The 72,089-nt window shown below is 29.8% G+C and overlaps 2 protein-coding genes across 2 annotated transcripts; both read right to left on the bottom strand.

The window, feature by feature from the left end:
* Positions 1–844: 844 nt before the first annotated feature.
* Positions 845–5,043, bottom strand: LOC135950724 (uncharacterized). Its single transcript, XM_065500258.1, has 2 exons — positions 1,381–5,043; positions 845–886 (listed from the first exon to the last, which is right to left on the bottom strand). Exons 1-2 carry the CDS (start codon positions 5,041–5,043, stop codon positions 845–847), a joined length of 3,705 nt encoding a protein of 1,234 aa, XP_065356330.1.
* A 23,903-nt stretch (positions 5,044–28,946) lies between these two features.
* On the bottom strand, positions 28,947–66,419 carry LOC135950723 (uncharacterized). The gene is made up of 2 exons (XM_065500257.1): positions 61,203–66,419; positions 28,947–29,105 (listed from the first exon to the last, which is right to left on the bottom strand). Exons 1-2 carry the CDS (start codon positions 66,417–66,419, stop codon positions 28,947–28,949), a joined length of 5,376 nt encoding a protein of 1,791 aa, XP_065356329.1.
* Positions 66,420–72,089: the final 5,670 nt, after the last annotated feature.

Below are 72,089 nucleotides of genomic sequence, written 5' to 3'. Positions count from 1 at the left end.
ATTATGTTTAAGAATTTTAGATTGTAAGTTTTAAATAGCAAATTTTAGGTTTTTATATAATTCAAATGATTTTAAATTAGGTTAACAATTTAGATTATAAGTTTTAATTAGCAAATTGTAGGTTTTAATATAATAAAGCGCTCAGGCTGAGGTTTTAATAGGAAGTGATTTTAGGCAATTTGATACATATAAGGAAACTTAGGTTTACACAATTACAATGTGTGTGTATAAATTCGAACATTGTGTTATTCACAATAGTAGTTCGTTACAATTACTTTAGTATAACAATTTTTGTGTTTAGTACATTTTACAAATTTCAGTTATTTTTTAAATATTTTCCATTTATAATAAGATTTTTGATATAAAATAACAAGTAAAAAAAATTAGTATAATTTTTTGGTATAAAATCGTTCGATTTTATACATTCCGGCCACCGGAAACGTGTGGCTTAGCGCATAATACATTTGCTAAGGAGCGTATAGCTTCAGATATCACGCGTTGATCAGGTGACGCTGGATGATGTTGGTTTTTAGATGATTGTTGTTTTTTAGATGAGTGTCGTTTCTTAGATGAGTGTTGTGCAGGACGTCTGTAGTGTGCACTGCTGTATTGAAGTCTGCCTTTAATGCCTGGATGAAGCATTGTGTGGTGGTGACCGCCACATTTTCTGCATGCATCTCTCGATGAACAGGTTCTTAACTCGTGGCTCCTTGCCAGACAGTTAATGCAGTATTTATATTTGTTGACGACGTAGTTCCTTGCTTGAACATCCATCTTTAAAAAGCGCCTACAGAATCGGATGGAGTGGTACTGCTTGCACAATTTGCATTCATAAACTTCAGGGTTACGTGTGTATTGATGACGGCTTCTTAGATGATGTCTTGGTCTGTAAATGAATTGAAAGTAAAAAGAGAGATAGAACAAAAGAAATGAATTAGTGGATGGTTTAGTCTCATTTGAGTATCAATGTAAAGTGTTAATGTATATAGTTGCTGCAAGAGAAAATGAGAGTGAGAATAAGAGTAAATATGAGTTTTAATTATTATTAATTAGTGGCAAATAACAAAGCTTTACAATGGGTCTTTTTATTATTCCAGTGGCAGTTCTAATATCAGCAATTCTAACATTATCATCCACACCATTATATGTATTTTCAATTCTCCCGAGTCGCCATTCGGATGGTGGTAGGAAGTCATCCATGATGACTACTAGATCGCCCGATTTCAAATTTGTAGATTGATTTCTCCATTTATATCGTTTGTGTAGAGACTTGAGATAGTCTTCTTTCCATCGAATAGCTAATTGATGGTGAATAGCTTTGAGTCTTTCCCAACGATTAATGAGTCCAATTTTTAGGTCGTGTGGCTGTGGGAAACTCACAATGGGAGCACCTCTTAAAAAATGACCAGGAGTTAGGGCGGATAAGTCAGTAGGATCCTCTGACATGGCTGAAATGGGTCGAGAATTCAGTATTCCTTCTATTTGAGTCAAAATAGTAGCGAATTCCTCGAAATTAAATTTGTATGCTCCTGCCACTCGTTTTAAGTGGAACTTAAAACTTTTTACGGCTGCTTCCCAAAGTCCACCCATATGAGGAGCATGGGGAGGGATAAATATCCATTCGAGTCCGTGAGTTACATATTTCTGGGCAATATCTGTTGAGGCGGTATTTATGAAAGCATCGAACTCACGTTTTAGTTGACGACTAGCTCCGACGAAATTTCGACCATTATCGGAATATATCCTGAAGGGCAGTCCCCGCCTACCGACAAAACGCGAAAATGCTGCACGGAAAGCTGCTGTTGACAAATCTGAACACACCTCCAGATGAATGGCTTTTGTGCTAAAGCACACAAAAACGCTGACATATCCTTTTACTAAAGCAGCATTTCGGAGTGTTGAGCTTTTGAGTTCAAATGGACCAGCAAAGTCTATGCCGGTTGTTTGGAATGGGATAGAGAGATTGCATCGATCTGGTGGTAAGGGTGCCATTATTTGGGTACATGGCTTTTGTTTGTATATAATACATGTTTTGCAATGACGTATGATTTTCTTAACACGAGACTTTAATCTTGAAATATAGTATTCAGTTTGCACCATTCGACATATTTGATTACATTCACCGTGAGCGAGAAATGAATGTAAGTGTTCTAGGTAGAGTTGACAAAATCTCGAATTTCCTGGTAATATAATTGGGTAACGTTCGTTATATGTTAGCGATGAATTTGAGAGACGGCCATTTACTCGTAAAATGCCTTTTGTGTCAAGAATAGGATTGAGAGTTTTCAATGAGCTTTTATTAGAGATTGGCAGAGAGTTAGAGATATCTTTAAATTCTGCCTGATAATGATTTCTTTGAGCTAATGTTATTAATCTAATTTTTACAAAATTAACTTCCTTTTGGGTGAGATCAATTTGAGTGTGAGAAAATTGGGACCTAAATTTGTTGAGACTATTATGGAAAAATCGAAATATATATGATAAAATTCTCAGAGCTTTGTGATATGAAGAAAATGCATTTAAAATATCATTGTTTTGGACAGAAATTTGTAGACATTGAACTTTTTTATCGATTTCTGGAGTGTGTAATGGGGTTTGTTTTGGCCATTCTGATGGTGGTTTTATTAACCAAGGGGGTCCTTGCCACCACAAGAGATTGTTTGAGAGATCAATGGGTTTGCAGCCACGAGTACCGAGATCTGCTGGGTTATCATGTGTACGAACGTGACGCCAAGTTGCATTGGGTAGAGAGCTATGAATTTGGGATGTTCTATTGGCGACATAAGTTTCCCAAGACCATGGGGGTTTAGATAGCCATCCTATAACAATTAATGAGTCTGTCCACAAATGTATATCACATTGACCGAATTTCATTGAGTTTGTAACATATTTTACCAATTTAGCTAACAAAACAGCCCCACAGAGTTCCAATCTAGGTAGACATATTGTTTGTATAGGAGCCACTTTACTTTTAGCTACAATCAAATTGGAAAATACGACTTGAGACGACGATTGACATCTTAAATAAACTGCAGCGCAATATGCTCCTTTTGAGGCATCTGCAAAACCGTGTATTTGAATGATATCTTTTGGAGTATATTGTAGCCATCTGGGTATGTTTATTTTATCAATGTGAGAAAGATCTGTTATGAGTTTGTTCCATTTGTCTAAAATCTCAGAGCTGACATTATCATCCCACTGTAGACCTTCTAGCCACAACTGCTGCATCAACATTTTAGCTCGTATTACTATGGGCGTTATCCAACCTGCTGGGTCAAAGATGGTCGCTATGCCAGACAATATTTTCCGTTTAGTGATGCCTTGAGCGTGTGTTATGGGTGAGAATGTGTAGCTGAAAGAGTCGGTTAGAGCATTCCATTTAATGCCTAATGTTTTAGTGGAGCTAGTTTCATGAAATCTAAGTAAATCAGAATCGTATAAATCTTCACTCGGAATATGAGTCAGTAATAAATGATCGTTTGCTGTTATCTTCTTCAGTATAAAACCAGCAGATTTAAGAGTTTGTAATAGTTGGGATTGTGATTCTGTAGCCTCTTCCAATGTGTGTCCTCCGGATAATATGTCATCTACATATGTCTCATGACGCAATATTTCAGCAGCTTTAGGGTAGTTTTCTTCAGAGTCTTTAGCAAGTTGATGCAGGGTACGAATTGCAAGAAAAGGGGCACAATTGACTCCGAAAGTTACGGTTTTAAGCTGATAATCTTTAATTGGGTTATTGTTATCTTTTTGATATATTATGCGTTGAAACTTTCTATCATCAGGATGAACTAATATCTGGCGATACATTTTCTGTATATCACCGCTAAAGACATATTTGTAGATTCGCCAATTGAGAATTACACTCATTAAATCAGCCTGTAATATGGGACCAGTGTACAATACATCGTTCAGTGAATAATTCGATTTGGTTCTGCGAGATGCATTAAAAACCACTCTTACTTTTGTAGTTTTATGTTCCGGGCGAACTACAGCGTGGTGTGGTAAATAAAAAGAGAAATATTTATTATCTGACATGATTTCCCAGTAAGTAGTTGGTTCCATATGGTCAAGTGACAAATATTCATCAAGAACATTATTGTACTCTTTTTGGAGTTCAGGGGTTTTAGATAGCGTTTGATTTATACGAGAGTATTGAACAAGAGCTAAAACTCGAGATGAGCCGAGAAATTTGGAGGTTGGAAATTCTTTTTTAAATGGAAGCCTTACAATATATCTTCCATTTTCATCTCTTGTAGTTGTCTGTTTGTAAAAGTTTTCACAATACTGATCATCGTCTGAGATTAATGGTTCCGATGATAACTCCTCTTGTTCCCAAAATTTTCTTAACATATCATTCAGGGACGAGTTTTCTGAAGGAATAACAGTTGTATTGAATGTATGTACTGTGTTATTTTGAATAGGACCACTGAGAACCCATCCAAAGATAGTATTATAAGCTGACGCTTGACCACATATGTTCTTTCTGATTCCATCAATATTTATAAAGTGTTCTGAGTCATTTCCCAGAATAAGATCTATTTGAGACGAATGATTAAAATTGGGATCTGCGAGATCAAGACTAGAAAGTTGTGTAGAGTTAGGCAATTCGAAAGAAATTGAAGGAATTCGTTTGGTTAGTTTTGGAAGAATAATAGCATTAACGGTAAACTTAAAATTGGGACGTTTAGCAAACAAAGTAATGTTGCATTCCTTATTTGCAGATTGGACTTGACCGCCTATTCCAACAATTTCGACTTGAGACTTTTGATAGGGTAGTTTAAGTAAGTTCCTAACTCTCTCAGATAAAAATGTTCGCTGGGAACCAGGGTCTATTAGAGCTCTTATAGTGAATAATTCACCCATATGCTCTATATGTACTAAAGCAGTACGTAATAATATGTACTCGTTATTTGAAGAGAAATTTGCTTGAACTTGGCAATTTTGAGATGTCGAAGGTTGATTATTTACATTTTCAGTTTTCCTACTAGCTGATGCCTTATTTTCCCTCTGATTTGAATAATCTTTCGATTCTCTGGGCATTTCATCGTTCTGTAAATGTGTGGACGATTCCCGAGGTTTTGGTAAATGCAGTAAAGTATGATGGCCAGATTTGCAAATGAAACATGTGTTTTTACTAGAACATTTCGATTTTATGTGAGCAGACGAGAGACAATTATTACAAATTTTATTTTGGAAAACATAATCTATTCTTTGTTGTACTGTATATTTTCGGAATTTACCACAAGTTCTCAGATGATGATTTTCATTACAAAGCCTACATGAGTAATTAAGTTTCTCCTGAGATGAATAAGATTGTATGTTCGTGTGAGGGAGGGCAGGAAGGGTAAATCTTTCTTTTGTTGTTCTTATTGATGAAATTCTTTCAACTACTTCATACCTGTTTATAAGAAATTCATCCATCTGAGCCCAAGTTGGCATTTCGAAGGTTCGAAGGACCATGAAGAAATTTGGAGCCTTGGCGATTTGAGAGATTATGGGGAATGGACTGTATGAGATGTGTAATTACAACAATCTGAAGGGGAAAACACCAATTTTCTCATAAATTATATAATTTCTCAATACCATGAGAAATTATACGAGGGTTGTGTGCAATAAATAGGTTTAGATAGAAAATTAATTAGTTTTAGGGTAGACAATTATGGGTATTTATAAATAGTGTATTTAAGAGTGAATGTGTGTGTGTATGTGAGCTCACCTTGTGTGTATGTTGTATGAGATGTGTGTGGTTTAAATTAAATAAATAAGTACAAGTTGTTTTATCTTTTCAATTTTAGGTTTTACAATTTTATTGAATTTAAATTTAAGTATGAAAGTTACTTGGTTGTAACTTTATTTAAAGTTTAGAAAATTCAATTTGATTTTAAATTAGATTCAAAACTTTAGATGATAAGTTTTATTTTAGCAATTTTAATTTTATATAATTCAAATGCTTTTAAATTATGTTTAAGAATTTTAGATTGTAAGTTTTAAATAGCAAATTTTAGGTTTTTATATAATTCAAATGATTTTAAATTAGGTTAACAATTTAGATTATAAGTTTTAATTAGCAAATTGTAGGTTTTAATATAATAAAGCGCTCAGGCTGAGGTTTTAATAGGAAGTGATTTTAGGCAATTTGATACATATAAGGAAACTTAGGTTTACACAATTACAATGTGTGTGTATAAATTCGAACATTGTGTTATTCACAATAGTAGTTCGTTACAATTACTTTAGTATAACAATTTTTGTGTTTAGTACATTTTACAAATTTCAGTTATTTTTTAAATATTTTCCATTTATAATAAGATTTTTGATATAAAATAACAAGTAAAAAAAATTAGTATAATTTTTTGGTATAAAATCGTTCGATTTTATACAATTAGCATTTGAAAAATTGGACTTTAGCACAGTTTTGGTAGCCGTTTAACCTATAGTGCATTGTAAAGAAAATAACTAATAATAACAATATATTTGAACTTTTTACAGGACTGTTATGGTTCCTATAAGTTTTGTGTGTAATACTCAAAAATATTGCCCTACACCCACCTTTAAGTCAAAATCACTTTGAGTATTTGATAATGTCCGTTTGTCCGTCCTTCCGTTTGTGTGTCAATGTAAACTTTGTTTGAATTGAGTACGCAAACAAAGCAATTAATTTCGTTTAAATTTATTTTCTAAAATAGTTTTTAATTTCTCTAGTTTACATAAAATTGTATGGTTTTGATTTTCTATATTATTTAATTTTGCAATCAAGTCTTTATGCATCTCCTTTGCTTCATTTAATGCTTCATTATATTTTGGTATGTTTGAAGATAGTGAATTTTTGTTGCTCTTGTTTGGTGGTATAAACGTTTTATTACTTTTGTTTCGGCGAACTATAGACGTTGATGGGGTTGAAAGTAAGGGAGTTGTTCTCATTTTTTTTCCGGGAGATATAAATGTATCTTCACTTTCTAAATATTCTACTGACATAAAATCCTAAAAGAGGTTAATTTAATAAAAAGGAATTTCACATATTAGTAATTTTATATAAGAAAGTAGCTATGACCCGTGTGCTCTGCTATCCTTTTTACATTCTAAATAAAAACACTGTATGATCCACAAATAGACATTAATTTTTCATAAATAGATTAACAAACCTCAGCTGTAGATGTTGATGGCATGGAAAGTGCACCTGTTGATAATATTGATGGCGATAAAATTGTTTCTTCACTTTCCAAAATATCCACAGATGTTAAATCCTTAAAAAATTTATTAATATATATAAAGTGTTTAATATAATAATTAAGGTTTTATGACGATTTAGACTCACCTCAGGACGTTCCTTAAATTTAACACCGGTTTCCGGTGTGGATGCATCCCCGTCGACAGCATCAATTGTTATAATTGAGAGTATTTTCTCTTCTAGAGGATTGAGATCACGGGGTACGTCACTCCAACTACCTCCCCCAGTTTGATTTATAAATTTTCTTCTAGCATTAACACTTTTCTTAACACCACTTTTCAAATCTATCCAACACTACATATCTGAAGCGCTTTAATATACATATTTGACTGTAGATAATGTACAGAGCCAAAACTTACTTTTTTCCACTGCTCAACAGTTTTTGCACATCCACCTAAAGAATTAAGGGACTCTGTAAGTAATTGCCATTGTTCTTTGTACTTGAAGTTGGAACTGATCCCGCTGAACTGCCCTCTTGCAAATTCCAAGTTTTCGCTCATATAATCCACCAGTTTTTCCTTCTGGTACTTTAAAATTCTTTCAATTTTCTAAAAATAATTGACCTTAATTTAAGTTTTAGTTAAAAATAAAATCTTACCTTTTCTTTATTTTTTGTATTCATATTATCTTTTTTTGAAAAAATTTGTTTTCGCACCGTTTTTAAATGTGAGTTCTTTTGACAGTTCATGTGAGAAACTTTTCACAAAATTTTCTTACAGAAACACTTTGACTCACAAATTTCCAATAAGTTACGTCAAAAAACTTAAATGACAGATAGTTCTCACAAAATAAAATTACAGAAACACTTACATGTGAGATATGAAATCGTGTTTCAATTCACGTTGTTTTTTATTCAATTTCACTGTTTCATGCGAGAAATTTCTCGATGCGGGAGTTACAGAAACGAGGTACAGTATTGGAAATTTGTGGAATTTACATTGTCATGGCTCAATCAACCAGGTACAATTATTTGGGAGAATTGTCAATTATTAACCTTGTTATGTCAAACAACAGAAATATAAGAAACAAAGCAAAATAAAATACAGAATGAAAATATTTTATTTACATTTTAAATACAGTAGAAAGGTTTACTTTCAATGCGAATTTTACCATCTTATTATTCATTTTTGGAATTGTTGATACTATAGTACATATTTTTTTTCTAACATTTCTGATTCCTAAGTTGATTTTGAATAGAAGTCACTTAAAAGATTGCATAATTAATTCTCATATATGATCAGTTTTATTGATATATAAGTAGTTATAAATTTACTTTATATATATTTTACTAATTACTGATTTATCCCCTTAAATACTCAATATATCAGTATATTAAAATACAAACCCAAATTTTAATGGATTAACTATGTATATGGTTAGCAAAAATAAACGGATATTAATTATTATGTAAAATATAATAAAAACTACAATGTTTTGCGACTTCTTTTTATACCATTACCTTAGTGAGAAGGGTATATATATGTTTGTTATTCCGTTTGTAATTTCCACAATATAATTTTCCGACCCTATAAAGTATTTATATTTTGGATCCTTATAGATAGCGGAGTCGATTAAGCCATGTCCGTCTGTCTGTTGAAATCAATTTTCTGACGACCGCAGATATCTTCGGGATCCAGATCTTCAATAATTCTGTCAGACATGCTTTCGAGAAGTTTCCTATTTAAAATCAGCAAAATCGGTCCACAAATGGTAGAGATATGAGGAAAAAACCAGGGAAACCTCGATTTTTGACCTATATCTGGATTACTAAAGGTACTGTCGCACATGGCAAATATTTACTCAAAAAAGCGTAACCACTTTTATAGTACAAATTTGTTTGACGTGTTTACTCTTACAAGTATTTTGTAAGATGAAACAGCATCAAATAAAATAAAACTAAATATTTGTTTTGAATTGTCTTAAGTAAAAGGACTTTTTGGCAATAAATAAAAGAATTAAAATATATTTTATTTAGCGGTTACGTCTTTTTCGTCAAATATTTGCCATGTGTGACCCTACCTTAAGTCATTAATATAGACAATATGGATGTCTAATGATAGATATTTCAAAGACCTTTGCAACGACGTATATATCGAGCACTAACCGCAAAAATAACGTAAGCGACATTTTTTCAAAATTGTCTTTTTAATGAAAATCGATAGAAAACTTTCGTGCGCATCAACACACGAAATAATGAAAATTAAGTGTTTATATATACAGAGATATAGCAATTTCAATTATATCGTAAGCGACACTCACCTTTTTGCTTTACCGCAAAAATAACGTAAGCAACATAAAAGCAAAAAGGGGCGTTAAATGAAAGCAAGAGTAGCCGAAGAACTAGAGAGAAAATCAGAAGAAATTGAAATACAAAAAGATAGATGTACTAAATGTGATCAAGGGAAAAATTTAGACAGCAATCACAAACAAACAGAAGAATTTAAGTTTATGAATTTTTTTGAAGGAACAAAAACAAAGGAGGGAAAACGTCTTGTTTTTATGTGCTAGTTTCGACCTTCACAAAGTTTTGAATATGCCTCATAGTAAAACAAGTAAGAAAGTTAGTTGGTCAATACCGACCAAATAATACCCTACACTAAGAAAAACAGCAAAATCATTTTTCTTTTAAAATTTCAATAATTTATATTTTTGAGTGATGGGCCTTATATGGGAGCTATGACCAATTATGGACCGATCGCCATGAAATTAGGAAGTGAAATTTATGTTTACATGAAAGTTATTTATGTTATGTTATGTGTATACCAACATTTTTAAGAGACTTATGCACGTTAAAGTGATTTTTGGAAGCGGGTCTTATATGGGAGCTATAACTAATTATGGGTCGATCACAATAACATTTGGTGACATGAATTCCATATATATAAAACTTATTTGGAGCGAAATTTGTGGATATATCCATATAAATTAAACATTTATGTCCGATAAAGTCCAATTTCGATAGGACATTTGTATGGGGGCTAGGTGAAATAATGGACCGATTTCAGCCAGTTTCTATAGGCTCCGTCCATGGGCCGAAAAAATTATATGTACAAAATTTCGACCTGTACTCTGCGCACAAGCTTCACATGGACAGTCGGACATCGTTTAATCGACTCAGAAAGTGATTCTGAGTCTATCGGTATACTTTAAGGTACAAATGGTGGTGTAGGGTATACATATTACACTGTTTTATTCAAGAAAATACTAGTATTACAATTTAAGTGTTTATGGATTGTATTTTTATGGGGTGAAAAAGACGGCAAACGATGTTGTAATGAAATTTGTACTGCAATGTACAAATATCTCCTTATTTTAGACGAATGGAAAACTGTGAACGATTTAAGTTTGTATTGCGATAGCTGTGCCTGGCAAAATCATAATAAAACTATCTTAACCATGATCGCTTATTTCATTATATCATCCAAATTCATTAAATCTATTAAAATTACTTACTTACTACCACGTCTTACCATGATGCCTGTTGATTCTATTCACAGCACAATAGAATCATTTACTCGAAAAAGAACTGTATGGGCTCCGAAGTGCAAGAACAAACCCTTACGGTTATGAGTGTATATCGTTAAAGCACTCTGATTTTCTAAACTGGAAAATGTTTTCTCATCTGCTTCTTCCAAAGAAAATAAGATTTCAATTAAATACAGCTATTTAGACAATATCGAGGAAAATACTATTAACATTGATTTAAATACTTCTACGGTCCGTGGACCTCCTCCGCTATACAACACAGAATTAAAAAGATCGTCACATAAATTCAATGATATAAAAACTCTTTGCAATAAAAATAGTATTCCTCAATGTATTCATAAAGAATATATTGGCCTAAAACATTCCCTAAATATTAAAGACGCATTAAACGAAACATATGAAGAAGATGTGCCTTAATTTCCTAAGCACCTACTATATTATGTTAAATCTTTACTATGATTTATAACAAATGTTTAATTTACTGTTTAATTTAGAAAATATATTTTTTCGAAACTTAAGAAAATATTTTACCTTTGTAAAGCATTTATCGTATGCACCACAATAATAAATTTGATTTATGTTTACGTTATTTTCGCTGTTAGGCTCGATATAGTAAGTTGCACCTACAATGGGTCAAAATCGTAAAAAATATTTTTTAACACGAATTTTTTTTTTACCAAAAAAAAAATTTCAAAAACTAAAATTTTTTTTAAATTTAAAATCAAAAAATTATAAAATTTAAAATAACAATTCGAAAAAAAAATTTTTCCAAAAAATTAAAAAAACAACTTTGGAAAAAAAATAAATTTGTTTACCTAAAAATATTTAAAATTTGTATTTTGAAGTATAATTTGGTGTAGGGTATATACTAGGGTATTCAATCGATTAACCGTTAATCGGTTAACCGATTAATTTTGGACGGTTAACTGTTCGAATAATTTAAAATTGCCGATTTTCAAATAACAAATAAACCGATTAATTTGTGTCGATTAACCGAAATTCCTTTTTTTTTGTTGCACTTTAACACATTTTTGTATTTATTTTTCCGTTTCAATTCAAATACAAATTTCAAATTAAAATTACATACATATTTTGTTTAGTGAGTATAACAACTGACATATTTAATTTACATGTATTTCAAACTTTGTATTTACATGTATAGACGAAACTTTTTTTTTGAAATAAGTCTTTTATCAGAACTTAACGAAACTATTAAAAGTATTCAAAATCTAAAACAATCCAAAAAGGACTCCAATGGTATAACGAAGGATTTTATATGCTTAGAAAAAACTAAAAAAAAGAACTGATATATTGGATTTTCTTTATCATGCTTTCTATTTCTCCAACATCTACAATCAGCGAGATAGTTTTTCCAAGTCAAGTTTTAATAAATCTAAAGAAAAATCGTTTAAGGAAAACATTTAAATTATATTCTTTTTTTAAAAGATTATTTCAGAAAATCTCACTAAAATTCTATAAAACTCACATGTGTATACAAAAAGGATCTCAAATACCATATTTGCTATTATTTTTTGGTTGAATGTTTTTGTACACAAAATTCATGGTTGTATTTTCAATTTAAAATTAAAATAGAAATTATTCGGTTAATCGAATAAATCTAAGCCCCGATTAATTATTTGCTCGATTAACCGATTAAACCAGAAACCCGATTAATTGAATACCCTAGTATATACATATGATTCGACACAGCCGAATAAAGCTATCCTACTTGTTAAATAGTGTAACGTTTGATTCCAAAATTCATATTAAAAATTCAAAATTTAAATTAAAATATTAAATAACATTCAAATTAAATTAGTGTATTAAGCATCTTCTTATAAGCAATAATTCTATCTTCAATTTTCTTATTTTTTTTAATATTTGATACGGAAATTCTTTCTAATTTAGCAGAGATATGATTTAACATTTTCTAGAAGGAAATTTTGCGAAATTTTGTCCAAAAAATATTTTGTAAAACCACTAGCGTTAGTTATGGAATTACCATTAACGGTATTAAATATAATTTCTAGTTCCCTTAAGTTGGATAAAAATGAAGCACTTGGATTTTAAAGACCACCTTTGGTAGGGTAACATTAGGGTGGCCCTTAATAAACGAAAGTTGGATTTTGGCCATTCTCACCCTCCAGTTTGGTGAACATTAGCAAAAAAATCATCCTGAAAAAATTTTAGGTAAATCGGTTGGGGTTAAGACGTGTCGCAAGCCCTCTGAAGTTTTGAGATGCATTTACAAGGGGAAAAAATGCATTTTTTTCAGTTTTTGTAAAAATTTTGCCATTAAAAAATTACTTTTGTAATTTAATTTAAAAGAATCGAAATGTGTACGTAATTGTCGTTCTAATGAGACATAAAAAACAGAAATCGGTCAAAAAATGTTAAAGTTATTAAAAATTCGCCAGGCCATTAACGTGTCTCAGGCCACTAGAACATGAAATGTAGGAACAAAATTAACATATTTTGAGAAATATTAAAATAAAAGCTCATTTTTACTTAAAATATGTCCATATTTACTTGTATATGAGTTTTTGTCTTCGTAGGATACCGTTAACCTATTCTTAGGTATGAACAAAAAAATTTAATTTTTTTAACGGCAGTTTCAAAACTCCATTTTCAAATTTTTAAAAATTTTGTTAAACAAATTTCAGAATTTTTTGATCATCTCATTGGGATTTATTAAGAGTATAATAGGGAATAAAAATGTGAAAAAATTATGAAAATATCTCTTATAGTTTTTCCGTACCTGCGATTTATATTTTGAAATTTTCGAGAAAAACCAATTATTTGGCAATTTTTAGGCCAATGAGCTCTATTTCCTTACTCTTATGAATTTTAAGTAAAACCTATTCAGAATATTATAGTCCAGATAATTCAAAATATACTCTGAAACTTCTACTAAAATCGGAAGACGTTAACCCTTAAATCGTGAAGGTCAAAGGTAAAATTTTTCAATATTTGGAATTTCTCTTGGAAAGATTTCGAAATGATCGAAATGTTGTATATTTTTGGGCCGATGTTGATGAAATTTAACAAAAATATAACATAAACTCTAGGGTTTATAATAACAGCACAAGAATGGAAATTAACGCCTAATGGCACTTGGGGTTAAAATGACACCAAACTTTTAAAATCATAATTTTTTATGGTTTTAGAAGTTTGGGGTCATTTTAACACCAAGTGCTATATAGGGTTAATTTTAATTTTTCTGCTGCTTTTGTAAATACTAGGCTTTGTGTTATATTTTTGTTAAATTTCATCAAAATCGGCCCAAAAATATACAACATTTCGAACATTTCAAAATCTTTCCAAGAGAAATTCCAAATATTGAAAAATTTGACTTTTGACCTTCACGATTTAAGGGTTAACGTTTTTTGATTTTAGTAAAAGTTTCAGAGTATATTTAGAATTATCTGGACTATAATATTCTGAATAGGTTTTACTTAAAATTCATAAGAGTAAGGAAATAGAGCTCATTGGCCTAAAAATTGCCAAATAATTGGTTTTTCTCGAAAATTTCAAAATTTAAATCACAGGTACGGAAAAACTATAAGAGATATTTTCATAATTTTTTCACGATTTAATTCCCTATTATACTCTTAATAAATCCCAATGAGATGATCAAAAAATTCTGAAATTTGTTTAACAAAATTTTTAAAAATTTGAAAATGGAGTTTTGAAACTGCCGTTAAAAAAATTAATTTTTTTTGTTCATACCTAAGAATAGGTTAACGGTATCCTACGAAGACAAAAACTCATATACAAGTAAATATGGACATATTTTAAGTAAAAATGAGCTTTTATTTTAATATTTCTCAAAATATGTTAATTTTGTTCCAACATTTCTTGTTCTAGTGTCCTGAGACACGTTAATGGCCTGGCGAATTTTTAATAACTTTAAAATTTTTTAACCGATTTCTGTTTTTTATGTCTCATTAGAACGACAATTACGTACACATTTCGATTCTTTTAAATTGAATTACAAAAGTAATTTTTTAATGGCAAAATTTTTACAAAAACTGAAAAAAATGAATTTTTTCCCCTTGTAAATGCATCTCAAAACTTCAGAGGGCTTGCGGCACGTCTTAACCCCAACCGATTTACCTAAAATTTTTTCAGGATGATTTTTTTACTAATGTTCACCAAACTGGGGGGGTGAGAATGGCCAAAATCCAACTTTCGTTTATTAAGGGCCACCCTAGGGTAACATATGTTCGGGCTTGCCCGACTATACTTTCTTATCTGTTTATAGATATTTTCTCATAACTCGACTTTAATTCCAAAATCGATGAATTAACAAGGTTTGTGATCGTTACCGCTAATAGCTGCAATTACCGTTACCGTTTGAAATTTTTGAAAATACAAAACTTTAAATTTAATAATTGAGTTTATTGAAATCTACAGAATTTAAAATGTTTTTAATTTTTGTAAATTTCATTAACAATTTGAATCAAGTATTATATACCACAGAAAGTATTTCATATTACCAAAATTATAAATGGGCAATTCCATATCATCGTACGTGACATTTGTACGCCTATAGAGTGGAATAGATATTGCAAATAAGAGTATCTGAAAAATTATTTGGTCTTTATGTTCCATTCAGAGGGTAATATATTTTAAAATAATAAAAAGTTCTTTCGAAACATCGTTGTCCAAAATATCGAGCGAAATAAGGGTATATCGTGCGTGACATAAAACGGAAGTCATTTTGAAATATGCGAAAATTTTCGAATCGTGAGAGGCGTTATGTGTTGTTTTAATTTCTAAATATTTTTCCTTTACAATCCGTTATATTTAAATAAAAACAATCTTTGCATGATTTTATAATAAATTAAATTTAATATCGTACGTGACAGATTTTTCTCTTATAATAAAACAATATATATTATGTAAATATATGTATACAAAAACTAAAAAAATTATTGGAAAATATACATTCGGTTTCAATAAACAATTTTATAATACACAGAAAAAAGTTTCAACATAAATATTATGATTCGAATTCATTGATTTCAATTCATAACATTTATAAATAATTTCTTAAATAGTATGATTTTTTTAATATTTTATGTTTTGAAATAAAATCTAGAAGGCTTGAAAAATATAATTTCAATTTCATTTTTATTTTTATGTTGTTCAAAAATGTTTGAAATTTTTCATGGAAAATTTTTAGTTTTTTTATAATTTTCAGCTACAAAATGATATAAAAAGCGCGAAAATGATTAAATTGATTTAAGAGGATAAAATGCTTTTATATTTATGAATGTTTTATTATGTTTAATGATAATTTTTAAGTTTCAGATATTCTCCTTTTTATCTTAAAATATTGGCCAATATATGGTTATTATGCAAATATTCTTGCACTAATTCATTATATAACACAATTATAATGCAATTTATTAAAAAAATTAAGTAAAAAAAGCAAAAATTTCCGTCATGTAAAATTTTATAATATTTATGAACATGTTCTTATTTTGAATGAAATAAGTTTGGGGAAAAAAGTCAAGTTCGGTTAATAATATTTATTACAAAATTCATTCCAATTATGAATTTCTTTTTTCTGTGTAGCAAATAAACAATCAGAGTCAAATTTATTTCATACTATATGCTAATTCGGAACTTAGTTTTAATCGCAATTTTAGCCTAAAATATGCCAATTAAATTAAAAAATTAATTATAGTCAGTTTAAACTATTATTATGCCAATAAAATTATGTAATAAGCTCTAAATACTTACATATAGAAAAAATCATGAAAAAAAGTTTCAATGGTTTTTGGGTTTTCAGTCGTGGTAGTCATTCTCGTGGAATTGCCCATATAGGTTATAAAAAATGTCCACAGTCTAGGGACTCTAATTTATGTTGGATTTAATCTATAAGTTAGGAACTCTAAGCTCTAAGAAAGTCTTTGTTCTGAGTCCAAAAGAATAAAACGCGTTGACACACAGCATTTTTTTTTAGTTTTTATTAATTTTAAATAACGACTTAATTACTAGCTATTTACTAATATGTACGGATATTCCCGGTTCTCTACTCATGCATGATTATTTTTTAATGTAAGCATGACAAGAAGAAACACTTTACACCTTGAATAACATGGACCGACGTGGCTATTGTTTTTCTGTGCGAGAAATGTCATCAACCTAACCGTTAGATATTTTCTTATATATGTATGTATATTATATATATACATTGTATAAGTACAAAGGATATATAATTGCAATTCTGTGTGAATTTATACATAGATGTAAATAAATATTTACCACATTTATGTGTGTTTGTATGTACTTAAATACAGATGTACGAATATATTACATATGGGCATACATAGGTACATATATATCGATGGCTTAATATAGAAAGGTCTTATCTCGTTTTTACATATTCTGGTAGATAAAACTCAAATAGACCTCCCTTAAAAAATTCAGTTTCCTATGTTGACGAATAACAGATTTACAGTAATTATAAAAAAGCCCTAACTCATTTAAAAAATCGTTTGGAAGAAAAACCCCTAACTCATTTAAAGTGGAATGCATATTTTTTGGTTTATATTAAAACAAACAACTCTTCTAAAAATATTTTTTGTTATATTACAAATTTTTAGTTGTTTTTTTTTCAATTTCAATTTCACTTTCTGATATTATTGAGTTTTTCCCTTTTCCTGTAAAGTAACTAATAGATGAGATACGACCTTTCTTTATTAAGCCATCGATATGTATATAGCCTGCAGTTCATTAAATTAGTTCCGCCACATCGAATTAGTCACTGAAAACTACTACTTGTGAATTTTCAACCCACGATCAACCTTATTAATTGGTGAATTTAACATAGAGATGTCATTGCAGGTGACCAATTGGCACACTCTGTATAACACTTCACTATCAAATTCAATAGTACTAATATTCCACACCCTCTCGTGTTATAGTCAAATGCGATAATCATTATGACACAAAACTAGTGTTTATAAAAAACCGACTTTTTAAATTAACCGGTTCGCAAAAAACCGAGACTTCGAAGATAAACCGGTTTTTCGGTTAACCCGTTTATAAATACTACACCGAACTCTTATTTGTACAGCTCTCTATTTACTATTATGAATTGCATGTGAGTCTACTCTCAAGTTTTTCATTTTCTGCAACATCAGTAGAGTATCCAAAACCGAAACCAAAACCGGTCAACCGGATTTATCATCTTTGTAAACTCCACCTGTTTCGGTTTTTTGTCAAACCGGTTTTTGTAAGACGGTTAACCGGTTTTAATGAAATATATTTTCTAAAGCTCATTCAAATATATTTATAAAAAACTTTAATATCTTTTTTAAAAATATTGATTTATTTTATAGAAAATTATAGCATTTGACAATTCTTAACACATTTCCTATTTCCGTCCACAAATAAAAATAAATTTAAGGAGACCTTTTTCATATTAAATAAAAATTTATTATAAACCGGTTAACCGGTTTTTTTGAAGACAAAAACCGAAACCGTTTAACCGGTTTTTTTAAAAGACAATAATCAAAACCGTTTTTTTCAAAAACACACTTTTTCGGTTAAACCGGAAACCGGTTTTTCAAATTTGCCGGGTTTTTGGATACTCTAATATCAGTGATTACCAAATTGCCATTGGGCACATTCAGTATTACAAGTTTTCATCAAAGTGGTATATTTTTGAGGATTTTTCTTCATGAATTTATTTTAAAAAACTTAAGGCGAATACCTCACTACTTACTGTTTTATACTGAATACGCTGGCTAAATGTGAAAATGATAACTATCACTTTTGTTGTACAAGTAGGTAGTAATAAAGCTAGTGTAAGGTTTCCAATTGGCACTTTGCAAACTGCTGGATACTTATACTAAATACATACATATGTATGTACAATGTAAATATATATACATATGTATATGGATGTACATATGTATAATATGCCAACAACTAGATTTATCCGTATATCTCTCTTTCACATATCCAACGTTCTTCACTAATTGTTTGTCGAGTTGTGTTTAATGTTTGTTGTTGCACAGAATCGCTAATTTGCAACTGTAAACAATGACGCCTGTCAGATGCAATTCGAAGTGCTAAATGCGAAAAATTATTTTAGCGGTTTAGTCAACACACAGTGCTACCAGATTTGACCTAAAGTTAATTCGTTACCATATGAGTTTACCTTATCCTTGGATATTTTTAACTTTTTTAACTTAAATTTTAGTTTATTAAATAAATAAAATATATTTTATTCAAGTAAAGAAAACAAAAAAAATGTTCTTCTCAATTGTATTCATACAATGCCAATGAATTAAATACAGAACTACACATTGCCGATTCTGAAAATAATTTTAATTCAAAGGCGATATTTATTTGTATTCCCGTACAACAAGACTGGGGGAAAAATGCATTTTTTTCAGACGTAATGCGCAAGATAGCATTTGATTTTAGACCTATGGTTTCTTGGGGAAAATTTCTTAGAATTTTCCGTAGTATGAGTTTCTGCTATAAGGTTTTTCGTGAAAATATCGACCCACCATATTATACATATATTTATATTTTTGGTTTGAAAATTGCGATAAATAATTTAGGCGAGACGCCTAAAAAGCAAATATGCCGCATTAACAAGAGATTTTAAGATAAGTGGATTTTTGATACTTAAAATTCCAAACATTGTTTAAGCCAAATATTTTGAAACAATAATTTTCTATTGCTGATAGAGATATTGAGAAGACTTAATGCCAGTTTCTCGATGTTGAAAGAAATTAGTCGACATCATTTGATGCTATTTCTATAACAAATACGAAAAAAACTTTTTGTCCAGACAATATTACTGCCGGCAAAAAAATATGATGATATGGTTATGGCTCATGTGAAAATACAATTGTAAATGCGAATAAATATGTATTTTGAAAATTAATCTTATATTCACTGCACTCAACTCAGTAGAACTAGAAATAATAAATTTGAAAGAACAATAAATATGAAAGCATAAACGGTTAATCCAGACCACTGAATATGTAGTAGAAGTATTTCCATATACTATAATATTGTTACGTTTTGACCTTTTCAAAACGTTGGTTTATTTCCTTTAAATAAACCGGATACTATTGATTGCAAATAAAATCCGTTTAGTAGTTTGAAAATTGTAACAACTCTTTATTTATTTAAAATTCACTTGAAAAATACTGCACACTTTAAGGCACTCAGTTGATGTTTATTCGAATAGCGTCTCTTATAAACTGACTAGCGACTGCAACCTTTGCCACTATTTATAGCACTGCCATCTGCACTCTAGATTGTGCTTTAACTGTCAAAGCTCGTATATTCGAAGCCTAGATCATCTCTGGTGAACTTTCTACAACTTTCTTAACTGTCAAAACTCGAATATTAGAATTCGAATATACGAGTCGCAGCAAACATTCAGTGTTGCCATACTTACGACCAATGATCAACTCAAAGCATTTATTCAATTTTATTAATAATGCCCACAGATATGTTACAGTTTGAGAGGCACTGCTATTTGAAAGCATTATGTAACTTTAAATCAGCCGTTAAAATTGTTTTATTTGAATTCAAGTACAATTTCGTAACAATATAGATTAATTGGGAAAAGTTAAAGATCTGATATGACAAAGTACGTTTGTAGATCTAAGTTAAGCAATAAAATTAAACAGGGGCCAATTACGATGCGGGTCTTTTATGGGAGCCATTACCAATTGTGAACTCTGTTAGAATTAAAGGTGATATATAGGGTGTCAAAGTTGACCACCTCGAGTTAGGAAAACTTTGTACAGCTTGTAACTTAGGTTTGTATGATTTCAGTATAATAAAGCTCAATTAAGCACCATTTTTGTAAAAATTTATAAATTTTTCGAACTCATTTAAAAATTTAGAATTTGATTATTTTTCACTAGGCCGAAAAATCCCAAATAGCGACTAAAACTATTTCCCGACAAGTTAGCCTCACCAAATTTGGTATGCATTCTTCTACTAAAATATTCGATTTTAGTAAAAATGAGCGGTCGCCCACTTTTTGGTAGTGGACCGCAAATAAGGGGGATTTTCGAAAAATTTAATGCTTACAGAACTTTATTTACTAAACACTCCCTTTATAATTTGGTAGATACATTTCTATAATCCTTAGACAAAATTATGTACTTAACTTTTGTAAAAGCAGCATTAAATCGTGAGTTTTCAATTATTTGCAAAAATTTACATTGGCATTAAACGTTAGTCTCCCACGAACAACTACATGTAGAAAACTCCTTTATCGGTTATTATCCATGGGAGTTCTACTCCACAAAAGACGACCCAGTTCAATCATCAAAATAAATGCTAAATACAAACTTTTACAAAATATCTTTACAACTGTTAAAAATAAACACCTCAAGTAATAGAATCCATATTCAAAGATTTATTTTATTGAAAGTATATTTTGGAAAACAACGTTTTATTTGATAAAAATTATATTGCTTCACAATTGATAACACGAATTAGAATGAATTTATATATTACTAGCTTGACCCGGTGCGCTTCGCTACCCCTGTCGAAGTAAAATAAAAAATATATAGCCTATTGACGTTTCCCAGTAAGGATCTATCTACGTTCGAAATTTCAATAAAATCGGTTCAGCCGTTTAGGCGTGATGCTCAAACAAATAAACAAACCAACAAACAAACTTACAAAGGCATTTATATATTTATAGATTTATATAGATCAGCATTTTATCTCTAATTTTGTGTTGTCAACATTCATTATTTGTATCTATTTTTTCTTTCCAATATTTTGGTAATTAATCGCTATAAATTTATTTTTAAAACAAGAAAGTATGGTCGGTCAAGCCCGACCATATAATACCCTACATTAAGTAAATGAGCAAAATCATTTTTCTTTTAAAATTTCAATAATTTATTTTCGTGAATGATTTTCGGAATAGTGCAATATATGGGAGCTATGACTAATTATGGACCGATCATCATCAAATTATGTGATATCCGTATATATAAATCTTATTTGGAATGAAAATTGTGTATATACCTACATGAATTAAACATTTATTACGGATAAAGTCCGTGATTTCGGGAGGACATTTGTATGGGGGCTAGCTGAAATAATGCACCGATTTCAGCCAATTTCAATAGGCTTCGTTTTTGGGACGAAATAATTGCATTTACCAAATTTTATTGAAATATCTTTTAAATTGGACCTGTATTTTGCGCACAAGGTTTACATGGACAGCCAGACGGACGGACGGGTATCGTTTAATCGACTCAGAAAGTTCTGAGTCGGAAATGGGACTTATATGGATGCTATGACCAATTATGGACAGATTACCATGAAATTAGGTCGTGTGATTTATGTCTATATGAAAGTTATTTATTTTGAATTTTGTGTGTATACCAATATTTTTAAGACCTTTATGCACGTTAAAGTGATTTTCGGAAGTGGGTCTATATGTGAACTATGACTAATTATAGACCGATCGTAACAAAATTTGATGACATGAATTTTGTATATATAAAACTTATTTCGAGCGGAATTTGTGGAGATACATATATAAATTAAACATTTATGACCGATAAAGTCAATTTCGGGAGGACATTTGTATGGGGGCTGGGTCAAGGACCAAGCCAGTTTCAATAATCGACTCAGAAAGTGATTCTATGTCGATCGGTATACTTTAAGGTGGGTGTTAGACTAATATGTTTGGGTGTTACAAATATCTGGTGGTGTAGGGTATAAAAATTAAACAAATAAGTATTTAGGGCCTGGCTCACTATAAATAAATTTGAATTTTTTTATTGTTTTCAATAAGAAAGAAAATGTTCGTTCGCATGTAGTGAGCCAGGCCCTTAAACTTAATAGAGTGTAGATAATTGAATAGTGAGGTCTTTACTTATTTATGTAAAGAATAAATATTTTGTTAATAAGCTTAGAATATGTAGATATTAAAATATAAAAACAAGTTTTGACAATTGTTAGAACCAAAAAGCGAAAAAAGAAGTTATCAGCTATTTGACTGACTCCACCTTGTATAAATTCGCCTTGCATTCGACTTTATCATCCTGTATCTCACATTGTTTAATTTTCATTTTGCAATCTGATTAGTAGTTTAGAAGATTCAGATTTATTACCACTTTTTTTGGCCAAACTTGCTTGATAAATATGTCTGGCAGCACAAACAACAAACTACAACAACAGCAAAATGAATTAAACAGAATACAAATAAATATCTACAACAACAACGACAACGACAAAAACAATAGAAATAAAATAAGTTCAGTAAAAATGGGAAGGAAGCAGCAGCAGCAGTGGAATCAAAATGAATGAAAATGAAAATATAAAAGTAGAGAGAAAACAATGATAAAAATAAATGAATGCACGAATTAAGTCGAAATAACGCTAAGAGCACTTCCACAAATAATAATAACAATAATAATAAAAACAATATCAAAGTCGACTAGTTATCCTGACTGTGTTGGAAAAGGAGAATAAAAAAATACTTAATGTGTCTCATAAAAATATTATCTAAATTTCTAAAGACTTTAAAAATGCGTTTTGTAAAATACACAGAATCAAATTTAAAATTTGATTCAATTACGAAGTTGAATAAATTAATTAACTTTTTGTTCTAATGCCTCATTCAGACTCAGCTCGAACACTCTTTTAAGTAATTTTCGTCTAGAAATAATTTTGAAAAGACATGTTTTCACATACGAATCGAAAAATCCATCTTTAATCAGTTTTTTCCAGCACCGGAAGTGCTAGGCGAAGATCCCGTTTTAATTGTCTGTTATTGTTATTGTTTTTATTTTATTTTTACTTTTCATTTATATGTATGTATATCAGTCCAATGCGACGACTTTTTCGTATACAAATTTCAATGAGACAAGAAAATATTTCGAAACAGTTGCTCATACAAACCCCCTTTGTACAAAGAAGAATCTTCTAGGTTGTTTAGTTTATAATCTTTTCCAGAAGTCTCGAAGAATAGATTCCCCGGCCGGTTTAGACCACATTCCTAATCCAATCACAAATCGTTATTGAATTTTGGGAAGCATGTTGAGCGTAATAGGACGGTACGGATTTTCTTCCAGCATTGCATCTTATGAAATTAAAAAAAAGTGGAAATAAATCTGTAACTTCTAAACCGATAGTAAAAAAAATCCCACCACTATAGATAGGGTTGCCAGCCGGGCTGGACTTAGCTGGAATGTCCAGCTTTTTTGATGCCTGTCCAGTTTCAAGCTAAAATAGAATTTGTCCAGCTAAATAGAAATTTTCGACAATAATATCCATAAATGAAAATTTACTTGCTCTAATTAGTACACAGCAATAACTTATGCAAAAATGTGTATGTATTTTTTGAAGAAAGGAACAAAATAAATGACAAAAAGTTTTACCGTGTTCCCATATCATTTAGATAGTGAAGCAGAAATGGATTCGGCCTCGAAAGAAGAGCTTGACTATACTCAGAATTTACAGCTTCCATCAACATCAAAAAGACTTCGAACCATATAGTTTAAATTTTAAACTTTAAAATATTTATATTGGTTCCAGTGAACAAAATGGCAACTGAGTTCGTTATAGAAAAATAAAACTTTTTAAACACATTTTTTTAATAAAACAAAAAAAAATTTTAAAAAATGGTTTTTTTTTCAAAATATTCAGATCACATTCTGAAAATAAATTGTAGTATTCAATAGAATCAGATTCATTTGATAAAATTTTTTAAAAAAAGACAACGTATTTAAATCCAAAATTTTGAATTTATTTATATTTGACCACGCCTATACCGCCCACCATAAAGGAAATAAAAGAAAAAATATATTTTTCCACATTGTCACAGAATATACAGAAAGAAGTGTCAAATTTGACGTTTAAAAAACGCCAAATCAGATGTTAGGGCAGTTCTCATAAAAAGAGATAGCAATATATTTTGTACTACAATATCAGTGATGTGTTAAAGCAAAACGCTATATACAACACGAATTTGGTAGACAAAGAAATGTGAACAAAACAAAATGTGGCACAAAATTTTTTAAAATGGAAAATTATAAAAATGTTTACGTGTAAATTTTAATGAAACAAAATTCTTGGTTGTTTTTTACATTTGCAAAATAAAACTCCACATGTACAATGGCAATTAAAAATGAAATATTACAAAAATAAATGATTGCATTAAACTAAATCGGAAAGAAATTGAATTATTGCGGCAGAAAATTAAGACTAAAACAAAATGAAAAGGGCAGTTACTAAAAATGAAACAAATACAGAACTATATTATTTTCTGTCTCGTGACGCCTCTGTATACTTTGTGACATTGGATTCAAGGCAACAATAAGTACGCACAATTAAAGTCCATTAAATATTTTTATATATTTATACGTTTTTTTACTCATAGTATAAAAATTATCAAAAATGGCCCAACTTCAAGAGGCCATAAAAATGAAATTCGAGCTAACTTTTTAAAACCCGTTGGCAGTTTTGTTAAGTTAATGGTGAACTTTCATTTCCCATTAGAGTTGTTGAGGCTGGCGGCGATGACCCAAAATTTGTTGCATAGTGTTATCAGAAGCATATTTATATTTTATGCAAAACATAATGCAGTAGCCTTAAATGTAGAATACGTAACACATTTTCTGGCATCAAAGTTAACACCATTTTGAAAAAAATATTCGCCTAATGAACATAAAACTTTTAAGACTGAATTAGAAGATTTTGTTAAAACATCGGTTAACTATTTACAAAATCGTTCCGATTTTTGTGATGACTCTTTTTTAAAAAATACCATTTTTAAATTTATAAAGTGTCCTATTTTCTTGGAAGATTTACAAAATCTTGAAATATCTGATGAAATAGATAACGATGAACTATGTATCGATTACTGCTGCCTTCGTGAAGCTTATAAACAATACCAAGAGATTTGTCAAATGATATGGTTCTATTTTGTTTACCAAAGGTGAAAGGAATGAATTCGAGAATTTTAGAAAAGTTGTATGTTTATGTGAAAGAGTTTTTCCTATTTTAAACAATCTCTATACTAAATAAAAAACCGATTGTAATTTTAAAGCGTAATAAGTTTCTTTCTAAACACCTTAAAAAATTAAAATCGGACGTAAACTACTGGTCGTTAAGTTGATGAACATCACTAAAAATGTTTTTCTGTTTACACAATTTTAATGTACTCAACAAGACATATACCCACGCTAGGTCGTGTTCCAAGTATTTAAAAAAAATATTTACACAAATTAACATTTTCTTGGTCATATTTTTAATGTCCAGTTTTTTATGATTTGTCCAGCTTTTTAAATCCAATGTCAACCTTTTTGCGATTCTGAATCTGGCATCCCTAATACAAACACATACAATACATTCATGCCCAAACATTTTTTAATTTTTTTTTCTCAGATTGTTTATTTTGATGAAATATATAAACGTACAAAGTTTCATGTCGATGCGGCTTTTCAAAAGACTTTTTCCCGCCTAGATTGAGAATTTGGAACACTGTGAATCGTACTACAAGAGTTTTTAAATATTGGTCCATAATTCGGCTAGCTACCATATAAGGTCCACTCTTGTTAATAGCGTTGTTTATATAAAATTCTACAAAAATAGCCCTCAAATACTTAGGCTTCCATATATTGAACCACAGATCAGTAATTTGTATTCAAAAATCATACTACTGAATTTTCTGAATATCGGTCCATAATTGGCCACATAAAAATCACGTTAAAATATTTTATGACAATCGAATCATAATAGCTCCCATATAAGTCCCACAACCCAATATTTTGCAATTTGTCTAAATATATTTGTATAACCTTTTTTTGTACTCTGTTTCTTCACTTGAGGTTAAAAAGGAAAAATGTTGGTCCAAACGTATTAACTAATTATTATCAATGTTTTAAAGCAAAATTTACATACAAAATTTGTTTTAAAACGTTGCACAGTGGGTTCGATGGTACCCAATGTGGCGATTAATTCATAGAAGCCGTAGTTTTAAAATATTATATTTTTTTATTGATGAGTTATTATAAGCACATAAAAACACAAAAATCCATTTTTTGTTTTACACAAAATTGTATAAATTTACAATTTTTTTTTCAAAAAAGTCACAAAAGAAAATATTATAATTTTTTAGTAACGAATAATTATAAATACATAAAAACATTTTAATGCGTTAAGTGCATTATTGTTTTTTTGAAAAAAACCATAGTTCACAATATGTGCTGCAACTCGTGAATCGAAAGCGATAAATTAATGTATAAAATTGGAAATTAAAGCATACTTAATTTTCTATTAAAAAAATCAAATAATAAATTAAAAAAATAAATATATATTAGTATACATTTTATTTAAAATCCAATTTTTGTTTTACACAAAATTTTATAAGAATACCATTTTTTTGCAAAAATGTCACAAAAGAGAATATTATAATTTTTTAGTAATGAATAATCATAATTCCAAAAAAACACAGTACTTTAGAAAAAAAAGTAAAAAAAATAGTTTTAACCCGTTAAGTGCATTATTGTTTTTTTGGAAAAAAAAGACCTTAGCTCACAATTTATGATATAACTTTGGAATGGAAAACGATAAATTAATGAATAAAATTTGAAATTAAAGCATACTTAATGTACTATTAAAAAATTTAAATAATAAATTTATTATTTGTATTTATATTAGGGGCATTTCACGTCAAGTGAAATCGATGTCTTCCGATCGCGATGAAATTTGCACCAATGTTAGTTCTATTTTATAGTAATTCGGACACCATTTTTCAACAAGATCGGTCAAGAACTCTCTGAGTTATAGGAGGTCAAAATTTGACATTTTGGCCAAACATATTATTGGCCTCATATTGCACCCCTCCAGTGGCTATTATCGGTCAGTTGTTGTGGTTTTTATTTTTAAGGTTTTAGAAACACTTACACACAAATATGAAAAAAATCAATTTAAAAACATTTGTCTTGAGTTACAAAACATTTATTTTGATAGATATCCCACTCGCATCCCATTAAGCGACCAAAAAGGTTTTAAAGGAAAAGACCTAAGCTTTCTTTTGAGAAAAAAAATTAATAAAAAAAGAGTCAATTTTGGAAAAAAAAAGTCAAAAAGGTTTTTGATTTTTCAAAAAAAAGTAAAAAATTTTATGTCTTGAGTTACAAAACATTTATTTTGATAGATATCCCACTCGCATCCCACTAAGCGTCCAAAAAGGTTTTAAAGGAAAAGACCTAAGCTTTCTTTTGAGAAAAAAAATTAATAAAAAATGAGTCCATTTTGGAAAAAAAAAGTCAAAAAGGTTTTTGATTTTTCAAAAAAAAGTAAAAAATTGTATGTCTTGAGTTACAAAACATTTTTTTTATAGATATCCCACTCGCATCCCACTAAGCGACAAAAAGGGTGTTAAAGGAAAACACATAAGCTTTCTTCTGAGCAAAAAAAAAATTAAAAAATGGGTCCATTTTTTTTATAAAAAGTCAACAAAGTTTTTGATTTTGCAAAAAAATTCAAAAATTTTAAATCTTGAGTTACAAAATATTTTTTTTGATAGATATCCCACTCGCATCCCACTAAGCGACCATATAGGTCGCTTAGGAAAAGACCTAAGCTTTCTTAAAAAAAATAAAAAAAAAATAAAAAGGGCCCATTTTGAAAAAAAAAGTCAAAAATATTTTTGATTTAAAAAAAAAAAATAAAAAATATTTTATTAAATTTTTTTAATTTTTTTTTTCGAAAGATTGCATAAATAGCTATCTAAACTATTTGGGACACATTTTGCTAAGAACAATAGGTAATAAGTTATATGGATAAAAAAAAACACCTGTTTGGCCAAAATGTCAAATTTTGACCTCCTATAACTCAGAGAGTTCTTGACCGATCTTGTTGAAAAATGGTGTCCGAATTACTATCCAATAGAACTAACATTGGTGCAAATTTCATCGCGATCGGAACACATCGATTTCAAAAGTTGGTTCACTTGACGTGAAATGCCCCATTAGTATAAAATTAATTTAAATTGTAATTTTGTTTTTCACAAAATTTTATAAATGTAAATTTTTTTCAAAAAAGTCACAAAAGAGAATATTATGAATTTTTGTAATGAATAATCATAAATACATAAAAAAACATAGCTTTAAAAAAAATGGAAAAAATGTTTAACCTGTTAGGCGTTTGTTTGGTTTCGTTTTACCTTCTTAATAAAAAATATATTAAAATATTTGTATTATTCTGCTTTCTCAAATTCATCACAAATATCCCAATTATCATAAGCTTCATTATAATCATTATCTTCATCATCATTATTATAATCCTCTTCATCATTATCATCATTACTATCTTCATCGTTGTTATCATTTAATGGTCTTGTTATATAAATGACAACCTGAGTTCTTACACAAAAATGAAAATAAAAAAAATGGCCGGGCATTGTCTGGACTTTTTTTTTTCTTAAATATAAGCTGATATCCTATACTATTCTAAAATCTATAAAACTAATTTCAACTATTATTAACTTATTACTTGTGGCCCATTAAATGCGGAAATTATCCCAATTTTGAACCTTTTTTAAAAAAGTTATTTAACCTTTTTTAAAAAAGTAAAGTTCACGCAGCTTCTGGTCAGTAATCAGAAGCTGGTGGAAAATAAAATCAGGTGTCAGAACATTGACCAACCTGTTACTAATGCAGGTAATCTAAACTTTTATTTTAATAAATTAATATCTATACTTACTAGGGTATTCAAATTATTCGATTTTTCTCTTGTTCGAATAAGATATTTTAACTTGTTCGAATAATTCACATCATACGTTTAAAATTAATCGAATAATTTAATTTATTTATTGTAAAAAAAAAGTTAACAATTTAAGTATTGATAATGTTAAAAAAACATTCGAAAACAAAGTCCATCATTAAATTTTCATCAGAAATATTCTGATCAGATTCCCTACCGAACAATCTACAAAACAATTGACTAATTTTAAAGTATTGTTACGAAATTGTACTTGAATTCAAATATAACGATTTTAAGGGCTGATTTAAAAGCAACATAATGCTTTCAAATAACAGTGCTGTAATAGCAAACTGTAACATATCTGTGGGCATTATTAAATAAAAGCTTTCAGTTGACCATTGATCGTAAGTTGGCAACGCTGTATTCGAATTTGAATATTCAGTTAAAGAACATTGGAGAAATAGAGCTTTCTAGATGGTTATGCAGTGTTATAAATAGTGGCAGAGGTTGCAGTCGTGAGTGAGTTTATCAGAGACGCTTTTCGAATAAACATCAACTGGGTGCCTTAAAGTGTGCTGTGTTTTTCAAGTAAATTCGTGTACATTATAAATTGTGTCTGTATTTCTGCGAATTTACAAACGTGTATAAAAAAACATTGAGTGACTATTTAATTCTGTTGTTGTTGTACATTTGAATAAATAAAGAGTTGTTACAATTTTCAAACTACTAAACGGCTTTTATTTGCAATCAAAAGTATCCGGTTTATTTAAAGGAAATAAACCAGCGTTTTAAAAAGGTTAAAACGTAACAGTATAATTTGGTGAAGAGTATATAAGACTTGTTTAATTATTTAGTTGTTAATTGTTGTTATACTTTTAAGTAAATTCTCAAAACTGTGTAACTAATCATTTTATAAAGGTTTCATTGAAGATATATGAATGTATATTAAAACATAAATTTAATTTAAATATAAACATTTTAATTAAATTTGCGACTGCTAAAGGACTTATTCATAATCAATTTTTAAATTTATTACAGGTTTATAAAACAAATTTTGTATGGAAATTCAGTTTTATAAAATTAAAAATTGATTATGAATAAGAGGGTAATAAATTTGTTGTTAATTAAAATATATTTTGAATATTTGAAAACATATCGTAAACTATAAATAGATAGCAATGTTTTTTGTAGCTCTCTTCTTGTATATTCTACATATATAAAAATATTTCAAATAGGATCGAGAACCAAAATTTGGCATAATTTTTAATTGTTCATATACCCAAGATACCGTCCACCTCAGTGTTTAAAGTCCAAATTCAAAATTTAAACACAATAACACCTCCTCTATAGTTAGGCTTGCCAGATCAAAATTGGTAAAAAGCTTGACATTCAGAAGAAAAAGCTTGATTTTTCTTGACGTTAAAGAAAAAATACTTGATTTTTCTTGATAATTTAAAATTAAGTTAAATTAACAAAACAAAAATTATATTTATTTTTCATTTGAACAAATTTGGTACGTTTTTGAATATTTTACAGTGTTTGAGGATATATAAAGGGTATTTCAAATAAAATAGTTAAAAATACTATGTTAATAGGTATAATGTTAATACATAAATAATTTTTTATTATCAAAAACAAGTAATAAAATTACATTTAATTCAGACTTCATTACTAAACTAATATTAATAAAAACTTAAAGAAAAAACAAAAAATTAAAGTACATTGCATAACATTGAAATTAAAGCACAGTGCATTTTTAAAACGATAAACCTCCAATTAACATTTTTATACCCTACACCACCATAGTGGGGAGGGTATTATGCGTTTGTGCAGATGTTTGTAACGCCCAAAATCAAGCCCGCCTGGCAACCCTAATTACTTGTGACATTTTTGGCAATTAGAGCATGTTCTATTTTCGTGTGTTCAACAGTGTTTTATTTTGAAATACAAGACTGTGTGAGTGCAAAATAAAAAACACAAAACAAAAAAGAGTATAGAAAAATTTTATTTATTAAAATCAACAATAACACATTAATTTTAATTGTGTAAAATCTGGAGAACTATCACTTCTTATCTGTGTATGAAGTCTAACCAAAAATGGGACTGATCGGAATAGGGGGTGTGGCACCTTCCATAGAGAGTAAATAGTTATTTTCGAATATATGGAGAAAAAGTCTAACACCCACCTTAAAGTATACCGATCGACTTAGAATCACTTTCTGAGTCGATTAAACGATGTCCGTCCGTCCGTCTGGTTGGCTGGCTGGCTGTCCATGTAAACATTGTGCGCAGAGTACAGGTCGCAATTTGAAGATATTTCGATCAAATTTGGTACATATTACTTTTTCGGCCCAAGGACCAAGCCTATTGAAACTGGCTGAAATCGGTCCATTATTTCACCCAGCCCCCAAACAAATGTCCCCTTGAAATTGGACTTTATCGGTCATAAATGTTTAATTTATCTATGTATCTACACAAATTTCGCTCCAAATAAGTTTTATATATGCAAAATTCTTGTCACCAAATTTTGTTACGATCGGTCCATAATTAGTCATAGCTCCCATATAGACCCGCTTCCGAAAATCACTTTAACGTGCATAAATCACTTAAAAATTTTGGTGTACACACAAAATTCAACATAAATAACTTTCATATAGACATAAATCACACGACATAATTTTATGGTGATTGGTCCATAATTGATCATAGCTCCCATATAAGGCCCCTTCGAAAAATCACTCAAAAATATAAATTATTGATATTTTAAAAGAAAAATATTTTTACTCATTTACTTGGTGTAGGGTATTATATGCTCAGGCTTGACCGACCATACTTTCTTACTTGTTTATGTATGAGAACTCAGTTTATCGTCACGATAAAAAACAACCAGAGATTTAGAAAATGGGGGTTAGTGACAAATTTAATCAAATTCGTAGCATCTGGTGTCAGTAAATACTGCTGAAAATTTCTACAATTTTCATCACAATTTTGTATAAAGAATTTATACTTTTTGAAAAGCGAACTCTACATAAAATATTTGCATTTTCAATAGAAACATATTTTTAATTATCAAAAGTTATATAGTATATTTTTGAAAAATAAACAAATGTTTTTGACGTGGCAAATTAATTTGATGGAAAAATCTCTAAAATTCCTTTTTAGCTTGACAAATGAAATTTTTTCTTGATTTTTGACACGCATTGAAAAAGCTTGAGAATCAAGCCAAATCAAGCCCGTCTGGCAACCCTAATTACTTGTGACATTTTTGGCAATTAGAGCATGTTCTATTTTCGTGTGTTCAACAGTGTTGTATTTTGAAATACAACACTGTGTGAGTGCAAAATAAAAAACACAAAACAAAAAAGAGTATAGAAAAATTTTATTTATTAAAATCAACAATAACACATTAATTTTAATTGTGTAAAATCTGGAGAACTATCACTTCTTATCTGTGTATGAAGTCTAACCAAAAATGGGACTGATCGGAATAGGGGGTGTGGCACCTTCCATAGAGAGTAAATAGTTATTTTCGAATATATGGAGAACTATAATTGTGGAAGACTTAAAATTTTGCCCTAATATCACCCTTACTTTTCATACTAAGTTTAAAAAGTTCAAAAAGTAAAAATATTTAACATTTATTAATAACTTCAGTGGTTTGGTATTGACAACTATTTAAATGTAAAAAATATTTCAGAAATTTTTTTTATGAAGAATTGGTTTCAAAGTTGTTATTAAGCTGGATAGTACAAGGTTTTCTTTAAGTAGTATTTTTACTTTTTTTATGTAGATGGAATATGAGGCTTGGTAAATCAGAAAAATAAAAATATATTTTCCGCTATTTGTGATAACCAATGCCCATATTCTTATAGAATTTTGTTTTTTTTTACTTTTTGAATTTTCGGAAGGTTGCCAGTTACTAATGCTGTGAGATGCAGTCCTAATTTTTTTTTACCAATTCAAGGCCATATTACAGACTATATATAGTAAAAAATTTAGCTGCGAAAAAATGCGAGGTGAATTTATATAATTTTTTTAAGAAATTATTTTCGTTGGGACGATGTAAAATCTCGTACTAAATTTGTTCCTTATTTTTTTAAGATTGTATATAAGAAGTGTTATTGGTAATTACCAGGGCAACCAAAAATATGCAATATCATATTTTTAGCTGTGCGTCGTATAAACATATGAGTTAGTTATTTATCCGTTTCAGACAATTTTAAGAATTTTGGCATCGATTTGTTAGTGCATATTTTTGCATATTTTTGCATATTTTGCTCTTTACTGCATATTTTTGCATATTTTGCGTTTTATAGCATATTTTTGCATATTTAACTCATAACTGCATATTTTTGTTGCATATTTTCCTTATTTCCATTATTTTGTTTTCTAAATATAATTTTATTGCTTGTATTGTAATTTTTCATTTCTATATTTTACAATTTTGTTAAGTTCCAATCATAATTTGCCTAATCGACTTATCTTCATTAAAATTTCATTGACTTAAGGGATCTTAGTTTCCATATACATATTTGAATTAAATTAAAAATATTCACACACAAATATCAAAATTTAACAAATAGTAAAAAATACATAAAAAAATAAAAGAAAAGAAAATGGGCAACTTCTTAACAAAATGTTGGATACATTTAAAAAAAAACTTAAGGTTGCTTGAGACAGTTATGGTTGGGCATTAACAGTTTACCACTAATACAAAATTAAACAACTTTTCAGCAAATGTTCAGAATATTAAGATCCATCGAAAATATCACGTTCAAAGCACGTTGATAGATTTTTACACAAATTGTAACAAAGATATTAGGAAATCATTAAAAAACAATCAATTGATGAGAAAGGAAGAAACATAAGAAATGTCACAGTATTTTGAGTTCCAGTAATAAAAATGCAAAAAAGGTTTTTTTATTTTTCCGCAGTTTTAAAGAAAACAAATCATTTCACTATTGTAAGGCTTTTTGATAATTCTGTTTTAATTTTGGAAGTCAAATTCAGATGTTAATCTTCATATATAATGAACAGGGCAACCAAAAATATGCTCTAAAAAAAGTGTTTTATGCGCATAAAATATGCACTTAAAAACGAAAAATATGCTCTTAAAATAGTTGGTAAATGCACTTAAAAATAGTTGGTTATTGTTTGATTTCAATGTTTTATTAAAAATAATATAAGAAGTAAATAAAAGTTTGTTTAGTAATTAGTTGCATAATATTGTAGGGAGAGTATATCAAGAAGTTCTTTAAAATCTACTTTATTATCATTTGAATTATGTTTCGAAATCACTATAGAGAGCGTTTGTAATTGTTTGGTAAAAAATTGCATTGGATTTTGGAGCATTCATCATATATGAAGATTACCATCTAAATTTGATTTCCAAAATTTAAAAAAGCCTTACAATAGTGAAATGATTTGTTTTCTTTAAAACTGCGGAAAAATAAAAAACCTTTTTTGCATTTTTATTACTGGAACTCAAAATACCGTGACATTTTCTATGTTTTTTCCTTTCTCATCAATTGATTGTTTTTTAATGATTTCCTAATATCTTTGTTACAATTTGTGTAAATCTATCAACGTGCTTTGAACGTGATATTTTCGATGGATCTTAATATTCTGAACATTTGCTGAAAAGTTGTTTAATTCTGCATTAGTGGTAAACTGTTAATGCCCAACCATAACTGTCTCAAGCCACCTTAAGTTTTTTTTTAAATGTATCCAACATTTTGTTAAGAAGTTGCCCATTTTCTTTTAATTTTTTATGTATTTTTTACTATTTGTTAAATTTTGATATTTGTGTATGAATATTTTTAATTTAATTCAAATATATTGAAACTAAGATCCCTTAAGACAATGAAAATTGAATGAAGTTAAGTCGATTATGGGTACTCTAATTTTTTCTTTAAGTAGCTTAGGCAAATTATCATTGGACCTTAACAAAATTGTAAAATATAGAAATGAAAAATTACAATACAAGCAATAAAATTATATTTAGAAAACAAAATAATGAAAATAAAGAAAATATGCCACAAAAATATGCAGTTATGAGTTAAATATGCAAAAATATGCTATAAAACGCAATATATGCAAAAATATGCAGTAAAGAGCTAAATATGCAAAAATATGCACTAACAAATCGATGCCAAAATTCTTATAATTGTCTGAAACGGATAAATAACTAACTCATATGTTTATACAATGCACAGCAAAAAATATGATATTGCATATTTTTGGTTGCCCTGATAATGAATGCTCCAAAATCCACTGCAATTTTTTACAAAACAATTAGAAACACTCTCTATAGTGATTTCGAAACATAATTCAAATGATAAAAAAGAAGATTTTAAAGCTTTATGTAGAATAGAAACATTTCGAGAAATTCTTGATATCCTCTCCCTACAATATTATGCAACTAATTACTAATTAATAAAACATTGAAATCAAACAATAACCAACTATTTTTAAGTGCATATTTTTTATATTTTAAGAGCATATTTTTCGTTTTTAAGTGCATATTTTATGCGCATAAAACACTTTTTTTAGAGCATATTTTTGGTTGCCCTGGTAATTACATTATATAAAAATGAAATTTATGTAATTCTAACTACTTACAAGTTGCTAAAAAAAAATGCCCATATACCAAATTTGCCTTAAAATTATAAGTCCTTTTAAATATTGTAGTGCTTTATTTAGATTAAAAATATAACATTTTCGTATTTCGCCTTTTATCCGATAAAAAAATACTGCAAAATAGGGTTTGATTTTAGACCTATCGTTATTGTTATTTGTTCTTATATAATGCAAGTATTTCAAGCTTTTTGGTGTCTAATAAAAATTAATTGCTAAATAAAAAATTTTCTTTCAATTGTAAAGACATAATTATGTACGTTTCTTTCTTATAATTTTCGGGATTTTAGATTTCCCGAAACCCCGGGTCGGGATTTCGGGATTCTTTACCAAATCCCGAACCCCGGGATTTTCAAAAATCAGTCCCGATTAGCATCTCTAGTTTCATCTGCAAGCTATAAAAAAGTGGAACCGTTATCGAAAGATGTTAGGCAACTTTTTTTGGATCCATTACTTCCTAGTGATTCATCAGACTCTGAAGTCGACTAATTTAAATAAATTTTAAAAATCTCATAATAAAAATTCACAAAATTCTAACAAGTGTTAGTTAGCTTAATTACTCTTTATTTCATTGTTTAATTATAACTAAATTATTTATAATAATGAAATAAAATCATTTCATAACTAATAATTGTTATTCGTTTTTAAAAATAAACTTATTAATAAAACTAAAAAAAGTTTAATTTTATATGAATATTTCGACCTATGCCGGCAATAGGGTAAATGTCCAAAATCTATAGATTTAAATAGTTACTTGGTATAAATAAAATTACTTATATAATTTAAATTTTTTGAAAGATATATTAAAATAATTTCTTACAATTGAAAATAGTATAGAATTTCTTCCGAGGTAGTGTAGTTTAGCAGTCTCTCCCGCTCATTCTACTGAAGTAGCAGTACCCATTTTGCATTACTTTATTAGCTTACCTCCTTGCCTGCAATATTTCCATATAAATGAAATTAATTTGACCAAGCGTTTAGAAGATACGAATTTAGTTCCACTAAATTAGGGTTTTCTCCCACTGTGCGTAGGGGTAACGAAGCGGTTATGCTAGTATTTAATAAATTTTAATTATTTCAGTCCTTAATTTAAAATTTATATTTTTAATCGCATTTATTATTATTTGAAGTACTAAATTCAACAAACTCAGTCCATTTCAATGGACCAACAATTCAGCTTTAACTAAAGGTACAAGCATGATAGAGCGGTTATCGTGCCATTTATTTCTCATGAATCAAGGTGCATATAATACGGTGCCATCGTGAGCACAGGTGATTACAGACCTAGCACGCGATAATGTCAAACTACATATATAAAAAATATTCGTCGGAACGCCATTACTGATGGGTTTCAAGGCGAATTTATACAAGGTGGAGTCAGTCAAACAGCTGATAATTTTTTTTTTTCGCTTTTTTGTTCTAACAACTGTCAAAGCTTGTTTTTGTATTTAAATATCTACATATTCTAAGCTTATTAACAAAATATTTATTGTTTACATAAATAAGTAAAGCCCTAACTATTCAATTATCTACACTCTATTAAGTTTAAATACTTATTTATTTAATTTTTCATTTTGGTTTTTTGACATATTTTAAGACCAATCGTTGTTTTTGTAGAACTGACACCACTTTGTATGAATTCGCCTTGATGGGTTTATTGAATGAGTGTTTTTGGAACTCAGAAGTAAATGCTAATACTACTGATGAGTCAGTGAATGAGTCAGGCCTTGTATTTTAATATATATGGGGGATTTCATGTCAAGTGAACCAATTTTTAAAATCGATGCCTTCCGCACCAAGGTTAGACCTATTAGATAGTAATTCAGACACAATTTTTCAACAAGATCGGTGAAAAACTCTCTGAGTTATAGGAAGTCAAAATTTGACATTTTGGCCAAGCATGTGTTATTTCTCATCCATGTAACTTATTACCTATTTTATATTTTTTGTGGTAATTAATGAAAAAGTTATGTTTTTTTCAAAACGGGACAAATGGCGTCCCGTTCAGAGTATCGCCTAAACACGGTATATTCGACTCTAAAACTGTCCCTACGAAAACTAGACGGTTGGCAAGTCTATTTCCGAATAGCATCTTGTGGGTTCTTTTTTGTGTTGTTGGAATGATATTTTATCTTTTTTCAATTTTTAATTTGAATAAATAATATCAAATGTCCAGTTTTACCCCCTTTTTGGGTCCTTTTTTCCCCCATGTGGAAATAATTTTCATATTAGATAATTATCAGTAAAAAGTGCAATTACAAAATAATATTTCTTGGTCCTTTTATTCAAATTTTAATAAAAAATACCAATTTTAAAGGTGGGATACATTTTTCCCACCTTGAAAATTGGAATTTTAAAAAAGTACCAAAACGATTTCTACTCATTATTGTTCCGGGTCCGATGAATTAAAAATTGTATTTTCGGAGATATAAAGGTTAACTGATGGTACTACTTTTACCCGTTTTGTTGAAAAAGCTAATGATATCTTCTATCACCCATACAAATTTCTTCTCGGAACATGGCTCTATGAAACATAAATGTCTATATAATAATGGTAACCATAACAAATTGGGTATTGAAAAATTGATAAAAATAAAAACTTTTATATAAAATGTACAAAAATCGGTGTCAGTCATATATTGGTAGTGCGTATATAAGATTCGACACAGCCGACAAAGCAGATTGTCTATATAATATACAATATGGAGAAGTCATGCATCCAATTGCTTTTAAAAATCAACACTGTTAACAGATGTCACATAAAATCGTAAGGAAATTCGTTTTTAACAGGTTCAGACGTTACAGTTACCTTACATTGTATCAATATAACTGCTCTTACTACTTTACACACAACAAAAGCAATCTGTTGTTACGTTCCATTAAGGATACATTACGGTCGGCTAACCCAGCCCTTAGTAAAACTATTAAATAAAGTTAGAACTCAAAACAATTTCCTTAATTTTTCCTATTCTATTATTTTTTTGGAAGACAAATTTTTTGTGAAAAAGTACACACAGCCTCAAAAGTAAACACTAGCGAATTTTTTGATTTTTTTAAGATCATGAAAATCATTATAGTCCGACTTAAATCTTTTTTTTTACAACCGAATCTATTATTCAACCCAATATCCAACAAACCGAAAATTTAAAATTTTAATCGATGGATAAATTTTAGAATTTTCATTATCTTAAAAAAAAATCAAATAATTTTTGGTGTATACTCACTAGAGTGACAATCAGTTGTATGGAAAACATTTTTTGTTAAAATTTTGAAGAGTGCCGGGTGGAATATTGTGACACTATGCCTAAAAGTTAAGTGCTGAAAATTTGAGCCAAATCGGTCAACGATTTCTGGACGCGCATCGAGGTCAAAGTTCAGATATATGCAAAATTATACTATTTATATGGAATAAATAGGTGAAACTCGTTAAATTTCTGCATTGTTTTCTAGAAATGTATAGATTTATTTATATTAATGAATATTACATTAAAAATTTTTTTTTGGAAGTTAACCCTGCATCTCCTTTGGGTCAAAATGACCCAAAAAATGCAAATTTTTCAGATATTTTAAAAATTTTGCTACTAAATAAATACTTTTGCAATTGAATGCAAAATAATCGAAATGTGTACGTAATTATCGTTGTAATGAGATATAAATGACAAAATTTGGTTAAAAAATGTTAAAGTTATTACAAATTCGCCAGACCATTAACGTGTTTCAGGCCACTTGAACAAAAAATTTAGGAAAAAAAATTAACATATTTCGAGAAAAATTAAAATAAAAGCTAATTTTTATTTAAAATATGTCCGTATTTACTTCTGTATGAGTTTTTGTCTTCGTAGGATACCGTTAACCCATTCGCAGGTATGGCCAAAAAAAATTATTTTTTTTAACGGCTGTTTCAAATCTCCATTTTCAAATTTTTAAAAATTTTGTTAAACAAATTTCAGAATTTTTTGATCATCACATTGGGATTTATTGAGATCAAAATAGGGAATAAAAATATGAAAAAATTATGTCAATACCTCTTCCAGTTTTTCCGTACCTGCGATTTAAATTTTGCGATTTTCAAGAAAAACTATTTTTTTTGTCCATATTTAGGCGAATGAGCCCAATTTCCTTAATGTTATAAATTTTAATTAAAACCTATTCATAATATTTTAGTCCCTGTAATTTTAAATATGGTCTGAAAGTTTTACTAAAATCGGAAAACGATAACCTTAAATCGTGAAGGTCAAAGGTCAAATTTTTCAATATTTGGAATTTCTAAAGAAAAGATAGCGAAATGTTATATATTTTTGGGCCGATTATTTTGCATTCAATTGCAAAAGTATTTATTTAGTAGCAAAATTTTTAAAATATCTGAAAAATTTGCATTTTTCCCAAATTTTGGCGATAATACAGTTTTTGGGTCATTTTGACCCAAAGGAGATGCAGGGTTAACTTCCAAAAAAAAATTTTTAATGTAATATTCATTAATATAAATAAATCTATACATATCTAGAAAACAATGCAGAAATTTAACGAGTTTCACCTATTTATTCCATATAAATAGTATAATTTTGCATATATCTGAACTTTGACCTCGATGCGCGTCCAGAAATCGTTGCCCGATTTGGCTCAAATTTTCAGCACTTAACATTTAGGCCTAGTGTCACAATATTCCACCCGGCACTCTTTGAAATCTAAGAAAAAAAAATCGGCTGTCACTCTAATACTCACTTTTGAGGATCACTGTATATTTTTTATGTTCCTCCAGAATTTAAACATATTTCAAATATTTTTTTAACCAACATACCTCTTTGATATTCTATAGCAACCTAATCGGGACCATGTCTGATATGTTGATGTATCATTAATGGTCATAAGTAATTTGAGACTGACGGAAAAAGTTCATAAAAGACACTAGAATTGTTTGTACGTAGTTTGAATTTTTTTTTTTATAATTTTTGAGCATTCTAATGTAGTAATATAATATTTCCCTATACTTCAGCTGTAAGGAATAGAAATACTAAATAAATTCCATTATTTATGCAGTACTTTACTTTAATTTATTGCCATTTAGTAAAATGGTTGAGAAAATAGTTAAAATACGCTGTTTAAGTGCGGCAAAGTAAAATTTGATACAATTGTATATATTGATGTTTGGGATTATGCGACATCTGATAAGGTATCTCTCATATTTTTAAAAATATTTTTTTTTTGTTTTAATTCTAATTTATTGAGCTAGATGTCAGATTTACATAGCTTTTAATTTGGTATTTATTTCCGATAGTCCGCAGAGGGATGGCTTCATACATTTTTTGGCAAAAATTATAAGGAGTGGTCGTAGAGCGCTGAAATTTGGCACAGAGAATTATATGGACCAAACTAAGAAAAAAATAAAATTTTAACAAAATCGACCACGGCCAACGCCCACTGCCCATACAGTCCAAATGGATTTTTTTCGCATAAGTAAAGTTCCTATTAAGTAAAAGTCTAGAAATTTGGTACATATATTTTCTGAAACAAAACGTATGCCGAGTTTCAATAAAATCGGCCATGCCCACCGCATACCGCCCATGCAATCCAAATGCAATACATTTTTGTATAAAAATTATAAGGAATGGTCGTAGAGCATTGAAATTTGGCACCGAGAATTATATGGACTAAATTAAGAAAAAAAAAATAAATTTAATCAAAATCGACAACGCCCAGAAATTTGGTACATATATTTTTTGAAACAAAAGAAGAACGCATGCCGAGTTTCAATAAAATCGCCCACGAACCCATACATAATTTAGAATTTTTTTGATATTTCATTTATTATTCGACAAAAAATTTTAAGTTTTCATCCTGTTCCGAAAACTTCCGAAAACTATTTTTTCTTTTAATCGAAACAAGACACTCCCAACTTTCATTTTATTAAACAAACAGCTTGGGGGAAAGTGGGGCTACTTTTTTTTCTCCATGGAAAATCAAAAATAAAATAATTTTTAGAGACTTATAGATTTGGGCATATCTTCTTAACGGTTTATGATATCCCCATAATTTTTTTTTTGTATTTATGGAGAAATGTTATATTTTTAAAATATGTTAAAGGTAAATGGTATTATTAGGAAAATTATACATATATAAACCACTGAATTGCGTGAAAATATAAGTAAATTTTTTCTAACACCCTTGCATGGACTTTACTTAAATTTTTTAAAAATAAAAAAAATTTTTCTTAAAACTATAAGTGTACAAAACTGCATCATTTGATTTTTAAAATTGAGTGTTTGAAAAATTTACTTTTTGAAAAAAAGAAAAGAAAATAAATTTTATCAAAATCGACAACGCCCAGAAATTTGGTACATATATGTTTTGAAACAAAAGAAGAACGCATGCCGTGTTTCAATAAAATCGCCCACGAAACCCATACATAGATTAGAATTTTTTGGATATTTCGTTTATTATTCGACAAAAAATTTTAAGTTTTCATCCTGTTCCGAAAACTATTTTTTCTTTTAATCGCAACAAGACACTCCCAACTTTCATTTTATTAAACAAACAGCTTGGGGGAAAGTGGGGCTTCATTTTTTTTTCTCCATGGAAAATCAAAAATAAAATAATTTTTAGAGACTTATAGATTTGGGCATATCTTCTTAACGGTTTATGATATCCCCATAATTTTTTTTTTGTATTTATGGAGAAATGTTATATTTTTAAAATATGTTAAAGGTAAATGGTATTATTAGGAAAATTATACATATATAAACCACTGAATTGCGTGAAAATATAAGTAAATTTTTTCTAACACCCTTGCATGGACTTTACTTAAATCCTTTAAGATATTTTTAGTCCCTTAGTGGGATGCGAGTGGGATATCTATCAAAATAAATATTTTGTAACAATTTTTTAATTTTTTTTTGCAAAATCGAAATTTTTTTCCAATATGGGACTTTTTTTTAAAATTTTTTTTTTGCTCAAAAGAAAGCTTAGGTCTTTTCCTTTAAGACCTATTTTGTCACTTAGGAAGATGTGAGTAGGATATCTATTAAAATAAAAATGTTGTAACTCAAGACATTCAATTATTGACTTTTTTTTGCAAATTCGAATTTTTTTTCAAAATGGGCCCTTTTTTAAAAATTTTTTTTAGTCAAAAGAAAGCTTAGGTCCATTCCTTTAAGATATTTTAGGTCCCTTAGTGGGATACGAGTGGGATATCTATCAAAATAAATATTTTGTAACTCAAGATATACAATTTTTGATTTTTTGGCAAAATCAAAAACTTTTTTGACTTTTTTTTAAAATGGGCCCTTTTTGTAATTTTTTTTTTGCTATAAAGAAAGCTTAGGCCTATTCCTTTAAGATGGTTTTGATCGCTTAGTGGGATGCGAGTGGGATATACTATATCAAAATAAATGTTTTGTAACTCAAGACATACAATTTTTGTGTTAAAACATTTATTTTGATAGATATCTCACTCGCATCCCACTAAGGGACTAAAAATATCTTAAAGGAATGGACCTAGGCTTTCTTTTGAGCAAAAAAAAAAAATTAAAAAAGGGCCCATATTGGAAAAAAATTTTGATTTTGCAAAAAAAAATTAAAAAATTGTATGTCTTGCGTTACAAAATATTTATTTTGATAGATATCCCACTCGCATCCCACTAAGGGACTAAAAATATCTTAAAGGAATGGACATAAGCTTTCTTTTGACTACAAAAAAAATTTTAAAAAAAGGGCCCATTTGGAAAAAAAATCGTATTTGCAAAAAAAAAAGTCAAAAATTGTAAGTCTTGAGTTAAAAAATATTTATTTTGATAGATATCCCACTCGCATCCCACTAAGCGACCAAAAGGGTCTTCAAGGATAATATCTAAGCTTTTGTTTGACCTAAAAAAAAAGATTAAAAAGGGTCCATTTTGAAAAAAAAAAGTCAACAAAGTTTTTGATTTTGCAAAAAAAGTCAAAAATTTTATGTTTTGAGTTACAAAATATTTATTTTGATAGATATCCCACTCGCATCCCACTAAGCGACCAAGTAGGTGTTCAAGGAAAATATCTAAACTTTATTTTAAGAAAAAAAAAAAAAAAAAGGACGTATTTTAAAAAAAAGTCAAAAAAGTTTTTGATTTCGGAAAAAAAATATTAAAAATTTTTTATTTTTTTTTTTAAATATTTTTTTTCGAAAGATCGAAGAAATAGCTATCTATACTATTTGGGACACATTTTGCTAAGAACAATAGGTAATAAGTTACATGGATAAGAAAAAACCCCTGTTTGACCAAATTGTCAAAATTTTACCCCCTATAACTCAGAGAGTTCTCGACCGATGTTGTTGAAAAATTGTGTCTGAGTTACTATCCAATAGAGCTAACCTTGGTGCAAATTTCATCCCGATCGGAAGACATCGATTTCAAAAGTTGGTTCACTTGACATGAAATGCCCCATATAAATATTTTGTACATGTGAAAATTGTGTGACTTTGGAACAGTATGATTGGATTGAATTGCATTGTGTATGGAAACTTTATCCAACAAGGAAACTTAAGCGTTTAAATGAGTACCCTTAATATATATATTGTTACGAAATTGTACTTGAATTCAAATATAACGATTTTAAGGGCTGATTTAAAAGTAGCATAATGCTTTCAAATAACATTGCTGTAATAGATAACTGTAACATATCTGTGAGCATTATTAAATAAAAGCTTTCAGTTGACCATTGATCGTAAGTTGGCAACGCTGTATTCGAATTCGAATATTCAGTTAAAGAACATTGTAGAAAGTACACCACAGATGGCGTATGATTTAGAATATTCGAACTTTGACAGTTAAAGAGCAATCTAGAGTGCAGATGGCAGTGTTATAAATGGTGGCAGAGGTTGCAGTCGTTAGTGAGTTTATCAGAGACGCTTTTCGAATAAACATCAACTAAGTTGTGGTGGCGATCATGGATTTAACCTTAACTTTAATTTTTTTTACGAACTATTTGATCTGAGTGTAGGAAAATTTATTTTATAAAAGTTTATTCTACATTGGCCATGATTTTTATTTGAAAATAGTTTGAAAATTTTGAACAACAATTTCATTCGAAAAATTGAGTTTGTCACAAAAGGTCGTAATCAGGAATTAGTTTTTTTAATTTGTGAAATTTAAACAAGCAAATTAATTAATTTCAATTTTGGAGGATTTATCCAAAAGAATATTTATGGTAAGGCTAGTTTTTATCATCTTATTAATAATAGGATTTAACGGTGTACATTTTCTTTTAGAAATTTGTGAATTGCATATACATAGCATAGATCTTTGGTTACCGTTGTATATTTTGCTCTGCCATCGAATTATTGGTTGGATAATAGTATCCTGTAGAAGATCTTTTATGAAATTATTATCCTGCAAGTATCATCAAACAATATATTGAACCAGCAGAGGACAAACAAATAAAAAGAACATCAGTGAAAACTATTTTTTTTAATGAAATATGAAGATTAATTTCTCCTATTTCACATATTGGGGTGACCAGGTCATCATACATTTTTCTTGACCGAATTAAAATTTGATTTAAAATTCGAAACTGTTTCCATCTTCTTCAATCAATCCCAACTGATTTAAATCATCTTCATAAATCCAAATTTTTAAAAAAACAATTAAACTAAGCTAATTTTCCAAATTCCAAATTAATTTTACCATTTTTTGAATCCATTTCTTTAATATTTATATAATCAATTAACTTTAATTTGCATTTTTAAATAATTTTTTTTTAAATTTCTAATATTTGAAAATTGTATGGTCACCTAAATTTCTAAATTTGTTCAAAAGATACCCTACATACATTCTAAACACATACACATTAACAGAAACATACATACTTGAACACATATACACAAATTACTTAAACCCAACAAACATCTTAACATAAACTCTACTAAAAAAATAATTTATTGGTTGATCAAAATTAATTAAAACTTCAAGAAATCGCAAGTCATCTGGCGCCGGCTGACATCGATGGATAAAAAACAGTAAGTCAAAACTTCATATTATTTTATCAACCAAATTTATTTAAAAATAATCGTAACATGAATATTTAAAACTTAAAAAAAAAAATTATATATATATATCCCTTTATTTATTTAATTACATTGTTGTTAAATAATTGCTTAATATTCATGTTTCCTATGTTCAACAATAAAATACACCCTACACTATAAAATACATCACCTATCAACTTTGAAAATTATTTGAATTTTTTTTTTGTTACATAATTTTGTTATTAAACTAGCTGACCCGGTGCGCTTCGCCACCCCAATTAGAAGAAATAAATAGTACTATCAAGTCTCACTTTGTGAATCTAATTGTAAATGTCTAATTTCATATTTCTGGGTCCATTATTATAGAAAATGCAAAATGTGTTCCTAATTTTAAATTTTTATGTTTATTATTATAAAATATTCAAAAAGTACCATTGCAATAAGGAAATAGTACCATTGATTATCACTTTTAAATTCGCATTCAATAAACCATAACCCGTCAAGCTTGAATTTTAGATTTGTATATCATTTCCTATATTATCAACTAATTTTGTTTCTATAATACTTAAGATTTAATAAATTATCACAAAACCGAAACCGATCGGTTTTTAATTTTTTAAAACCGCGGTTTCGGTTTTGAAATTCTTCGATTTTTTGGAAAGTCTAGGTCCATTATTATAGGAAATTCAAAAAAAGTACCATTAGAATATATAAAAAGTACCAAAAATCCCCCACTTGTGGTTTCCCACTCACTCGGGTCCATATAAGCTTAATTTCATGGCTTTAGGTTCATTGGTGTAGAAATTACAAAAAGTACCATTCGAATAAAGAAAAAGTACCAAAAAGTCTCCCCTATAATTCTAACTCACTTAGGACCATGTATGCTTAATTTCATGTTTTTAAGTCCATTGCTATAGAACATTAAAAAAAAAGTACCATTAGAATAAACAAAAGGTACCATGAGGTATCCGCTTGAATTTTCAATCACTTAGGACCATATACGCTTAATTTCATATTTCTAGGTCCATTATGTTATAGAAAATTCAAAAAGTACCATTAGAATATAGAAAAAGTACCAAAAAGCACCCACTTGTAGTTGCTCACCCACTCGGGTCCGTATAACCTTTATTTAATGTTTCTAGGTTCATTGGTGAAGAATTTACAAAAAGTACCATTTGAATAAAGAATAAGTACCAACAATTCTCCCCCTAGACTTCTCACTCACTTAGGACCATATATGTTTAATTTCGTGTTTCTAAGTCCATTGTTATAGAAAATTCAAAAAAGTACCATTATAATATAGAAAAAGTACTAAAAAGTATATACTTGTGGTTTTCCAGTCACTCGGGTTCATATAAGCTTTATTTCATGATTCTAGGTTCATTGGTGAAGAAATTACAAAAATTACCATTCGAATAAAGAAAAAGTACCACAAAGTCTCCCCATAGAATTCTCACTTACTTAGGACCATATATGCTTAATTTCATGTTTCTAAGTTCATTGTTATAGAAAATTCAAAAAAGTACTATTAGAATAAACAAAAAGTACCAAAAAGTCTCCCCCTAGAATTCTCACTCACTTAGGACCATATATGCTTAACTTCATATTTCTATGTCCATTATTACAGAAAATACAAAAAGTACCATTCGAATATAGAAAAAGTACCAAAAAGCAGTCACTTGTAGATTCCCACTCACTCCGGTCTTAATTTCATGTTTTTAGGTTCATTGGTGAAGAAATTACAAAAAGTACCATTCGAATAGAGAAAAAGTACCAAAAAGTCTCCCCCTAGAATTATCACTTACTTAGGACCATATATGCTTAATTTCATGTTTCTAAGTCCATAGTTATAGAAAATTCAAAAAGTACCATTAGAATAAAGAAAAAGTACCAAAAAGTCTCCCCCTAGAATTCTCACTCACTTATGACCATATATGCTTAATTTCATGTTTCTAAGTCCATAGTTATAGAAAATTCAAAAAAGTACCATTAGAATATAGAAAAAGTACCAAAAAACCCACACTTGTGGTTTTCCACTCACTCGGTTTATATATAAGCTTTATTTCATGTTTCTAGGTTCATTGGTGAAGAAATTACAAAAAGTACCATTCCAATAAAGCAAAAGTACCAAAAAGTCTCCCGCTAGAATTCTCACTCACTTAGGACCATATATGTTTAATTTCATGTTTCTAAGTCCATTATTATAGAAATTTCATAAAAGTACCATTAGATGAACAAAAAAGTACCTATAGTACAGTTCACACATTTTGGTACCTAAATATTATCCCCTATTCCTAACACTAACTTCACTCAAATAAATATCAGCTAATTTTAATGTCGATAACTGAAATAATTTAAAATTTTAAAAAAGTACCATTAGGAGAAAAGTACCAATTTCCCTTTTCTTACTTGAACACCCCTCAAGTTTGAAATTTAAAAATATTCCATTTTGCCAAAATTGTTTATGCTACAGGCATGTATCAAAATATTAAAATCTGTGTTAATGTGCCCAAGAATAAATATGTTTTAAAAAAAGTACCAAACTGTTTATCCGGATTTGGCCCAATATACACCTTGGTACTCGAGTTCCAAATAACACGCTGTTAGTTAATTTTTGTATGAATCCAGGAATCAACGTTAAAAAAAATTATCAAAATTGGCTTAATAATTTCAAATATAATGTATTTTCCCGATTTTATCCCCTTTTTGGTACCTTTTTTATCCCCATTGAGGTGGTACAATTTCATTCAAATAAATTTCTGTAACGTGGTGGGAGCTCATAATAAAATATTCGTATGTCTATGTCAAATTATAGAAAAACATATTTTATGAAAAAGTACCAAAAATTAACACAATTTTTATCCCTTAAGGGTTCGAATTTCCAAAAAGTACCAAACTTATATTTTTTATTTTTTGTTAATTAAAGAATACGATTTAAAATTTGTTTCTATGTTTATTGGTTTAAAAGATACATAGGGTGCAAAAAAAGTACCAAAATACAGTTTTTACCCGTTTTCTCCCCTAAAAGTTTCGAATTTCCAAAAAGTACGAAACACCTGTCAGCTTATTTTTTAAATGGAGTAACATGCTATTTTAAGTTTTTTTGTATCTTTATTAGTTTTGAAGATATAAGGTTACCGAATTTACCCGTTTTTACCCTTTTTTACCCCCTAAACGTTCGAATTTCCAAAAATCCCTTCTTATCGGATCGTTTTGGGGAGGGAGGAACCCACAGTTAAAATTTCGTGATTCTAGCTTCAGCCGTTTGGGCTGTGCGATGATGAATCAGTCAGTCAGTCAGTCAGTAACGTTACTCTTTTATATATATAGATTAATTCTTATTGAATTAAGGCGACCATTTCTTTCTTTAATTTAAACAACATAATCTAAGAAAATTAACTAATTTCTATAATTTACTTCGTTAAAAAAAAAACTTTTTCAATAAATAATTTTGTTTTTATAATGTTTTAAAATATGAAATTTTGAGTTTATTTTTCGCTATTACGAAAGGTGAAGAAACAGGTATGGGGAGGTAAATAGGGTATTCCTTATTTAGTTATTTTTTTTGGGCTGACAATCGATATCTCATTTCTGTCAGCAAGGAGGGAGGGTTTAGATCAGTGATGTTCAAAAATAAAAATGAAGATATTTGGTGAGAGAGCTACCCAGCAAACATAATGTCAAACACTTAAAATAACAACAAAATGAAGAAAGTTTAAATTTAGAATTTTTGTCAAATAAAACCAATTTATTAAATGAATATAATTTAAATTTTAAGGAAATGAAAGAATATACATTATACGGCCGAAATACTCTCAAATTTTTTATTTATTTTTAACTTTGTTTTTTTGTGTTCAATTGTAATTGAAACGCGTGTGTTTGCTATGCTTCATCCAAAAACCAACCAACAACAATGCTTATTGAATTTCTGAAAAAATGAGACATTTATTACGCTCTTTAAAAGAGCGTAACAAATGTGTTTAAATTTTTTAAACAATTGTTGTATGGGATGAACATCACTGGTTTAGATCAGTGTAGCCAATACCATCTTTAGCTACACTACCTTTATCAACTACTTTATTTTATTTTCTATAATATTTATGTGTATCTTAGTTTGATTTGACTACCTAAGTAAAATCTTTTGTAATGGTTCGCAATTATATCTTACATTGTTTATTTTGGGAACATAACACACCCACCCATACGACGAGCATAGCCGAAATTAGTCCCGTAGTAACGTTCCCAGACAATCCTAACCATTCGGAATCGTTACAAAGTGCCTTAAAGTGTGTTGTGTTTTTCAAGTAAATTCGTGTACATTATAAATTGTGTCTGGATTTCTGAGAATTTATAAACGTGTATAAAAAACATTGAGTGGCTATATATGTGGTTGTTGTACATTTTTAATAAATAAAGAGTTGTTACAATTTTTAAACTACTAAACGGCTTTTATTTGCAATCAAAGTATCCGGTTTATTTAAAGGAAATAAACCAAACGTTTTGAAAAGGTTAAAACGTAACAATATTTTTATAAAATTGGTGCAAACTAATAAAATAATAATACGGTGCTACGATGCAAAAAAACTTGGAAAACGACCTAGGTAGGGTTGCCAGATTCAGATTTGCAAAAAGCTGGACATTGGGGTTTAAAAAGCTGGACATATCAAAAAAAAAACTGGACATTAAAAAAATTACTGAGAAAATGTTAATTTTGGTTTTGTGTAATCAACATATGTATATGTATTACACGGTGCTACAGTGAGAAAAAAACTTGGAAAACGACAAAGCGTGGGTTATAGGTCTTGTTGAGTACATTGCAAATTGTGTCAAAAAATTTCCGAACACTCTCAAATTCAGAAGTTATTCTAAAAAACCGTTTTAAGTGGTGTTCGTCAACTTATCGACCAGTCAGTTTTTGTCCGATTTTAATTTTTTAACGGGTTTAGATAGAAAATTGCTTACGCTTTAAAATGTCGTGCATTTTTTGATATATTTGTAAGTTATAAGTAGGGGGCGGATTTATATGCAAATGCATGTTTTTTCTCGAACGTCCAAATACAATGTAGAATAATTATCTATCCGAATCGCACATTTTGCTGCAAAATGGCATCGATTTGTTAGTGCATATTTTTACATATTTTATTAATAATGCATATTTTGTTATATTTTACTTCAAAATGCATATTTATATGCATATTATGCCAATTTTTAATAAAAATATAATTTTTTGTCGTTAATGGGCAATACATTGTTTCGACAAAAAATTGATTGTCGAATTTGTTATAGAAATTGCAGTAAATGTTATCGACTAACTTCTTTCGACATCGAGAAACTGGCATTAAGTTCTTCATTTCTCTATCAGTAATTGAAAATTATCATTTCAAAACGTTTTTCTTCAAAAAAGTTTAGTTTTTTTAAGTATCAAAAATTTATTAAATGTATCGAAAAACATTCATATTTGTTTTCATTGCAAATTCGATTTATAAGAGATTTTGTAACACATAAACAGTTACCGCTCCTGACAGTAATTTCCAAGCAGTTCTACTAGACTGTCGTAAACTAGTGATTTTGGATAACTTAGACCCAAATGCACTACACAATTAACGTTTAAATTCCCTACACTATAGATTACATAGAGACACTTATTTAAGTGACAATTTTATGTAAGTGACAAACTTTATGCTAGATTACATGGGATGTATAAAGTAACCAATTGATCTTCAATTCTATCTGCATTACAAATAGCACGTCAAATGAACCAAAATATATAAATTGGAGTCAGCCAAGTGATTAGGTATTATTAACAATTTCCGTCTATAAGGGATACATTTACTAATTGCTTAATTGCTGGGTTATTACGAGATAAATATTAAGGTTGGATGCTACTCTACAGTACGATCAAAATATTGATGATTTTAAAAGGAAAGTCACAATATAGAAGCTCTAAAGATTATGGCTTTAAACAAGTATTCATACCAATTAAAATATCCATCGTTTTTTTAGAACAAACATTATTTTAAAAATAGTTTTAGAACTGTAATGGTTTAATTCCTGGTATAATTTGAAGAGTTCTAACTGCTGGCAACAGTGTTGTGTATTTTTTGGGCATTTCGAAATCCATACTTAATTATTTTATGTTTCTGCACAAAAATATAAGTGCATATTTTTTAAATTTTTAGGTCATATTTTGATTTTTTTGAAGCATATTTTAGGCGCATATTTTCCAATAATAAATGCATGAAAATCCGCCCCCTAGTTATAAGTATTGTTTTTGTTAAGAATATCTAAAGAAATCAAAATTAATCAACTTTTTTATTTTAAGTGGCTTTTCATTGCTTATTTTGCTATGAGAGCTTATACAAATTTATAGCAATGTATAGAGAAAATTTAGTTCTTAACAAACCATGGTTTTATTCAACTTTTCATTAATACGTTTTTTAGTAAAATATTTGTAGAGTTTTTAATTTACAAGTAAATTTTTTCGAACTTTTTCGAAAAAGTTTACAAACTTTTTCAAATTTAAACCGATTTTAACAAGTAATGTCTCGTTTTTTTCTATATGCAATTTTGTTTAAAACATTGTACAAAAAAATATAGGTTTTCGTGGAAAATACATTTTATCTTAGTGGGATGCGAGTGGGATATCTATCAAAATAAATATTTTGTAACGCAAGACATACAATTTTTTAATTTTTTTTTGCAAAATCAAAATTTTTTTCCAATATGGGCCCTTTTTTAATTTTTTTTTTTTGCTCAAAAGAAAGCCTAGGTCCATTCCTTTAAGATATTTTTAGTCCCTTAGTGGGATGCGAGTGGGATATCTATCAAAATAAATATTTTGTAACTCAAGATATACAATTTTTGATTTTTTGGCAAAATCAAAAACTTTTTTGACTTTTTTTTAAAATGGGCCCTTTTTGTAATTTTTTTTTTTGCTATAAAGAAAGCTTAGGCCTATTCCTTTAAGATGGTTTTGATCGCTTAGTGGGATGCGAGTGGGATATATATCAAAATAAATGTTTTGTAACTCAAGACATACAATTTTTGTGTTAAAACATTTATTTTGATAGATATCCCATTGCTTATTTTGCTATGAGAGCTTATACAAATTTATAGCAATGTATAGAGAAAATTTAGTTCTTAACAAACCATGGTTTTATTCAACTTTTCATTAATACGTTTTTTAGTAAAATATTTGTAGAGTTTTTAATTTACAAGTAAATTTTTTCGAACTTTTTCGAAAAAGTTTACAAACTTTTTCAAATTTAAACCGATTTTAACAAGTAATGTCTCGTTTTTTTCTATATGCAATTTTGTTTAAAACATTGTACAAAAAAATATAGGTTTTCGTGGAAAATACATTTTATCTTAGTGGGATGCGAGTGGGATATCTATCAAAATAAATATTTTGTAACGCAAGACATACAATTTTTTAATTTTTTTTTGCAAAATCAAAATTTTTTTCCAATATGGGCCCTTTTTTAATTTTTTTTTTTGCTCAAAAGAAAGCCTAGGTCCATTCCTTTAAGATATTTTTAGTCCCTTAGTGGGATGCGAGTGGGATATCTATCAAAATAAATATTTTGTAACAATTTTTTAATTTTTTTTTGCAAAATCGAAATTTTTTTCCAATATGGGACTTTTTTTTAAAAATTTTTTTTTGCTCAAAAGAAAGCTTAGGTCTTTTCCTTTAAGACCTATTTTGTCACTTAGGAAGATGTGAGTAGGATATCTATTAAAATAAAAATGTTGTAACTCAAGACATTCAATTATTGACTTTTTTTTTGCAAATTCGAATTTTTTTTCAAAATGGGCCCTTTTTTAAAAATTTTTTTTTAGTCAAAAGAAAGCTTAGGTCCATTCCTTTAAGATATTTTAGGTCCCTTAGTGGGATACGAGTGGGATATCTATCAAAATAAATATTTTGTAACTCAAGATATACAATTTTTGATTTTTTGGCAAAATCAAAAACTTTTTTGACTTTTTTTTAAAATGGGCCCTTTTTGTAATTTTTTTTTTGCTATAAAGAAAGCTTAGGCCTATTCCTTTAAGATGGTTTTGATCGCTTAGTGGGATGCGAGTGGGATATATATCAAAATAAATGTTTTGTAACTCAAGACATACAATTTTTGTGTTAAAACATTTATTTTGATAGATATCCCACTCGCATCCCACTAAGGGACTAAAAATATCTTAAAGGAATGGACCTAGGCTTTCTTTTGAGCAAAAAAAAAATTAAAAAAGGGCCCATATTGGAAAAAAATTTTGATTTTGCAAAAAAAAATTAAAAAATTGTATGTCTTGCGTTACAAAATATTTATTTTGATAGATATCCCACTCGCATCCCACTAAGGGACTAAAAATATCTTAAAGGAATGGACCTAAGCTTTCTTTTGACTACAAAAAAAATTTTAAAAAAAGGGCCCATTTGGAAAAAAAATCGTATTTGCAAAAAAAAAAGTCAAAAATTGTAAGTCTTGAGTTAAAAAATATTTATTTTGATAGATATCCCACTCGCATCCCACTAAGCGACCAAAAGGGTCTTCAAGGATAATATCTAAGCTTTTGTTTGACCTAAAAAAAAAGATTAAAAAAGGGTCCATTTTGAAAAAAAAAAGTCAACAAAGTTTTTGATTTTGCAAAAAAAGTCAAAAATTTTATGTTTTGAGTTACAAAATATTTATTTTGATAGATATCCCACTCGCATCCCACTAAGCGACCAAGTAGGTGTTCAAGGAAAATATCTAAACTTTATTTTAAGAAAAAAAAAAAAAAAGGACGTATTTTAAAAAAAAGTCAAAAAAGTTTTTGATTTCGGAAAAAAAATATTAAAAATTTTTTATTTTTTTTTTTAAATATTTTTTTTCGAAAGATCGAAGAAATAGCTATCTATACTATTTGGGACACATTTTGCTAAGAACAATAGGTAATAAGTTACATGGATAAGAAAAAACCCCTGTTTGACCAAATTGTCAAAATTTTACCCCCTATAACTCAGAGAGTTCTCGACCGATGTTGTTGAAAAATTGTGTCTGAGTTACTATCCAATAGAGCTAACCTTGGTGCAAATTTCATCCCGATCGGAAGACATCGATTTCAAAAGTTGGTTCACTTGACATGAAATGCCCCCTATACATTTTATGAAAGCTTAATTCTTTGCCTTTCCATAACTGTTTACAATTTTTCGGTCTAAAAATGTGTGAGTTAGAGGTACTCAAGTACTACGACCTATCGTAAAACAGTTTTTTCAAATTAACTAAAAAATTTGAGGGTGTTTCAGAATCTTTGAAAACGGGGTCTACAACCCCCACTTGGTCGCTTTTCAAGTTCTTACAAAAAGTGTTTTTTTTAGCAGTGTGTTAATATTTACAAATTTAGAATCACAATTGTATATTTTCATTTCATCCATTAAAATTTATTTAACTAAACTTGTTCTGTTCAGTCCGTCATATACATATTTATTAGTGGGTCCCAAAAATAGTTTTTTTCTTATTTTCATGGGTGCTAAAGCATAATTTGAAAACTTATAGGGTAGAGTATTTTTGAGATTTTTCGGAAGTGTTTTTGTCACAAATCGAGTTTGTCAAGCTTTTTTTGAATTTTATTCATAACTTTGTCAAGATCCCCGATTTTCATTACTTTTGAGGACACAGTTTAAAAGAAAAATGTCCAAGCTTTATTTTTGTGTGGAAAAATTTTTTGTTTTTGCAATGAATTGGCTCATTAAGGTGCCCTACATTACAATTTTTCGAAATTTTTCCATAAATAATAGCGGTATACAGTGTTAAGTGCGAATGGTCTAGCATCATTGCAAATGCAAAATTTTACCGTAATCCAATAACAAAATACACACAAAAACATTTACAATTTTGCATTTGCAATGATGCAATACCATTCGCACTTAATACTGAACTCCGCTAATGTAAAAAAGGATTTATAACTTTTAAAATTTTTATGAAAATGTAAAAAACTAAAAATGCAGTTTGAAAGATCAATTAATTCTTAATAACTTAGAGACAACAATTTTTGAATTTTCTTTACCGTTCCTGAGTTATATAAACAAACGAAAACTTTTGTGTACACAAAATGATTTTTATACCCTACAACACCATAGTGTAATCAAACTAGAAGTCGCAATTTCAAAGATAAATTTGATACAAGCTTTTCTATTGCCAATTGGACGAAGCATATTGAATTTGGTTGGAATCGGTCCTTTATTTCTACTAGCCCCCATACGATTGACCTATCTAAAAATAGATAAAATCTCATAAATATCTTAGTTATAAAGATATCTAAACCAAATAGAGTACAAATACGTTTTATATAAGATAAACTCGCGCCTACCAAATTTTGTGGCGATCGGTCCATAATTAGTCATAGCTCCCCATATAAGGTCCACTTCCGAAAATCATTTTAACTAGCATAAATCTCTTAAAAATATTCGTATTCAAATAAAATTCAACACAAATATGTTATATATATACAAAAGTCATGTCACCAAAATTTTATAACGATCGGTCCATAATTAGTCATAGCTCCCATACAAAGTCCATTTCCGAAAATCATTTTAACGAACACAAATCTCTAAAAAATGTTGGTACATTTTAAAAGAAAACTGTTAAAAAAATGTTTGTCCCTAAATTATTATAAATTAATTGGTCTTTCAAACTGAATTGTTAGTTTTTTTCTTTTTAATAAAATTTTATTTCAAAATTTATGGAAAAATTACGAAAAATTCTAATGTAGGGCACCTTAGTAAGCCAATTCATTGCAAAAACTAAAAATGTTTGCACAGAGAAATAAAGCATGGACATTTTTCTTTTAAACAGTGTCCTCAAAAGTAATGAAAATCGTGGGTCTTGACATAGTTATGAAGAAAACTCAAAAAATGGCCGACAAACCCGATTGTTGGCAAAAACTCTTAAGCCTTTTTTTTACCCTATAAGTCTTTTTTTTGGGACACGCTAATATTTATATTATTAAATACTAAAAATACTGCCACTTTATTTCGTTTTTGAGCTTACGGATTTTGGCCAATTCCAAACCTAGAGGTTTGTAAACAATTTTGAAAATCTTTACAAACTTCCTATAAATTTTTTCGTATTAATATTTCAGGTCGAATGACATTCGGTTTCTTTATTTAGTATAAAGATTGTTTAAAATAGTAAAAAATCTTTCACAAAAAGCTTTGCTTACTGGTATTGAAAATACGAAACATACATCTTTTCTTAAATTCTCGTATTCATTCGTTTCACGTTTGGTAAAAAAATCGGACCATATCATTTGACAAATCTCTTGGTATTTGTTTATAAACTTCACGAAGGCTGCAGTAATCAATATGTGTATAGTTTATAGTTATATATTTCTTCAGATATTTGAAGGTTTTACGTAAGTTTTTGTAAATCTTGTTAAGAAAACATGATTTTTTTTAAATTTAAAAATGCAATTTTTTTACAAAACGATGTTCTAAATACCTTACCGCTGTTTTTAAAAGGTATTCAGTCTTAAAAGTCTTTTGTTCATTAGGCGAAATTTTTTTCAAAATGCTGTTAACTTTGGTGTCAAAAAATTTTTAATTTATTCTACTTTTGAGGCTATTTATAAGTACGGTCATTATATCGAGTAACTCTAAAACTGTACAAGAATAATTCTCAAGAGCTAAAATAGTTGTATGAAATTTCTGCATTATGTTTTAAACAAAATATAAAAATGCTTCTGATAATCCTTAACTTTTACATTCTTCTTCATTGACATCATTATCAGAAATTCCACGTGACACGTATTCCCATAAAACTTTTTGGTATTTATTTTTTCCTTTCTTCAAAAAATACATACACTTTTTTGTTTAAGTTATTACTGTGTACTAATTAGTAGTAAGTAAATTTGATGTAATATATAATATAGATATTATTGTCGAAAATTTCAATTTAGCTGGACAAATGAAAATTTAGCTTGAAACTGGACAGGCATCAAAAAAGCTCCACAATCCAGCCAAGTCCAGCCAGTCTGGACCCTAGTTATAGGTCTTGCTGAGTACATTACAATTTGTGTTTATTGTGTCTGTTATTCTAAAAAAAAGTTTTCAGTGATGTTCGTCGATTTATCGACATGTAGCTCAGTCCGTCTTTAAATTTGTTAACTGGTTTGGAAAGAAAACTAATTACGCTTTGAAATTGCGTGCAGTTTTTGATACATTTGTAAGTTATAAGTAGGGAGCGGATTTTCATGCATTTATTATTGGAAAATATGCGCCTAAAATATGCTTCAAAAAAATCAAAATATGACCTCAAAATTTAAAAAATATGCACTTATATTTTTGTGCAGAAATATAAAATAATTAAGTATGGAATTCGAAATGTCCAAAAAATACACAACACTGTTGCCAGCAGTTAGAACTCTTTAAATTATACCAGGAATTAAACAAATAAAGTTCTAAAACTATTTTTAAAATAATTTTTCTTCTGAAAAAACGATGGACGATATATTAATTGTAATATCTTGGTAGGAATACTTGTTTAAATCCATAATCTTTAGAGCTTCTCTAATTTGATCGTGCTGTAAAGTAGCATCCAACCTTAATATTTATCTCGTAATAACCAAGCAATTAAGCAATTAGTAAATATATCCCTTATAGAGGGAAATAATATCTGATCACTTGGCTGACTCCAATTTATATATTTTGGGTCATTTGACGTGCTATTTGTAATGCAGAGAGAAGTCAATTGGTTACTTTATACATCCCATGGAATCTAGCATAAAGACAATTATCACTTAAGTGTCTCTATGTAATCTATAGTGTCTCTAAGTTATCCAAAATCACTAGTTTACGACAGTCTCGTAGAAATTACTGTCAGGAGCGGTAACTGTGTATGTGAATCTTTCGATAACGAAATCTCTTATAAATCGAATTTGCAATTAAAACAAATATGAATGTTTTTCGATACATTTAATGATTTTTTGATACTTAAAAAAACAAAACTTTTTTGAAGAAAAGTGTTTTGAAATGATAATTTTCAATTACTGTTAAAGAAATGAAGAACTTAATGCCAGTTTCTCGATGTCGAAAGAAGTTAGTTAGTAAATGTTATCTACTGCTATTTCTATAATAAATTCGACAAAAAAAATGTCGAAATAATGTATTGCCCATTAATGACAAAAAATTATATTTTTATTAAAAATTGGCATAATATGCATATAAATATGCATTTTGAAGTAAAATATAACAAAATATGCATTATCAATAAAATATGCAATAATATGCACTAACAAATCGATGCCATTTTGCAGCAAAATGTGCGATTCAGATAGATAATTGGTCTACATTGTATTTGGACGTTCGAGAAAAAACATGCATTTGCATATAAATCCGCCCCCTAGTTATAAGTATTATTTTTGTTAAGAATATGTAAAAGAAAAACAAAATTTATCAACTTTTTTGATTTTAGTCGCTTTTCATTGCTTATTCTGACTTGCAAGCTTATAAATATTTATAACAATGTATAAAGAAAAATTAGTTCTTAACAAAATATGATTATAATTATTCAAATCGGATGAAAATTCTAAAAGTTATTCACCTTTTAATTAACACCTCTTTTAGTATTTTCTCTTCCAGCGCATATAAATAAAAAAAAAATAAACAAAAAAGAATATTTGTAAAATTTTTAATTTACAAGGTAAATTTTTTTGAACTTTTTTCGAAAAAATAACGTTTGCAAATATACACCGATTTTAACAATTAATGTCTCATTTTTGTCTATATAAAAATCTTTAAAACACTGTGCAAAACAAAAGAAACAAATTAAAATAACTATTGCTGAATTTGAAAAATTACGAAAAAAAATAACAAGTATAGCGAAACTTTTTATAAAAACTTACACAATTTTCGAATATACACTTTATGCATACACTTTATGAAAGCACATTTCTTTGCCTATCCATAGTTGTTTGGAATTTAAAAATCTGTGTTAAAGTGTGTGAGTTAGAGGTACTAAAGTACTACTAATTTTGAAGGTATTTTAAAATCTTTGAAAACGGTTTTAGTATGGCCTCACCTAGGCCTAGGTCGCTTTTCAAGTTCTTACAAAAAGTGTTATTTTGTAGCAGAGTGTAATTAATGGCCTCTTTTTCTTTTTAATGTGTATAATTTTATTAATAATATTTTTAATAATTAATTAATATGTTTATAAATGATTATCTTTTGTTTAAAAATTTGCATAATTTGGTTAAACATTAAGAAATTGATGGTTACCTACGATAATTGAGTAGCTATTCTTTGAAGTATTAAAGTTACATATTAGAAATACCAAATTCTGCAAAAGACTTCAATGCCAAAAATGATGTCGAAATTAGCGGGTAATCTCAGAATCACCCATTTATAACCAAATGTTTTGAAATATCAAAATTCAATAAACAAAATTGTCCAAATTGAAAATTTAAAATACAAATTACATTATCTGTATCTGCTTTAAAATGAATTCTTAGATTAGTTGTTACATTTATAATATATAACTAGGGTTTGTGTTTCCTTGAAATATTTCCTCGAAAATATCGGGGTTTAAAAAATAAAAATGCAAATTAATTTTTGGGGTTTTAAAATAAAATGGGGTTTTATTTGGTTTTTCTTCGGGGGTTTATATTTTTTCTAAGTACGTACCGTACGCTTGGGGTTTACAAGAGTAAGTGATCTTATTACAATTACAAAAAATGAGAGAAAAATAATAAACATAGAATGGCCAGTGAACAATAACTGGCCATATACACTGTGCGCATAAACATCCCGCCCCCTTGCTATACTGCAACAAGGAAGGCTGAGGATTCTGCGGGGTAAAATAACCGGGGTTTGTTGTTGCGGGTTATATGGATGGGGTTGTTGTTGCTGCTGACATGTCAGTTGGTGTTGTTGCTGCTTCTAATATTGCGGGGGTTGTTCTGGCAGATACTGCTGGGGTTGTTGATGTTGACTTCGAGGCGGCGATTCAAACCTGTTGACATCTAGCTATATGAGTTAAATAAAAATGGGAGAGAGAGAAGAAAAAATACAAATTAGTCAGCTTCTGACTTTGGCAAGAGAACAAGCTTCACTATGGGCCGGGTAAAAATGCCCGAAGCTGTTCTCACGTCCGCAGAGCGGACCTTACTATCTTGCCCTACATGAGTCTTCTCTATCCTACCTAAGCGCCATTCATTCGGGGGTAAATTATCTTGACGGATCACAACTAAATCTCCTACTTTCAAGTCCCTTTGTGGATATTTCCACTTAGTTCGCCGATGGAGTTCTTTGAGGTATTCCTCTTTCCATCGCAGAGCAAACTGATGATGGAGCACTTTGAGTTTCTGCCATCTATTAGCAATACTCAAAGAAAGATCGGAATGATTGGGTTCAGGGGGTGCCAAAAGAGGCGCTCCGATCAAAAAATGACCAGGGGTTAATGGGACTAAATCGAGGGGATCATCGCTCATTGCAGTTAATGGTCTTGAGTTTAGGCAAGCTTCAATACGGCTTAACATTGTTGAAAACTCCTCAAATGTAAATTTTTGCATTCCAGCAATTTTGCGAAAATGAGTTTTTACACTCTTAACGCCGGCTTCCCATAAGCCGCCCATATGAGGAGCCCCAGGGGGTATAAAATGCCATTCAACTGGCTGAGAACTATTTCGTACAAATACTTTTTGCCTCAATTGGAGTAAAAACTGTTTTCGGTCAACTTCCAGTAAATTAGCAGCACCGACAAATGCAGTTCCGTTGTCCGAGTAAACATGAGCAGGACAACCTCGACGAGAGAAAAAACGGGCAAAAGCAGCAAGAAATGTTTCGGTCGACATATCACCGGTTGCCTCTAAATGAATCGCCTTTGTGGCGAAACAAACAAACACTAGAACATAACCTTTTGTTATTCGGCAACCTCTACCAATGTAGAATTTTATGTCGAACGGACCTGCGAAATCTAAACCAGTATGGGTAAACGGTCTCGAAAGAGACGCACGTTCAGGGGGTAAAGCAGCCATAATCTGCTGACCGGTTTTCTTTCGGTAAATTGTACATTCCTTACAATTGAAAATAACTGTACGAATTAGATTCTTTAATTTCGGGACCCAAAACTCATTTCTAACTAATCTGAGCATTAATGAATGGCCACCATGGGCAGAGCACTTGTGAACATGTTCAACAAACAAACGAGTAAAACGGGCTGCATAAGGCAGAATTTTAGGGTAACGCTCATCGTATGTTAAGCCAGGTGATCGAACTAATCGACCATTGATTCTGACAAAACCATTCGAGTCAATAAACGGGTTCAAAGTGAGTAAATTACTCTTGGAAGATATGGGTTTACCTTTTGAGAGTAAAGAATATTCGGGTATATAATTCTTTTGACATACTAGAACTAATCGATCACGAGTAAATCTCATTTCTGATTGGGTTAAATCTAAAGTGTTGTACAAGCATTTTCGGGTTTTCAAATACTGTAAACACCTGAACCAATACGAAATAATTCGCATTGCACGGGGTAAATCTGAAAAACGTTCCAGTATGTCAAATGTTAGTTCAGTCTGAACAGAAAAAGTTTGAACTTCTAAATGTAGATGTTCGGTAACGATATTTTGTGGCCAGTATTCTCGCGGTTGTCGTAACCACGAGGGACCATGCCACCATAAGGGGTTGTCTACTAAATCTCGAGCAAGAGTTCCACGACTTGCGAGATCTGCGGGGTTACCTTTGGAATCAACATGAAACCAATTTTCGTTACCTACTTTCTTTACTATTAGTGCAACTCTGTTCTTGACAAAGGTTGGCCAATGACACGGGGGTTTTTTGAGCCAAGATAAAACTATAGTAGAATCGGTCCACATATAAATCTTTCTCTTGTCTAGATTTAATTGACTACACAAAGATTCTACCATGTTTGCCATCAAAGCCGCTCCACAAAGTTCTAAACGGGGTAATGTTTCAGACTTAACAGGAGCTACCTTCGTCTTTGCAGAGAGTAAATGTGAAGTGATTTCATTTGCCGAAATACTTCGAACATAAAGAGCACAGCCATAAGCCTTTTCTGAAGCATCAGAAAATGCATGAAGTTCAATTTCATGACTCGGGTGAAAATTAACCCATCTTGGAATGTTAATTTTCTCAATATTCGGGTAATCATTTAAAAATGAGCGCCATTGCGCAAGGGTTAAGGTTTTTAAACTTTCATCCCAATCTGTCTTGTCTTTCCATATTTGTTGCATTATAATTTTTGCAACAATAATTTTTGGAGAGAGCCAACCGGCGGGGTCAAATAGCTTAGCTATTTCTGACAAGACAGCGCGTTTTGTCACAATATCCCGGCGTGGCTGCGATATGAGTCGGAAGTAGAAACTGTCAGTATCAGCATTCCATCGCAAGCCCAGGGTTTTTGTTGTGCTAGCATTTGCAAATTTTAAGAAGTCTGCATCAAGCAGATTCTCACGGGGTAAATCTTCTAAGAGACGTATATGATTGGCAGTCCATTTTCGTAAAACGAAACCAGCCGATTCGAGAACATGGGTGAGTTCAATACGTCTCTCAAAAGCGTCTTCTAGCTCATGAGAGCCAGCAAGTACGTCATCGACATACATTTGGGTTTTCAAAATTTGAGATGCTAACGGACTTTGGGGTTCACAATCGTTGGCCAATTGTAAAAGAGTTCGAATCGCTAAATACGGTGCAGAATTCACTCCGAATGTGACTGTATTTAGCTCATAGTCCTTTATATCAGCTTCGGGATTATTACGGTAAAAGATCCGCTGAAATTGTGTTTGTTCGGGATGAATTAAAATTTGGCGATACATTTTCTCAATGTCAGCGTTAAAAACGTAACGAAAGAGTCGCCATTGGAGGATTAAGACCGTAAGGTCTGCCTGTAAAACAGGACCGGGGTATAATATATTATTAAGGCTTACGCCATTGGAGGATGGGTTTGAGGCGTTAAATACCACACGGAGTTTGGTGGTCAAACTATCGGGTTTAAATACTGCATGATGCGGTAAATAATAACTAGTCGCTTTTGAATCACAGGGATTAACTGCTTTGATATGTCCCATTTCAAAATACTCGCTAATCACAGTGTCATACTGTGATTTCAATTCGGGGTTCTTTAAAAGTCGAGTTTCATTTCTCATGAACTGGGACAAAGCACTATGTCGAGAATCTCCTAATGTCACTTCATTATAAAATTCTCGACGAAAAGGGAGTGAAACTACATAGCGACCATCGGGGTTTCTGTAAGTAGTAGTCCGGTAAAGCTCCTCACAAATTTCTTCGCTTTCGGACCATCGTGTCGCTTGTGGAACTTCTTCAAGTTCCCAAAAACGAGCAAGTTGGGCGTTCAACTCAACTTGGTTGCAAAACGTTGCAAGGGTGTACATGGGTTCCGATTGAAATACCTCACCAGTTACTATCCAACCGAAAACTGTTCTTTGGGCGATCAGGTTGCCATTTGGATGCTTTCTAACATCCGAGGTTAAAATTTTTGGATAAACATTTCCTCCAAATAGGATATCCATACGGGTACACATGACGTCGGTCATGGTAATATCGGGAAAACTAGAGTTTACGATATCTGAAAGGGTACACGAGGGCAACCGACCGGTAATTTTCTCAACTACATATGCGCAAATTTTAAGTTTGAAACTGGGGTCTATCGGGGATCCGACAGAAAGAACGCACATAGTAGAGGAATTTCCAGCCAAGCAATCCATCATACCAGTGACATTTGTCGATGGTACTGAAAATGTTGGTATAGAAAGCTTCCTTTGTAATCTCCTAGAGATAAAGGTGCCTTGCGAACCAGGGTCAACTAGCGCTCGAGCCGCACATCTGAGATCGTTCACATGGACTATACAAATAGCCGAGCCCAACAGGACTGTGGAATGGGGGTTAGGGCTCAAATGTGCGGCATACGTATGAACGTTTTGAGCCGCTGCAGATGTTGAAGGGGTAAAATTAAGAGGGGGTTGATTTTGGGTGCTTGCTGGAATCGGGTTAACATTATAAGGGGGTTGTAATGGTACATTAGTACCGGAAGCTATAGGAAATTGGGTTGCTAATTGAGAATTTTGACCTTGCGGTCTTTGATCTCTATGAAGCAAAGAGTGATGCTTCTGTCTACACAAAGAACAAACATGAGTACTTCTACAATTCTTAAAATCGTGAGAAGTCGCCAAACAATTTGAACAACACCTAAGTCTCTTTACGGTTGACATTCTATCATCGACAGTCTGACTCAAGAAGTTTGGACAAAGTCTAAGGGGGTGTGAGCCTTGACAAAGGAAACAACGACAAACTGTGGAACTAGGGTTAGTTTTTGTCGCAAAACTTTGAACTTTTCTAGAGTCATTAAATGATTTCTTAGGCGCATTAACAATCGAGTTCTTTCGTGGTAATGTGTTCGGGGTTTTGTTCATATTTTGAACTGGGTTAGACTGTCTTATATCAGAAATCGACTCAAGGGTTTTAAAATGAGCTGTCAAAAATGCATCCATATCCTCCCACTTTGGAGATTTTGGACAAAGTTTCTTCGACTGTTCCCAGAGACTTAAAGTGTTTTCGGGTAACTTTGTAGCACAAATATATACTAACATAACGTGATAAAATATTTCCGGAGTAACTTCTAATAGTGAAAGATTAGTAATACAATCATTAAGAGTTCGTTGCAGATTTTTAATATTCGGGCCTGTTTCTTGGGTAATGGGTTTAATACTCAAAAGAGTTCGAAGCTGTTCATTTATAAGAGCATCTTTGTTCTCATACGTATCAACTAACTTTTTCCATGCCACTGCATAGCCATCATTAGTTAATGGAACAGTTTGTATGACATCATGAGCATCCTTTGCAGTTTTCTGCAGCAAATAGTACAATTTCTGTACAGGGGTTAAACGGGGGTTATTGCCATACAAAGCTGAGAACATGTCTCGGAATGAAGGCCAGTTCTTATAGTCACCATAGAAAATAGGGGTGTCGCAAGGGGGTAAATGAACAAATGGCATTGAATTTATTCCCTGATCAATGGACTTTTCTGCCTGAGCAGAGGTTTTTAAATTGTCCAAATAGGTGGTTATCATGGAGATACCACGAGTATATGTACTATAAGAAGCCATATATCTGGCCTTCACCTCAACAATCTGTGGGGTTTTCAATTGTTCAGCTTCGATCAGCAAAGTATCGTATGCTGAACGAACAGCTTCCCATAAACGGTTTAATTCTTTTTCGTGGCTACTTAACGAACCAATTCGATGTTCACCGACGGGTATTATCGAAATATGAGCCTCGAATTCTGCCAAACGATCGGCATTACGAATCAATGCGGACATGTCCATTTTTGATCTTAAAAAATATCGGGTAATTTTGAAAAAAAGCAAGAAAAATCGAGTAACAAAATTTAAAAATAATCAAAAATATGGAAAACTTGTTTAAAATTCAAAAAATAGACAAAACTAATCTTTAAATAATTTAAAAATTTGAATTTTATCACGATTGTTTGAAATACTGAGTAAAATCGACAAAAAACGAGTAATAGTTTCAAAAAATTCAAAAATAATCTTAAAAAGATGACAAATTTCAAAAATATTTGGGTTAATAGGAATTCACAAAGCAAATTCCACAAAAATAATGGGTTAAATATGTAAAATATTAAATAAGAAAGTGAATTTACACGTTGTTCTTTTTATCTCAAGATAAAAATATTCAAAAAATTAGGTAAATAATTTGAACAAAGATTTTCTATAGTGTAAATGCACTTTCAATATTAAAAAAGGTATAAAAAATGTTTAATATACACTACTACTGCAAACGAATAAACGGTTACTCACTTTCGAATAAAATTAAATAATTAATTTTCACTAAAAATAATTATTTTTCAATTATATTTTATTCACGGGTTAAATTTTAATTTAAAAATGCTCAATTAATTTATTTTCACGGGTTAAATATCAAAAAAATGAGTAAAAATGCACTTTATTACGATAAAATACACGGTAACCGGTTTATTCGTACGATTAAAATATTGCAGCACTAGCGTAAGTGACAATATAAAGCAAAAGAGAAAATAAACAACAACCAACAATTGCACTGTAATTTTTTGAATGTTATTATTATTACAATAAATAACACACACACTCACTTTATATTGGGTTTATTAAAATTATATTTTTATTATTATTTATTTGATATTATTAAAATATCACAAAATAAAAAATTCACAAAATAATTTAATTTTTTATTTTAATCGCGTGTCCGTCGGTTTTTGTTTATAATTAAACTAGCGAGTAAAATGTTTTTCTTCTTTATTCTCTTTTGTGCTATATTCGTTTAGATCAACACAGTTGAGTAAAAAACGTATCACTATTAAAGCTTTTGTTAACAGCAGTGTTAACAGAGAATAAAGAAGCTGGGATTAAAAAACAACAAAAACACTGAAGTAAATAAAAATATCACTTTTAAATAAAAGAAAAACACGGGTAATAAGGGAATAAACACTATGAATAAATATATGAAAAATCCACACAATATAAGAGTTTTTTCTTTTATTTTTGGAGTTAAACACACGCGAAAAAAAAAGAAATTAAAACAAGGGTAAAAAAGTGAGGATAGAAAAAAAAGGAATGCAGTAGAGAAAAAAAAATGGTTTGTGTTTTGCCGACGGCAAATTGCAATTTTTAAACAAGGGGTTTTTTAACTTGTTGGTTATTCTTTTGCTTTTTATAAAAAACACTTTTTTATTGTCACTTTTTGTATTTGTTTTATTCACTTTTAAATTGAATAACGTACCTTTTTTTCCGTAGGTTTTGTGGGTAAGGGGGATTTTAAGTAAAATATTTCCAAATAGTTTGGGGGAAAATTCCTGGGTTTTCACTGAAAATAAAAATATTTTCATGAAATATTTCAAGGCCTCGGGGGTTTCAATCCGGTTCGAAGGACCAAAATGTTTCCTTGAAATATTTCCTCGAAAATATCGGGGTTTAAAAAATAAAAATGCAAATTAATTTTTGGGGTTTTAAAATAAAATGGGGTTTTATTTGGTTTTTCTTCGGGGGTTTATATTTTTTCTAAGTACGTACCGTACGCTTGGGGTTTACAAGAGTAAGTGATCTTATTACAATTACAAAAAATGAGAGAAAAATAATAAACATAGAATGGCCAGTGAACAATAACTGGCCATATACACTGTGCGCATAAACAGTTTGGGTAAAATTATTTTATATAAAAGTGTTTTAATTTCAGCCTAATTATGAATAAAAAATTCTGCGGGAGTTTGTTCCCCGGGAGTTTTTTCCCATTGAATATGAATAGGAAAAATGAGAAAAGGGAAAAAACTCCCGGAGAATTTTTATTCATATTTGGGCTGTTTATTAAAAAAAAAAAACAATACATTACAATTCAAGTCAAGTCAATTGTACCCACATAAAACCAAAAAAAGAGTTTGTTAAAAATTGGCTTTTCAAAAAGTTTAAATATTTTATGTTTTGAGTTAAAAAATATTTTCATAGATATCCCACTTGCATCCCACTAAGCGACCAAATAGGTCTTCAAGGAAAATATCTTAGCTTTATTTTAAGAAAAAATATTAAAATTTTTTTATTTTTTTTTAAATATTGTTTTTTCGAAAGATTGAAGAAAGAACTATCTGAACTATTTGGGACACATTTTGCTAAGAACAATAGGTAATAAGTTACATGTATGTATAAGAAAAATGTCAAATTTGGACCCCCTCTAACTCAGAGAGTTCTCGACCGATCTTGTTGAAAAATTGTGTCTAAGTTACTATCCAATAGAACTCTTGGTGCAAATTTCATTCCGATCGGAAGACATCGATTTCAAAAGTTGGTTCACTTAACAAGAAATGCCCCATATGTATATAACATTGGTCTCCAGCGATTAGAAAAACGATTACCAAAGATTGAGAAAATCGGGGTAAAACAGTTAGTCATTTCGCAATGTATGATTTTAACACTTAAAAGACAAATTGTTGTTCAAAATAACAGACAAAAAAGAAGTAATGGTAGTGCTGCCAAATTTTCTAATATAAATATTTGTTTGCCAAGTAATAAAATGGTGGTGTAACGAAAAAGACTAATGGTGTTTTCTTTTCTGGCATAAATGATGCATTTATTCTGCCTTTTACCCTTCTTTTGTCGTGTTCTTTTCTAATAATGTTACCCTAAAACCCTGAATATATGCAACATGTTTCACCCACAATTTTATCAAAGGGTTAGAAATGCACCACTTTTTATGTAAGCAAAATGTATATTTTTATAGTATTTAGAAGCTACATAAAAGAAAATTGCATAAATGAAAAAATGCAACATATTATGAGGGTATGGGTAACCTTTAACAAATGGTACAAAATATATAGGCAACATTTTGTGTCAGAAAAGAAAACACCATAACAGTTGATAAAATAATACTTGCTTATTAAACCGCCATTTTGTTAAATATATCGTTAAATTAAATTAAGTCCTATCTTCTCAAATTGCGCATTAGTATATACTAAAATTTATAAATTACATAGAAGAGCAGTGTTAAATCCATCGATGTTAATTGAAGGTTTTGTTATTCGAGTTATTAAAAGTCAACAAAATTAATAGAAAATAATAAAAAAGCGGTGATATTATTTTTTTTATTAATAAGATATATTAAAAGATCCAAAAAAACATATTTCAGAATTCTGAATATTGAACAAAAAACATAAATAAAACAAGAGAGCTATATTCGGCTGTGCCGAATCTTATATGCCCTTCACCAAATTATACTTTAAAGTACAAATCTATATATATAATAAAAATGAAATGGTCCATGTATGTAATGTCATCACGGAGCTGGAGCGATTTGGCTGTTTTTATACCCTTCACCATGAGTGGCAAGGGTATATATAAGTTTGTCATTCCGTTTGTAATTTCTACATTTTTCATTTGCGACCCCATAAAGTATATAGATAGCGGAGTCGATATAGCCATGTCCGTCTGTCCGTCTGTGTGTTGAAATCAACTTTCCAAATCCCCTAAATAACTTACAAACATGATTGATACATCAAAATCTCCGGAATTCTTCCGGCTCGGTTGCTATTTAAAATCGAGAAAATTGGTCCACAAATGGCCGAGATATAAGCAAAAAACCCATGTATTTTGTTAGTGTTTCATGAAATCATTACAGATATAATAGCATAATAAAAAGAAAACAAAAGTTTAGTTGTGTGTATATATCTATGTAAATGTGTGTAATATACACCCAGCAGTTCTAGTAGACAGTACCGAACTAGTAGTGATTTTACCCATCATTTAGGGTGGGAGCTAGTTACTTCAATAGCCACGTGACTAGTCATTTTAACACGGGCATGTTCTAGGGGGTCAATTGTCTCTTTTTGATTACAATGGGACTGTCTAATAGCTGGTCCAAAGTAGGCAACGCATTGGATTCACATACTGGTTACATAGCGTCAGTTACCTTGCTAGCTTTGTAACTGGTTACTTGATCAGCTACTTGACTAGTTATTTTAACACGTGCATGTCCTAAGCAGGGGGTCAATTCACCCTTTTGATTACAATGTGACTATCGGATAGCTGATCGAAGGTAGTCAACGCTTCTGGTGGGTAAAATAAACTGCAGTACAAAAAAAAGTTTGAAGTGACTTCACCATAGGTTACTAAGAGACACTAAAGTGACTATTGACTTCATGCTATGTTACATGCGATATCAATATACTTAAGCAAAAATAAAAATAAACTGTATGAGAATTATATTAACACAATTTGTAAAAAACCAGTTTGTACGAATTACTCACAAAACGTTTAAAGTGACTACACTCTAGATTACTTAGAGGCACTTAAGTGACAATTGTCTTCACGCTAGATTACTTGGGATGCATAAAGTAACCAATTGTCTTCTCTCTGCACTACAAAGTGCACACACGTGTCAAATGACCAAAATATATAAAATGGAGTCAGCCAAGTGATAAGACATTTGTGACAATTACTGTCTTTAAGGGATACATTGACTACTTGCTTAACTGCTGGGCATTGAGTATATTCACCAATTCTATTTTGTTTCTTTGTAAATCTTATTCTCTAACAGAATAGAGAGAGTTGTTTATAATGAGTTCTCATATGAGCAACTCTATCATACGTAAACAGCACAAACATTCTATATTGTAGAACAGTGATGTTCAAAAATAAAAATGAAGATGTATTGGTGAGAGAGCTACCCAACAAACATAATGTCAAACACTTAAAATAAGAACAAAATAAATAATGTTTAGATTTAGAATTTTTGCCAGATATAACCAATTTATTAAATGAATGTAATTTAAATTTTAAGGAAATAAAAGAATACACATTATACGGCCGAAATTCTCTAAAAATTGTATTTATTTCTGACTTTGTTGTTTTGTGTTCAATTGTAATTGAAACGCGTGTGTTTGTTATGCTTCGTCCAAAAACCAACCAACAACAATGCTTAATGAATTTCTGAAAAAAATGAGACATTTGTTACGCTCTTTTAAAGAGAATAAGAATATGTGTGTTGTTATGCATAGACAGTGTAGCCAGATGTGGGGATTTGTCCCCAATTTGGGGATTTCAAGATTTTTTTGGGGACAGAATTTCGTGGGGAGGGATTTGGGGATTTTAACAAAATTTGGGGATTTACATCCATTTTTGGGGATTTTACATTTTTAGACATTAGCGGTATTCACAATGTAGAGTACTTGGCCTAGTAATAAAGCAGAAGAGCTATTTATTGACAAACATTTCAATTTCTAATCTATTTGGTTTTATATTTTGTTTAAATAATCATATTTTATTTCTTTCATTTCTTCAGAATTTGATGAAAAACACAAAAATTTTAGATTTTTCGTTTCCAGGACACTATTTTGATAATAAAAAAATTAAAAAAGGATTTCATCAAAAGTTCACAGATATTAAATTGTTTTAAATTCTTGCTAAATACAGGAAGCTGAATCATTCTCTAGGAGCCAATTTTTGACTTCGTATTTA

The sequence above is a fragment of the Calliphora vicina genome, chromosome 2 (genome assembly GCF_958450345.1).
Source record: "Calliphora vicina chromosome 2, idCalVici1.1, whole genome shotgun sequence".
NCBI classification, from domain to species: Eukaryota; Metazoa; Arthropoda; class Insecta; order Diptera; family Calliphoridae; genus Calliphora; species Calliphora vicina.
Note: the sequence above shows the minus strand (reverse complement) of the source record. Positions and strands in the feature narration are given on the sequence as shown.

Coding starts and splice junctions, on each gene's coding strand:
- LOC135950724 (XM_065500258.1), bottom strand. CDS start 5,043: ATGCCCAGAGAATCGAAAGATTATTCAAATCAGAGGGAAAATAAGGCA. Junction 887..1,380: donor TTTTAAGAGGTGCTCCCATT/GTGAGTTTCCCA, acceptor ATTCATTTACAG/ACCAAGACATCATCTAAGAA.
- LOC135950723 (XM_065500257.1), bottom strand. CDS start 66,419: ATGGACATGTCCGCATTGATTCGTAATGCCGATCGTTTGGCAGAATTC. Junction 29,106..61,202: donor GTAAGGTCCGCTCTGCGGAC/GTGAGAACAGCT, acceptor GTAAGAACTCAG/GTTGTCATTTATATAACAAG.